Raw genomic sequence first — 72,089 nt, 5'->3', positions numbered from 1 at the left:
TCACACACCCACTCACATACTCACAAACTGACAGAACCACACAACCACTCACCCACACATACTGCCACACACACTCTCGGAGACCCACAAAAACACACACATACTCCTACAGACCCGCACAGATACTCCCACACCCACTCACATATCCACTTACACACCCAGACAACCCCTCACACACCCACCCACACAACCATATACACTCACACATCCACTCACAGAGCCACAAAACCACTCACACACAAACTCATAGACCCACATAGCTGCTCACACACTTACTTATAGACTCACACACCCACTTACACATCCACACAACCAAACTCACCCAGTCACACACCCATATAGCCACTCACTCACCCACTTAGGTCTCCCATTCATAGAGTTGTCAGCAAAAGCAAGGTCACAAAGAGTGAAAAAGACTAGCTATTTCATTTGGCTAATTAAGTAAATTCATGTGTGGTGAAGGTGGTGTGTACCATACATATCCTTTGCAATTTCCTTGTTGTGACCAGCTTTGGAAATGGGCTGCATCGGAGGGACTAATGGTGATTTTTAGGCTGACAACTAAATCTAGAATCGCAAGGGCCTGCTCAACATCTTGACCCAAGATGAATGGCTAATTATAATATGCAGTCTTGGATTTGAGGGGAGTGGAGAGAGTGGTTAACAGAGGTAGCGCCTGGGCTTACCAGTGCAGGAAGAAACATAGCATGGTTGATGCTACTGGAGACCTATGGATGACTTCTGAGCATGCTAAACTGATATCAAGATGGGGTGGCCAAATTCTCAATGTAAACTTCATTGTCAATAGGGACCTTCAAATGATTAAATGCAGAAGTTCCTTTGCAAGTAGCAGGCACTTACATACTGCACAGTTGCTAGATGAGAAAGATGAGGTATATATGAATATTTATGTCTTTTATTTTTTATCATTAACTCATTTTCATATGGATCGCTGACTTGTTGACTCCATTTGTGGATTATCAGATTGTATGTGTATCAAATGTGTGATGTCCCACAGATTTGTACCCTGTCTGTCTTGCTAGCTTTAGAACCCATGGCACTTTACCCTGCAAACCAGCGGTAAAGTGCCTGGGTTCCCTCTTTAAACATGGTTAAAATGACGTACATGTAATTGGTATATAAAATTTGTCTATAAGCCCCTACAAAATGTGTATCCAGGGCTTTAAAGGCAAATACTACAAGTGGGCTTTAGCACTATTATGTCATCCAGCACAGTGGCAGCGCAAATATGGCATCTGGCCTACCACTGTAGCCTGACTGTAGCAATGTAAAAAATGAAATTCGATCTGTGAAAACAAACCATTTGGACATGTCAAAACCTTCCCTTCAAACATTAATCAGTCACCTTTACAGTCACCTTTACATAGGATGAGTGGCCTATAAGGTATGGTATTTTGACTTGCAGAAATTTAAAGTTAACACGTCCATACAATGACTAGCACCTATTTTTGCTGTAGTAAGGCTGTTTGGCCCAAAGAGAAATATTAGGAAGCAATGTTAAGTATTAATTCTGCTAAGATATCGCCCCTCTAGAAAAACGATTGAACATGTAGTTGACGCTAACCGGGCCTTAGCACCGGCAAGCACCATTCCATAAATATGGCGCCCGACCGGCATCTTGGAATGACGGTAGCTGGAGCTATACTTTTTCACGCAAAACTGCGCTAAAGCAGTTTTGCGGGAAAAAGTATAAATCTGGGCCTATGTTTTTACCCTTACATCCACAACTCACAGCAAGCAAGGAATGGGGTCCATAGCTATTGGAATCCTCACTGCAGTAGACACTTGTGCCACAACAAACATCCAGAAGGAGTGCACCAGTGGGCCATACCACACAAGGTGCAAGAAGGTTACCACATCTCTGGCAACCACTAATTTTAATGGGATCTATTCTACTAAGCAGCACAGGTTTCACATGCATACAGTGTAAGAAATTGAAATGTATTAACTTAAATCTGGCATAACGGGAAACAAACTGGACCAGCACACAGGCCCTGCATCACTGTGCATTCTCCAGGGAACAACCAATTTCTCCTCCCAGGCTGCTCTGGCAGGAAATGGGTATTAGGCACTATCATCTGTCATGGCTTTATAGAGATGAGAAACAAAGAGACGGGCTCCCCTAATCTCTAGCAACCCCTGAGACATGAGTGATGTGGACAGGGTGGCAGGGTATGTGGGCCATATTTCCCTGACTATGGCTCCTATGCTGGCACGTGTTAAGAATTTTCCATGCCCTAGTCCAATGTTCTTCTGCATCACCTCAAAGGTAATAAACCCCTCTTTTGGGATCTTTGGAAATCCCCCAGGGTATCACAAACACCCCCTGACCAAGCAGTGGCATCCACTGAGTCAGCAAATGTATGGAATGCTGGTAGGGCCCAGAAGTTCAAATGTCTAGCAAAGAGGGCCCTACACAGCTCCAGTCCTACAGCTCACTCTCAAAGGGAAGTGATGTACCTACTAAGTTACGATACTGACACCGCATCCCGTCCCCCCAAAATCAGTAGTTGATGGAGAGATGGGTCATGTGTTTCAATGGTTACCATCAATTTCTCCCATTTTCTCCTGCCCGACACCCAGAGCACGGTGTGCTGTGGCTGGGTGGCCAAATAGTACAGTTCCAGGTTGAGGACTGGCAGGCCTTCCTTCAGCAATGGCAGAAACAAAATGTCTTGTGCTACCCTACTTCTGCTGCTGGTTGGTATTGAAGTAGTAGGAAGAGAATGTAACCTTCTAATGACCACCCGGAGAAGGGTGTCAAACAAATGGTGCATAGTATTCTGGCATTGTGGCAAAAACACTGTCTTGGCCATAGCCACTCGACTCATCAGTAACAGGAAGATGATATTCTTGTGGTAAATCCTTTTTAGTTTCCCCCTGGGACACAGGAGTCAGCTTAGCCTTTGGCTTGTAGGCATGTGCCCCATCACATAGTCACATAGTGACCTTTTACTTACTTAGCATGCTCTGTTTTATTTCATTTATTTGAGTATTTCTTTTAGCTTTCACCATGTGCTTACATTTTATAAGAAATGTTTTGATTGTCATTCTCAGTGCCATTCTGAGAAGGAGTCATTATCAGCATCAGTATTAGTGGTATACATAGGTATTGTTATCATGTCCCTTTCTCATTTACATGTGATAGGAACATCACTTGTTAGGGATTGTTTATGGAATTGCCGACACAAGTCTGCCACATTATCAGTTGTTTAGGAATATACCTGCGTCAGGGATCCTTCATCATCAGTATAAATACACCTCACATGGACAAGGACATTAGAGGGGTTCCTTCCAGATGCCATCTATGCTGCACATCAATTTGCTGCAGAACTCAGCCCTTCTATCAGCACAGAGTCTGACCTACAGACCTCATTCCAAGGTAACAAGGGTTGGGGGATGCTTTTGATGGACATGGTACTTACAGATCAGGTTTATCATACCTAGCTCTCACTAGGGTAAAGAATTAGGCTTTCTTGGTTAGGTATTTTATATCTCATGTGTATTGTAAGATGGTGGGGGTTTTTATATTCACAAATGTCATCTTCACAATCCTGCTTTTATTATTATTAATTATCCTAATCATTGCCACACATGCATTTTATCGCAGATTGCAGCCCTTTCAATAAATATATTGAAAACTCTCCTGCATCTCTTTCATTGCCTATGTGTGTATGAGACTTATTGCCAACAATAGAAAAGGGTAACTAATGTTCCACCATGACTTCCCTGAGAGGTATAAAACTAGAGTCCATGCATAAGGCTGCCAGAAATCACCTTTGCTTTCTGAGTTTTGGTGAGGTACTACATGTGAGCCGGGAGGGTTCGGCTGACAGTTGCAACTTGTAGAAGTGACTCAGTTGCCTACAAACAAAAGTGCTGTTTCCCCTAAACCAGCAGTCTTGCTTAGGAACCAGAGTCCAACTACGACATGGCGCCACCAATGATGGTGTATTTGGCACTAATTTATGGATATCCTGAGTATCTCTTTCTCACACACAGCAGGTACTCTAAGTACCATTATACAGAGACATCTGTTGTCTTGGGGGTAATCCTCCTCAGCTGGATAGGTAGCACCTAATTAGGCTGTAGGTTGTTTAAGCTTGAACCCTTAAAAGGATTTCTCCCCATCTGGTGTTTCTTCTCTGTACCCATCATTCAACATAGCTAACACCATAGACATTCCAGAAAGTATCAGACACAGATGAACACAACATCTAGTAGCCCATGGCTTAAAAGATGAGGCCGGAATGTCATATTTATTGCGTAAACTCATGAAGCTTACCAAACAGAAACATTCCATTCGAGGGTCACCTTTCCTGAAGAAGAAACTACAACATACACATTTCACACGTATCAAATAGTGGGTGTACCACAATGGTACCAAGCTTAAAGGTACTTAGAGATACTGCTTTCCAATCAAGAACATCAAAATTAGTTCAATGGCACCTTACCACATGTAATACAACCCGTGAAACTTGGTTCCTTATGCAATGACGGATCAACATGGCTCATGTTTATCAAATATACACCTCATCCTGGTGTACAGGTAATGCAAATAGCTGCCATACCCACACCTTACAATGAGCTAGTAGCACTTTACACATGACTGGTACAATTCACTATGCGATCCTTGAATATTGCCCCTGCACGGGCTGCACCAGCTGGTCACCAATTGGCTGTTACTGGGATTAACCCACAAACAGTACATTCTATCATGTGCAAGGTGCGGACGGAATGTGAGCTGCCTCCATTATGGAATGCAAAAAATACTAACCAGCTGAAAGCAGTGTTTCCCCATACAGGACCCCAACATGAACACAGAATTCTCACAATGTGCTTGCCATTAGGAATGGTTCCCTCAGTTGGCGACTGTACCACATAGGGTACAGTCTTCACTTTAATTTACACTACTATGCATTTTACCCCAACACTTGCCAATTTGCCCGAAGTGTTAAATAAAACTAATTCAAAACGAGCCCGGGCTGCTCCATCCCTGGATTTGGTGATGAAACTGATGCATAATTTTGCCACAGTCTCCTCGATAAAACTCTGAAACATTTAAAGGGAAGCTTTTGCGTTGATTTTCTGTCAGCAGCTCTGGGATATTCCATAGTTGGAACAGGAGCATCAACCACCAAAAATTATTTCTGAAACCTATACTAGCATAGGGTGGGATAGTTAGGGAGTCAAGCTGAAGAACCCTGAAATTCAGAGTAGCACACCTAAAGAAGGTTCTAAACAAGCACAAGAGGGTTCTAAAAAACTATGGGATAAACAAAAACAAAATAAAGACAGAAGAAGTCAGAGAGCAGACTCTCCTCATCTGGAGAGCTCTGAAAGAAGCTATAATCTCAGAAATAGAGAAACAGAAATAGAGAAACTTTAAAGGCTTCTGCAGACATAATGATACATGTCCCTCTTGTTCCTTTTTTGGACACGCCGGATAGATGGAGTGAGAGGGTGGGCCAGTCTAAGCAATGCACTGACCGCGTGAAACAGAAGAAAGACTCATAACATTCCTCAGACAAGAACAAGGACAAATCCCAACAACAAAAGCCAGCGAATTCAATAAAACATGTGAGCAAACTTTAGAACATTGCTGAAGAACAGTGACCTGCTGGACAGCGCAGCAGAAGTCAAAATATGTCGCCAGAATCTGAAAGATCATCGGGGTGTGACAGCAAGTAACAACTTTCTTGTAGTCAAGACCATGGATAGGTGTGTTTTCCCACCGACAGGGTTTATGATTTAAATATCCAAATTGAGGGAGACATTTAGCGCACTATTAGTGTAATTATCTGGGAAGAACTTAGTTGTGCTATCCTATTGGCAGAAAGAGACTGGCCACCTGAAGACGTCCATAAGCTTCCACATGGGGAAAATGTAATTTTGCCTTTTTTCTCAAATGTTGTTCCAGAAGCCGTAATAGAACCCTACGCTGTTGACTGGACTTTGGTACAGGCACCTGCGCTATACCACAACCACGTATGGTGGGGTAAGGATTCGCCCTACCATGTAATACCTACCAGATCTACACATCAGCCTCAGCCCCAATATCCTGTTAAACATGAGGCTAAAGCTCCAGTGAGAGAGATCCTCACTCAGCTTAGGAACCAGGGAGTAAAATAGCCCTGTGTCTATGCAATGAATTACTTAGTTATTCCCCGTTGCAAAACTAGACCGTTCAAATGGAATAGTCTTAGATTATAGACACCTAAACAACTATACACATACATAGGCAATACAAAATGCACACAATACCGCACAAATTAACAACATAGTACATAAGAAATACAATTCAGCCTTGTATATTTCCAATGTGTTTTTTCATGAAAGTCAGGTCCGTGAGTGCATGTTCATTGGGCTCACAAAAACATTTTTGACATTTGCCCGAGGGCTATAAGAACAGCCCACGTGTGTTTTCATCCCGTGTAACATCAATGTTGCATGGTATCGATTCAGAGGCGTTGTCCTATTTGGATCACATCTATCTCACAAAGGAGGACCTCAACATACATGTTGCCAGGGTCAATCAGATCATCTTAGGATTCACCACCTTGAGCTACAAATTCAATTTAAGAAAACTAAAATAGCATTTTTCAGTGTATTGTTCCAAGGGAAACAAGCTATCAGATGAGAGCAAGAACCTGACCCAGCACTTTTTAGAAAAATGTGCCCAACTGCAACCACCAAATACCATCAAGAAACTGCAGTCTTTAGTTTGTTTCTTTATTTTTATCAGAACTTACATTCCAGATTATGCACAGCGCATCAAGCCACTCTATTGTTTAATTCACCCAGATTTCTCAAGCAGACACTGGACAGTTGAAAACACACACATCCTTAGAGGATTGCAGCAAGACATCCTAGAAGCAAAACACTTACAATCATATGATCACAAAACAAATTTGTCACCTTTAACAAGAGCAACACGGTGCTCATAGCATGCAAATCACATTTATACTCCAACGCAAAACAGCGCTTTGTACCCACAGAAAGAATTCTGACTGCTGTACAGAGGCTGTCATTAAGGCCCATATTAATACTTTTTGGCGCAAAACTGCACCGCCGTAGTTTTGCGTCAAAAATATTACTGCAGGCTAACGTCATTTCGGTGCGCCGTGAGGGCGTCAAATTTATACTTTGACGCACGGCGGCGCAAACCACAGGTGTAAGTCATTTTTGTTTACGCACACCGCAGCGTCAAGTTGTTAAGCAAAACAATGTTAACGCGGCAGAAATGACTGTGGGTCGATTTACGACACCGCAAACCGGATACAAGGCTTTTTTTTCCGCAATAGAATCAAAATTCCCCGCAAACACAGCCATTTCAGCAGAGGAGAGCCAAAATAGATCCCAGATGCCTGTACAGACCCCAGGAAGATGACAACAGACCAGGAACCAGCCGGGAGTACACACAACAGTTTGAAGAAGAAAAGAAAGTGTTGCTTCAGTGCAGAGGAGCAGGAAATTCTGATTAAAGAGGTGACGGAACACCAGCATCAACTGTTTGTCACCTCAAAGTTGCCAATCAGTAGGAGAGAGGCAATATGGCAACAAATTGATGACAAGATTAACAGTGTGGCAGAAGTACGCAGAACAGTCATCGAGTGCAAGAAGCGCTGGCATGACTGCAAGCGCAGGACCAAGGAAAAGATGGCCCGGAACAAGAAGGCAGCACTGCAGACTGGAGGTGGGAGTCCAGCACACCCGGAGCCCCTGGACCACATGGAGGAGATGGTCGCAGCTGTCATCCCTGAGGAGATCGTCACAGGGATTCAAGGGCAGGACAGCGCAGACTACCAGGAGACAACGCACATGCAGGGTAAGTCGCATTGGGAATTAAAATGCACTAATGTCAACTGTAAGCAGGTGGGGGATACCGACCACAAAATGCATGGAAGCCATGATATACATGGAATGGCATGGGTAAAAGGATATGGCATGGAGGCATTGCCTGTACAGAGAGAAGCTGGGGCACACCATAAAACAACACCAACAACAGTCCCATGGGGTATGCTGCCATGCCAACGATGTAGCAAAGGTAAAGCCACACCAGGAGGGAAGGGCACAACGTCAAACTGGCATCCCATCACAAAACAGCCACTATACCCCCTACATTAACTAGGGCCCAATTAACAACCTCTAGCCATAACGACAACAGGAATGTAACAGTGACAACAGTTGCCACTACCACCTCCGCTCTGTGTGCAGCTGAAGTAGTCAATGGCAGTAACGTCCCCATGGATCATACACACCTAAATTAGTGGGTTGAGGATGACAACTTTAACAATCCCCTGAAACAAGACAAATGTTCCAGTCCTGTCAATTGTGATTGCCCATAGTTGCTGCAAACATCAGCCAATGCCATCAACATTAGGAGCTACACAGCACTAAGGTCACACCCATGCTGCATATGCCAGGGTCCATCCTGTTCCTGGGTCACAATGCAACATCCCAAATGTCATATTGCTCAGACAACAACATTGAGGGGGAGGACACATGTAACTGGTCACTGACATACACCTGCACAGTCAGAGGAGGAAATAGAACACTGCTAAGACTATCGGGGCAATCCAATCTCCACACATTCCCCTACATCAGCTGTACACATTACCAATGCTAACATCCATATCGTGCCATTACAATGCTATGCATAGGATACACTACATTTCAACTACATATAAGTGGATGTGAAAGATCAGAGACTGGGGAAGGTCCATATTGTTAAGTGTGCTGCTAGTGCCATCAGAGCACCCACAGCCAGTGAAAGGCCTTGCCGTTAGAATGGATGTAGACAGAGGGTTGAGTAGGACAAGAAGGTGGCAATTCACTATTTGGCCTAAAACAACACTAGAGGAGATGATGCCGGCAAGTCAAATAACTTACCACAATACATGTGACATGCAGGTGGGCCATAGGCCTGGGAGAATGCCCATCTAAAAAGACTGGAGCAATGAACAGGAAACAAGATCACAATGTGAAATCATCACAAGGCAGGCATGTCACATCACTAATGCCACAACACAGACACACTAATTGTACCCTATTCCATTGCAGAGGATGATGGATCTCCTGCGGATATGCCTGTCCAGGACTACCCTGATGACATGGATGACGATCTGACAAACATCAGCCACCAGACCCTCCAAGATGTCCTTGGAACCCTCCAAACCCCACCTTCTGTCACAAGGAGGAGCTCAGACAAAGCAGCCATCACAGAAGACCCACCCACAACACCAATTGTAAGACCTGCCAGCTCCAATACAGCTGAGGACTTAGACGACCAGGCACCAGCTTTGAGAGAACTGTAGTCGGAATACAGCAGGAGCTGGCCAAGGAGGTTCGGGTGGGGATGCAAACTATGGCAGCCAGCCTAGAGGGGGTGCATTTGTGCATGATGTCATCTGCCGATCAGACAGCAGCCATGCAAGTGCTAACATCCATCCTGCAAGGACTACAACAAATTGTAAAGGAATTCACCACTGCAGTAAGGGAGTTGCCACAACACCTCGCACCCCAAACCTTCCTCTGCATGCACAAATGCAATCATGACCCCCTAAGGGCCGACCTGGCTGCCTACTGTCGTGATTTGGCTGCTATTCTTAAGAAGCAGCAGATCCTCCTTGCAGCAGCACTGCCCTTAAGATCTTCACAGGTAGCAGCGACCGGGATGTCTGACTTCACGTCTTCTAACACTGAGGTGTGTGTTGCCCCTTCACAACCACCACCACCAAGGACAGAGGAAGCAACACACACATCAGAAGAAGAAGACGTGGAACAGATCACCTTCATACGGAAAAGTACCCGGAAGTACTAGTCCCTGCCACATGGCCAACTATTACCAAGGTCCATCGCTTCGTAACATGCCAGTCTTACAACAACTGTACTCAATGACTGTTCTGCAAACCACTGTATATCTTGTCAGCCTGCCCAGTGCTTGTCTCTCACTTACTCATTGGCAAATCCTGTCCCTCTGCACTGTCTCACACATCACCCCAGCATGTCAAATGTATTTTCCTTTAGCATTTGTGCAGGGTCACAATGGAAGATGTCACTATAATGGACTCACAATCATGGACAATGTACATATAGCACTACATCCCTTTTCAATAAATAGCACTTACACAACCACTATGTGTCTGTGTAATGTGACACATCAACCGTGCAGTAGTTCACTGAATTTTGCCTCCTGTCAAATTACATAGCTTGTCAATACAACTGTCCTGAAATTATGTAGTCTGATAACTATGCACAGTGGCCTGGATTGCATCATACTCTGCCCTTCCTGAGGGTAATATCTGATGAAAAGAGAAATCATGCACCATAATGCTGTGTTGTACAGAATAATGCTTCCTCAAGGGATATCTAAGCCATCAAATAGTAGCAGCAAAATGTTGCCACCATGCAATACTAACACATATAACAGTGCCCACAAATCTAAGCAGTCAACAACCTGCATGAATGAAGGTGTCTGAGTTTACATCCAAATAAGTAATCATGCTCTGCTTACATGGAACTCTAGTCACAGATAGTCCTTGCAAAGATCGGTGCAGTTGGACTTACTGCTGTCAAGGCTCCGGTCATACATTCCTGTTACCAATGCAATAGCACATCCATTGCCTCATGTATGAGGCTTGTTTTCCCCTTATTGAGTGATGGTGTCTTAGTTGTGTGCCATATGCTGTGATGAACAATGTTGTCAACATGTATGTGTGAAATAGGTGTGGTCCTCTGCTATTGCCCTTCAAAGGTGAAATGTACAGGATATATGTCATTTACAGCGTGTGTGTATGTGACTGTTGTATGATGCGCATCACAATTGCTCAGGAAATTTCTGTGTCCTGATCGGTATATCAGCAATGCTCCATGAGGCTACACTCTTATTCTGATAGTTAGAGATAAAGGTGAGCAAAAATGATTAGCCAGACCATGATATGGTGATTATTATCGGTGTTTATTTACATTAGTTAATACAGTGGTGATGGTGATTAGTTTTAAAAGAAATTGTTCATGTATAAATCAATGGCTTATTCGTTACCTGGGAGAGAGAGGAGTCACTTGCCATTGAAGTTTTGACAAACCGCAGAGAAATAATTTAAATCTGAGTTTTAGTCACAAAATTAGTTGGAAAACCAAAGAGTATTTAGATGTTTGCCTCCCGGTGGAAGGAGGAGAAATTGACTACTAGTTTTCATAGAAAGGAAACTGCTGGCAACAGCATCCTGCATGGGAACAGTTTCCATCCCACAACTATGAAATGGAGCATTCCCTTTGGGGAGCTTCTTTGTGCCAGGAGTAATTGCTCCAATGCGGAATCTTATAAAGCAGAATGTGATACAATGATTGTTCTTTTCTGGGAAATGGGTTATCCTAATAAGGTTCTGAGACAAGCGCAGGAATAGGTGCCTTCTTGCGGAGGGATGACCCACTGTTTAGGAAAAAAAAGAGAAACTAAAGTAAAGGTGCAAAGGGTAATCAGATAAGATTTATCATGGATTAAAATTGCAAAGCTGCTGAGGTAAAGCTACTCATGAATAAACATTTGGGTATTTTAAGGACTGATCCAGTTATGAAAACTTTAGTAGGGCCCACTTTGGCATCACATACAGAAGGGCAAAATCACTAAAGGACACCCTTACACACAGTCACATTCAGAGATCCGCAAAGGAAAGATGGCTTAAAAATTCAGGAGATTTTTACAGATGCAGGAACTGTAAGGCCTGCAAAAACACTAACAAAGTGAAAATCGAACAATTTGTTACCTGTACTACAGAATATTGTGTCTATGTTTTAGAATGTGCATACAAACTCTGGAATGTGGGCAGCACAATCTTCCCTCATAAAAAGAGAATTATGGAACATTTACATACCACAAAAAGCATTGATGTGACATTTCCCGTTGCAAGGCATTTTCAACTCAAACAAAAAAGTAACCCAAATCTCCTTCAATTTTTCAGCATTGACAGGATTGACAGGCCAACAAGGTGAGGAGAAACGGGAGAATCTTCTACAGACACAGGAATCAAGCCAAATTGTTCAAATTGTTGACATTGAAACAAATGTCCCACAGGGTTTCAATATGGATGAGGAATTAGCTGTACATATCTGAATAATGATGTAGGACGGTCCTTCAAACATTTGGAGACATTGGGCTGACTTGTTAGGATACAGGCGGAACATGGTTTCATTGTACATTTAAAGTGCAATAGTTTTGCTCATAGGTAGAAAGCATACACATATAGGTCCCCTTGACTTTATAATCACATCAGGAACTTTCCAAGTTATATGATTTTTTTGAGATTGGTGTTTATCTATTTTTCCAAGTTTGGGATGTGACAAAGGTTGTCCATGTGGATTTAATAGTTTTGGCTTGAACCAATGAACTGGCACGATGGTGCAGAGTCTGTGGAATATGCTATCCACATACTGATGGTGTCCTTAACAACTGTAGGATGGCATGTTTGGGACTAAGTAGTCTTTTGAATGAATCATATATGTATGCCCACTGGGGTTTGATTGGCTGACACACTATGATGGTATTTTTAACCACTGCAGGTTGGCATCTTTGGTGCTAAGCGTGTGATCCGATGAGTTACATTAGTATCCCCACTTAGGATTGATTGATTGATTGATTGTCCATGTTTTTATTCTCATTAACAATTGGGCATGTCCCTCTTTTTTAAGGATATGCCATAGATATTTTAGTATACAGGCCCACTGAGGCTAGTATCACACATTAGGTCTGCATTCCAGATCAGCCTTACGTATAAAACATCTGAGGCTTACTTGGCATCAAATGTGCAGAGAATCGTGACATATTCACTGTGATGTATTGTGGAATAATGAGGTTGTTCTTGGCAAATATTATGAATCTCTGAATTATATTTACATGCAAAAATTGTTTATTCAGAATCTGTTTCAGAGAACTTAGATATACACCTTTGAACCCACATGGATATCGATGTGTCAATAAACCTATGAGGCACATTCAGATGTAGATATGCGTGTGCCCATTTTGGGCCATGCAGTGTTGAATGTTGAGGTATTTCTCCACACATTTCTGTCTTATGCTTTTTGATTTATATTGCTGACAACTCTGAAAAATTATTTTGTGTGAAGCATTTTGAATGATATCTTATTTAGATGAGCATTTTGTCATAAAAATTGAAGGTTCATATTTAATTGCGGTACAAAGAATTAACATAGCATGAAGTGAACGCCGCAGTGCACCATGAAAGAATACTTCTATCTATTTACTTTATTTTTCAATTATTCATTTGCAAGATATTTTTCTTTTTTGTATTGAAATTGATTGCCTAATCATGATAAAAATGTGATATAGAACTTTGGAAGGCAGTTTGTTTATTTGAGAATGATTTTACATGGGTGCATCAACTGGCATGGAGAACTGAGGGACAATAATGCATTTATTTCTTCCTGTGATTCATTTTTACCAGAATCATGTTAATTCTTTCTAATTATTCATAGTCATTTTGGAGCCTATTTTCTCCATAGTCTTTTAAATGGTGATTGGATTGTTCTATTTAATCTTGATTAGAAATAGGCAACTCTACTTGAGAAATATGTTGTTGTAGGCATTGTTGCAATAAATAGCTTGAGGAGTGCTTTGGAGTTATTTAGATTTGTTGAATTACATGATTATGCATTCCTTACAACCTGTGTAATATATATATATATATATATATATATATATATATATATATATATATATATAAATAACTTGCAACCTCTCCATGCATTGCTAATTACCTCAGATATCACAGCACATATTTTATAACATCATTAATAATATCACTGTAACAACTGCTGTAAAATGAATCATACAAACTGGGCATGAAGGGGGCATGAGTTATACTTACATTAGGGCACGAGTTACAGTTACTTGAAATAATTATAACTTTAACTGGTGAATTTCTAAAGTTTTGTGCGAGTAAATTCAGAGCCTTACCATAATGTACCTGTAACCTTTGTTTTTTAAGTGAACATATATATACTACCTAGGTTACATGCACTAGGGTGTGTGTATGCATATATATATATATATATATATATATATATATATATATATATATATATATAGGCCCTGGGTGGTGGTCCCCAGGGCCATCAGTAGCTCCATGAGGGGGCCGTGTGTTCCCCCTCCAATGTGGACATAGCCCCAGGGGGTGGTGGTCCCCAGGGCTTGGGGGCCCCAAAAGGACCCTTTATTTCGGGCCACCTCAAATCTGTAATAATTAAAGCCCCGGGGAGGTGGCGGTCCCCATGTCGTTTGACAAATCTTCTCAAAACTTTTCAAAAAATGCATGCCGATGATGGTTGCATAGAAAGTTGCAGGGTGATCTGTCAAGTAGGGGTCAGGAAAATTGGAGGGTCACAAAAAGTGTGTTTCCCATGTTAATTCCCATTTGAGTTTTGAACACTTCTACAGACCAAACCGCTAGACAGCATTACACCAAATTTGGCACAAAGCTAGATTTTGTTCAGCTGATTGTGCTTTTTTTATTATTTGGTGTAAATTATTTCAATAGTTTTCGAGATATTAAAGGGAAAATAAATTAACATATCTGGGCTGGGCCTTAGCACAGATCGCATAGTGAGATCTGATTGAATGTCAGCGCTTCAACCAGAAAGTGATGACAGCTATTTTTCAGACCTGTACCTTTCTGCAGGAGTGAAATGGACACAAAATACTTCACAACTTCCCTATGACTCAAACGGACTCCTGAGTAGTCATGCCTGACCCACTGGGAAAAAGGGACAAAGGGGCGAACCTTGACCAGGCCCAACACCAGATTTCCACCTTGTGATGTCAATTGTCTTTTAGGTTTTCGGAAAGCATAAGAACAACCTTCAGTACTTAGAAGTCATACATTGATTCCTTCCCAATTTATGTAACCCGCATCTGATTACCTAATGTTCCATCTCCCTTTTAGGTGCTGCTTCCTGTAGACTGAAATTCACTATGCAATAACTCTAGAAGACAGACCTCAAGACCATTAATCCAATAGGTAATAATCACATCTATCTATCTATCTATCTATCTATCTATCTATCTATCTATCTATCTATCTATCTATCTATCTATCTATCTATCAATCTATCTATCTTTCTATATCTATATATCTATATCAATATATATATATATATATATATATATATATATATATATATATATATAAGAATATAACAATACACTCTAACACTGACCTAAGTGCATAGGCTCTATGAATCGAGATAAATAAACTTCAGTCCATTTGACAGTAAATCAATATGCCTATAACAGTCCCTAAGCCTAAATCAGTGTTCATCTCCTGAAATCATAAATGCACATAATTAAGTACTCCTCTAGCTGTGAATCTCTCTTCGATAATCACTTTCATATGCATGTATTAATGTAACAACCTTAGAATGACCGTTTGATCACTTTTAACAAAAATGCAGCTGGAAAGCATGTATATGTCTTTTTTCCTCTTAGAGGAAACAACAAAAAATGTTTGACTTCACCAGTCCTTTCAACGAGACTCCATCAGACAAGTATTTATTTCTTTGACTTGTACAATTCTTAAACATTGCCAGAATGTACAGATTGCTGCTTAAAAAAATGTTCTTTGTTTTTCTTTTGCAGGTTGTCAGCAGATTCGGGAATCAACAGCAGAAGAACTGATGACCCAAAGGGAAGGAGAGACCAGCCAAACAAGGGTCCCGAGCACTCTGGAGAAGAACACAGAAGAGACGGAGGATGACCCCTCAATGGACGTCAACCCACAGGTGAGTACGGAAGGTAAAGGTAAACTGACGATGAGCAGTAGTCATGGTGCAACATGTAGCCTTACATGCTCCACCCTTAAAGGAGCCACCCACCGAAATGCGTCTGATGCACCTGACAGTACACGCCCCAAAGGCGTCTCCCACAGGTTTGAGTTTGTCAGGGTTTCTACGATGAAAATGCACAGAAGACAAGGGGCATGTACATGACACGCAGGCTCCCATGTGCGACCCTCCAGTCCATAACCCTTCCATTGAATCAGAAAAAATAATCTGTGCCATACCTGCTAGGAATCCAGAATCTTCTCTACTTCAAATTCAGGTTCATTATCCACCATAACAACTGGGATTTTCTTAGGAAGTAAAGTTCCAGGAATAACTGGCCTTAACAAAGACACACAAAAAACGGGGTGTATTCATATCTGCGGAGATAATACCACTTTCATGGCAACACCATTAATTCTCTTGAGAATTAGATATGAGCCTATGTACCATGGTTGAAATTGTAATGGTCCCTTCAACTTGAGATATTATGTGGATAGCCATACTTGATCCCCCACCTGGTATTCAGGACTTGCTCTTCGATGTTCAGCCGCATTCTATTTATACGTCAGCTTTGCTTTCTCCAAATTATTTTGTGCTGTTTGTTGAATAAAGTGTATTTGATCCCCCTAACCTTCATCTGCCAGAATATCAGTAGGAGGTGTGGAAGACAATAACAGAAAACAAGGGTGCAGACCATAGTTACATTAAAAGAGAGTTACCTTTGTAGAGCTGTGTTGTGCATTTTGGTAGGCAAACTCTGCAGTCCAAAGAAATGTATCCCACTCTGAAGTATCACACAGTGCTTGATACCTAATCTATTGCCCCAAACATTTATTTACGCTTTTCGTCTGACCATTTGTTTGTAGGTGGTAATCAGTAGACAGATGGATCTCTATCTGCAAAATTCCACACAAGGCCTTTCACATTTTTTAAACAAATTGAGGGCTTGATTGGGCACAATAATGGACACAATAATGGAAGATAGACCATGCAAGCGTGCTATGGACTGCAATAAGATGTCAGCAAGTACCTTAGATGTAGGTAAACCTGATATTGGTGTAAAATGAGCCATTTAAAAAAACATGTCCACTGTAACCATGACTGTAGTATAACCATAGTCTGTTTTGGGTAATTCTACTATAGAATCTAAAGAGATTGTATGCCAGGGGTGTAGAGGAGTAGGCAGAGTATGTAATAACCCAGCAAGTGCTTGAGGTGGATTTAAATTCTGAGCACAAATAGCACACCTTTGACCAAACTGCTTTGTATTTGTCACCAGTGTGGGACACCAAAAATGGCGCCTAACCAATTATAATGTCTTTTTTTCACCTTGGTGCCTCAGCCAGTATATGAATATGACACCAGTATAAGACCTGTTGCTGTAAAACTGAAGTGGGAACAGATGATCTATTCTGTACATGATACATATTGTTTATAACCTTTTTCTATTTTTTTGCAGGATTCTTGTGCCTCTTTGCTACGCTGAGCAGCAACTACATCTGTCTAAAAAGACTTTTCATATAGTACAGCCCCTAAAATATAGTCAAAGGGTATGATTTGAAGACTTTCGGATTTTTGTTCCACTTCTATTTGACCTAAACATGACAATGAGTCTGCGTTCCCATGCTGTGTGCCTGCTTGGAATTGAATTACAAAATCATAGGCAGTAAAGAATTGGGTCCAGCATGACTCTCTCATGGATATAGTTTTAGCGGATTTGAGGAATTAAAGATTTCTATGATCTGTGATGGCAAGGTGCCCATCAGATAATAACACCACTCCTCAAAAGCTTTCTTGGTGGCCAGTAGCACTTTGTCACCAATGGAGTAATTTATTTCAGCTGGACTCAGTTTCTGAGAGTAATAAGCTACAGGATGGAGTTCTCCTGTCTCCTTTTTTCTATACCATTGGACTCCCTCCCCCAACTGCTACCTGAGAAGCATCAGCCTCCACAATAAATGGTTGTGTAGTAGTGGGATGTTGTAAAATGGGGGCATTTATAAAAGTTGTTTTTTAAGTTTTGGAAAGCCTATCCTGCTGCCTCAGTCCATCGAACCACTACCCACTTTTTTAGCAAACTTTGTACTTTTTGTTACAGTTTTAGGGGTTTTCCACTGCACGATAGCAGCAACTTTCTGTGGGTCCATGCTAACCCCTTGTGAAGAAAGGACATACCCCAAAAAAGGGACTTCAGAAGCATGAAATTCGCATTTCTCCAGTTTTACCAAAAGCCTATTATCTTGTAACTATTGCAACACTGCTCTCACATGCTTCTCATGATCTGTCACGGATGAGGAGTATATCAATATATCATCAAGATAAGCCACCACACATACACAGCAAAACAATTCTCTCAATACTTCATTTATGAAGAAATGAAAAGCAGCAGGGGCTTTATATAACCTAAACAGCATCACCAGTTATTCATACAATCCGCACTTACTACAGAATTCTGTTTTCCACTCATCCCTTTCTTTTACCCTCAGCAGTTAATAGGCCCCTCTCAGATCTAATTTAGTAAACACCTGAGCATCTTTTACTTGATCTATGAGACCAGAGATGAGAGGCAGAGTATAGCAGTTTTTTACAGTGACATCATTAAGAGTTCTGTAGTCAATACAGGCCCACAACTCTCCCCCCTCTTCGGTATGAGAAATAAGGAATCAAAATCTGGCGAATGGGATGGCCTAATGAAACCTATCTTTAACGTCTAGATATTCACCCAGATGGATGTTTTCTTTTTCTGTGAGTGCATATATTCCACTGCAAGGTATGCGGGCCCCAGAGGTCAGATCAATTTGGCAGTCATTTGGACGATGTAGAGGAAGAGCAGTGGCCCCTTGTTTGTCAAAAACATCTGCTGGATCTTGGTAGCATGAAGGAATCTAAACACTCTCTACATCAATGGATAATGCTACAATTTTGTCTGGATTTAACCAAGAGGATCACTGAAAACAATGGCCCATATTTAAGAAAAAAGACGCACAACAGCAGTAGCACAGTTGTGTGTCATTTTTTTAACGCAAGCTAACGCCATTCCCTAACACCATTCATGCGCCATATTTGAGAAATGACACATGATGGCGCTAAAGAATGTCTAGCATCTCAAAAAAAGACGCTAGCCAGTGACAGATGACATATGGGGAAATTGCGCTAGTGGGTAAAAAATGATGGTAGGCTGATTAGCGGCACAATATCTGCCGCTAGTCAGCCGTGCATCATTTTTCCATGCACAAGCAGCCAAAAAATGACTCCTGTCTGAGTGTAGACAGGAGTCATTCCCCCTACCCCAATGCCCACCACAGGGAACCAGTGTCCCCAGGGCAAGCCCAACATCCCTAGTGCAGGCTGGGTGGCCAATGTAAGGGGCCGCCAGTGGCACACCACACTTACGCACATACACTCACCTGCTACTTATTTGGGATGGGCACCCCTCCAGTGGTTTCCCTGTGGTGTAGGTGGTGGAGATGCTGAGGGTTGGGGTGGGCATCTATGTGCCCATTCCATTGTGTTTCCCCAGGGAAATGGGCCTACCTGCATATTAACACCTGGTCTGACTAGGTGTTAAATAATGGCACTGAGCGAGCTTAGCGCCATTATTTAGGGCCACCTCCTATGTGTGCATTGTTTCAGCATCGAGAGTTAAATTTGGGGGCGCTAGCGTCTGTTTTAGGAAGGGAACACCTACTTTGCATCTCATTGACGCAAGGTGGGTTGGCGCTTCCTAGAAATGGTGCTTACTCCAATATTTTGACACTAGACCGGTCTAGCGTCAAAATATAAATATGGAGTTGTTAGAGCCTCTTTAAATGACTCTAAGGCAACGCTAACCATCTGATAGTTATAGGCCACTGTTTCTTACAATAGGAAGAACAAAAGGTAATCTCATGACTTTTCTAGAGCTGGATTATGGGTCTCCAACCATGGTATACCTAGAATAGCTTGAAATTGTGGAGCTTGTACAGATCAAATTGTATCTTCTCTAAATGAGTTTCCTAAATGCTAAGCCACAAAGCAGTAGTAGCATGTTTTGTGGGACCTGGCTAAAGGGCACTCCCTTCAATAGTTTTCCCTTCATCACCCTGCTCTTTCTGTTCACAAGGAATGGCATATAATGAAGCAAGAGTGTACTCCACAAAATTCCCTGTATCTCCTGAATCGACCAGTAATTCTAAAGGCAACCAAAACCCCATTCTAGGACAAATGAGCTATTACATAGAAATGGTGGCATTGTTGGATACATGATATTTGTGCTTGAGTTCTGGAGGCTATATTAGTCTGTACACTCGAAACACTTGCCTCCCTAGGTCTTGGGTGTTCTAGTTTCCCACCTCTCCTTTTTTCTTTGGTTTTACTGGACAGTCACACAAAAAATTACCTTTATAACCTCAAACAGACAAAGTTTTTATGTACTCTGCCTTTATCTTTCCTAATCGCTCAATGGGCCTCTTAGACGTCCTATCTGCATGGGTTCTGATTTGTCAGTTTTGTCTGGGTCAAACCTTTTTTCCTTAAATACCACTATTTTAGTTTCAGTTCGACCCTTGTCTCGCCTACACTCAGTCAGACGATTATCCAGTTTCATAACCAAGTCTATTAGTTCACTACAGTTATCTGGAGAGTCAACAATTTGGGGCAATAAATCTTTTAATTCAACCCATAATCTCTCATAAATCACTGAACTCCTTTTGCTGTCCGGTCACCCATATTCTGCTACCAATCAAATGAATGTAGTAATAGTCAAACAACTTTTTCAATTCAGCCTTAAATGCAGGATAATTGTATAATAATGGGTCAACACTTTCTAAAATAGGAATTGGCCATGTAGCAGCTGTACTCCCCCCCCATATAGGACAGGATGAAGGCCCCCTTAGATTGATAAATAGGAAAACAAGGCAATTTAAAAATAAAATGTAGCTGATACTGATTTATGAAAGTGGCAAATTTTGAGCACTCTCCATAAAACACTCAGGAGGAGCCAAAGAAATAGCTGGTGGAGTGATAACTTGAATTACTGGTGTACCTGTACCCTGATAAGATCCGCCCCCCCATACTGTGCAAAACCCCATTCTGAGGGTCCACACCCATGATCCACACCTAAACAGTAGGTGTAGCAGTGGCTCCCCCTTGTAAGGCATCAACTCTCTGTGCTAGTGTCTGACTTTCTTTTTGCAAATTGTCGATCATCTGAGCTAGATCAGCCAATGTGACCTCCTGTGTCTCTACTTTACAAAAATTCTACATGAGCTTGTCGTACTGTCAGACCTGTACCTTTTCACACAATGTAATTCCCAACTTCCCTATGAATCAAATGGACTCCTGAGTAGTCACGCCTGACCCACCAGGATGAAGGGGTGAACCTTGACAAGGTCCAACACCAGATTTCCACCTTGCGATGTCTTTCCTGTTTTTGGTTTTCTGAAAACATAAGAACAACCCTTAGTACTTATATCTCATACAATGATTCCTCTCCAATGTATGTAACCCAAGCCTGATTACCTAATGTCCCTTCTCCCTTTTAGGTGCTGGTTCCTCTAGACTGAAATTGGCAATGCAATAACTGTAGAAGACAAAACTCAAGACCATTAACCCAACAGGTAATAATTGCACATATATATAAGAATATAACAGTATGCTCTAACCACTACCAAATTCTATAGGTTCTACAAATCTAGATAAGTAAACATTAGCCTTTTCGACAGTAAATCAATGTTCTTATAATAGTTCCCAAGCTTAAAACAGCTTTCACCTCCTGAAATCATAAATGCACATAAATAAGTACTGCTCTAGCTGTGAATCACTCTTCAATAATCAATGACATATGCATGTACTAATGTAACAACCTTAATATGAGTGTTTGATCACTGTTAGCAAAAATGCCACTGGAAAGTAAAAATGTTTTTCTTTCCTCTTAGAAGAAGCAACAAAATATAGTTGACTTCACCAGTCCTTTAAACGAGACTGCATCAGATAAGTATTTCTTTCTTTGACCTTTGTACTATTCTTAAGTGTTCCCAGAATGCATAGACTACTGCTTGAAAAATGTCCTTTGTTTGTCTTTTGCAGGTTGCCAGCAGATAGGGGGATCAGCAGCAGAAGAACCTACGGGCAGGAGAGATCTTCAGCGAGGAGACCCATCGCTCAGGAGAACATCATGGAAGAGAAGGAATACAACGCCTCAACAGATGTCAAACACAGGTGAGTATTGTTCTCTGTTAATTCATTAAAACATTCTGACATGTGGACTAAAGCATGCGTTTTCAACACCAGCAGCAGACTGCCAGTTAACAACCTGGTGATCAGCAGCTTACAGTATTCTAATGGACAACTACAGTGCTAACATTCTGAATCTATGCCAAAAGTGTGGCACATCTGAATGCCATCTTGATGAAATTTAAGTGGAAAACTGAAAGTATTTTTTACTGAGGGTACTGCATTAAATAGGAAAATTAGAGAACCAGGCCCTGTGTCCAACCCCCCCCCCCCCATGCATTGTGATGGGCATCTTACTTAATGTTAAAAAACCCTAGAAATTCACTGAAAAAAACCCAAAAGGTTACAGGGACATTATAGTTAGGAAATAGAACTGAAAATCCTTTGAAATTCACTAAAAAAACAAAGGTTACAGGAACATTATAGTTCAGATTTTACATGCACAAAACCATAGAAATTCAGCTGTGATGCAGTTACTTCAAGTAACTATAACTCATGCCCTAAGGTTACTATAATTCACGCCTTTGCCATGCACTGCTAATTACCCAAGATCTTATATCACTCATGACACTTATTTGACATAACTGATTATATTACTGTAACATTTGCAGTAAAATTATTGATGATAAAGCTGTGCATGGCAAGGGCTTGATTGATGTTTGCATAACCATTTCTTTTTGTTTGATAAAATTGTGTATAAACAGAGGAGAGGTACAGCGATGGGCACCTGCTTTGCCCTCAGTTATGCTAATTTGGGCTAGTGGGAGGAGCAGGTGCTTGCAACTGAGTTTTCCACAGAAAGGATGTACAGTGTGGTTCTATGGACCCGCTTCATTGACGATGTATTCAACATTTGGAGAGGCATAGAGGTTGAGGTAAAAAGATTCAGTGAGAGGTTAAATGAAAATAATCAGAATTTACATTTCACTTCCACTATTAGCTGCAAGGAGGTCCATTTACTCAACCAGGAAGTGTTTGTTGAGAAAGGGACAATACACACAAAGACATGCAGGAAACCTACTATGGATAATAAAATATTGCATGCACATAGTTTCCACCTCGATAAAATCGAACACAGTATCCCAGATGTGGAGAACCCGAGGATGAAACGCAATTGCAGTGAGGAGAAGGAATTGAAGGAGGTTCAGGATGAGTTGGGAAAATAAGTTGTGCAAAGGGATACAGCCAGAAGGTGATTTATGTGGCAACCAATAAGGTGGGACAGATCATTAGAGAGAGACACTCTTATTTAAGAAGAAAGATAAGAACTATAACTCTGAACAGGAGGTGAGATTAATCACAGGGTACTATAGACGGCATCAAGATCTAAGGAGAATCCTGGTGTGACATTGGCATTTGATCAGAAATGATCCTGTGATAGGACACACAGTACATAACAGGCCACTAGTGCCATTTCTCAAAGCAAGATCTATGCAATAGGACCTAGTGGTTAGCCATCTAGAGAAGGCTCCTCTTAATTGGTTGGAGGGCAAAAGAGGCTTTAGAAAATACCATAAATGCAAGGCCTGCAGACACTGGTCGATACCACTGAGGTACAGTACCCTCCTCCGAGTCAGATTCAGGTTTCGAGGCTCATTCCATTATAGGATTGAGTTTGTGGTATATGTTTTGCAGTGCACATAACCCACAATATATGTGGGGAGCACCATTTTGCAGGTGCATAGGAGGATCTTCCAGCACATCAGGGCAATCAGGAATAATAACCCAAGTTATCCAGTTTCCCGTCATTTTGAGGAGACATATAAAAGTGAGGAGACTGCTCTAAGCTACATTGTTATTGATTCTGTGCCCAGTAACATCAGGGGCAGGAACAGACACAAACAACTGAGACTGCTTGAATCTAGATATACTTTGAGGTTTAACAGTAAGATTCCAACAGGGCTGAACATAGATGAAAAATTTAGGCCCATATTTATACTTTTTGACGCAAATCAGCGCTTGGGCAAATTTGCGTCAAAAAGTTTATCACCAGCTAACGCCATTCCAACGCGTCAGCAGGGCGCCTTATTTCTGGAATGACGTTAGCCAGCGCTGCGGCCTGGTTAGCGTCAAAATAAATGACGGTAACCGGGCAGCAGAGGCTAAGGGAAGACTGGGTGTTGTGCGCCAAAGAATGGTGCAAGTCAGGTTAGAGTCAAAATGATTGGCTCTAACCTGACTTGCACCATTTTCTGACACACATCCCCCATGGCAAAGACAGAAGTCATGCCCCCCTGCCCAATGGCCATGCCCAGGGGACTCCTGTCCCCTGGGCATGGCCTTTGGGCACAGTGGAATGCAAGGGGGCCCAAGTTAGTTGTTTTGTAATGGCGTCCTCTGTGTTTGACAAAGGCCAAGTTCCAGACCGAAACATGTTGCACTACAGCCTCACGCTGAATAAAGAAGCACGTATTTTGGATCACCCTGAGTGTCAGATCCTGTTTTTATGGACATACAGATTGTGGAGTTTCTTATATGTATATATATATATATATATATATATATATATGTATATATATATATATATATATACACATATATATATATATACACACATATATATATATATATATACACACATTATATATATATATATATATATATATATATATATATATATATATATATATATATATATGAAACTTACAACAACAATTCAATTCAATTTACTTTATTTGATCATTTCCAAGATGATCATAAAAGATACACATAAATACAAAAGACTTTAATAAATACATAAAAAGGATAGTTATAAATTGCATCACAAGAAACATCACACCAATAGATAAAACTATGAATAAAAAGCTCAATAGATGAAAGGTTTTAAAATATATGCATTATGTTACAAACATAGCGTCAGAGCACATGATAACAGGGGCCTAATAAAGCCATGGTACAAATGGGGTTTAGCTCTCCATAAATTTAAAATAACATAGCCTTACTCAGACAAAAAATACTCCTCAAAGAGCAGCTAACCAAATAACATGCACCTTGATCATTTAATTGCTGGAGGAAAAGCAATGCAGCCTTACTTTTGGTAAATTTGTGTCTGCTCAGTCTCCTAGTCCAAGGAAGGTAAAAATTGCACACAAAAAATGCTTGAAGAATCATTGCACGGGTAAACACAAATATCATTTGGAGAATATTGCCCTAGTGGGAAGCACAACAACCAATGTATAGTCTCTGTTCTAAGGTGCATCAGAAGATTGCATTTGTACACATTCTGCACCAAAAATAAATAAGGCACAGTCCCACCTGTCATCTGAACAAAGAAATTCTCTCTGACAGTTGACTTCACCACTTCCACCGCCTCCCCATTGACCTGGCTATGCTTAAAAAAGAAGTCCAGAGCCCGGGTTTTATCTTTTTGGGTAATAGTATCAGGGCTAATAAACAAAGGTGCACAACCCAGGGCCAGAGTGGTCTCTTTTATGTGCTTTAACCACAGAACATTCAGGCCGTGGTCACAAGCAAGGCAATCTCTAACAATGGCCTGTTTGAGTTTTGCTTCATTATTTGACCTAATTGAACACCATAGAGCCAAGAGAGCTGCCCCAATAGAGTCCTGCACATACTCCTGGCCTAATTCCTGAAGTAGAACAAAATGAGAAGCCAAGGGAGAGACACCCAACAGACAACAACAAAATCTGTTTTCTTCTGTTTGAATAGTTTCAATGTTTTTGTGACCCCATCTCCCCATGCCATATGTCAAAGTCTAGATACACTTCCTTCTAAAATTCTAAAATAGGACCCACATGTTTCCTACCAAGACAGATGGCAAGGAAGAAGGTGGAACCAATAGCACGGATAAAACAGGACAATCTGTTTCTGGGGCACGTAGACCACGTACATGCATCATCAAAATCCAATCCAAGGTATGAAAAGGAAGACACCCTGGCTAATTTTCCCCTTATATGGATAGGGTGTGTGTTTCAGTGTTCTTCGGTCCGCACATCATAATAAATGTTTTTGAGAAATTTGTCTCCAAATCAAGGCCCTTCATAAAATCCACAAAGCTGCTGATCAAATTCTGCGGACCATTAGCCATTCTGGCAACCAACACTAAGTTGTCCGCATATAACAGGGAAGATACTGCCTTTTTCTTGACCTACAGAAAGTCCGTCCCAGCAACCACTTATAAGATTTCTAAACCATTTATGTAAAGTAAGAAAAGAATGGGAGAGAATATGCAACCTTGACAGACTCCACGATTAACCTTAAATGGCGTGGTGCACTCACCATCCTAACTGTATCTTACTGAGGCTGAGACATCCCCATGAAGTAGTCTTAAGAAGAAGACAAAACCGCCCTCAAGACCCATAGACACAAGGATCGCCCATATTTTTCGACCTGTTTACACAATCACATGTGCATGACAGGTCCATAAACGCAAGATGAATTGGGGTGCCCTTAACCAATTCATATTTATCCATGAAAAGGTTTAGGTTAAGACACTGCTCGATAGTCCCTTCCTGAAGCCATACCGGATCCGCAATAGAATGTTATGATCGCTGAACCAAGAAAGAAGCTGTTCTAACACAACTCTTCCAATTAATTTAATAGTTGAGTCAAGCAGGGATATCGGGCATTAACACTTTGGATCATGGGTGTTGCCCTTTTTAAAGATGGGTACCATAATTGAAAGGCACCTGGAGGGCGAGATCCCCTTTTGACATGCTGACTAATTAAAAACATTAGTAAGAATGGGAGTCCAGAACCCGGGGTCCTCCTTAAGTAAATGCATAGGTACATTGTTCAGACCGTGCACCTTATTACAGGGCTTTCTTACAATAACTAAAAGAGAATAAGGAGAGACCAATTCAGAAGAAACAATGAACATATAATGACAAGACAACAATATTCAATATTCCAGGACAAAAGGTTTTACATTTTTAATGGCTTACAAAGTCAGTGGAGAAGGACACTTGGTAGGAGATATAGGATCTTTCTTCAGTCACCTATTACTGTTATCTGCTCCATCTGAGAATTACTGGCAATAGAAGACCGCACCATTGGTTTCAGATTGTAAAACATTTGACTCTCAAGTTTCAAAATATTGCTTTCCGCCATGTAACCACAGAGATCACTGCCATATGGAAATTGTGAAGCTATGGAGGGCTTATGGGAAGAATACATTGATTTGTGAAGACGCCAAGTTCTTCCCATCAAACAAGAAAATCAAACTAATCAGTTGGACAGAATAATAGTATGAAATTGGCTCTGAAAAGCAAAATAATGTAATCAGTGAAATGTTTTTGGTATAAGGAAGAGTTAAAACCATGAGCCGGGGTGGTGCTGGAAATTACCAAAGTGTCCACCTTGAGGAAACCAAAGTATGAATTTGTGAACTGTATGTGAGATTTAATTGCTCTGAAGTGCATAGTTCCTCATAGTTTTTAGATTCATAAAGGCTTTAATGAAGCCACTAGAAAATAAGAAAAATTAGGAGTCAAAAACTTAACTCTCTCCTAACAAACAAAACATTTGGTAAAAAAACAAAAAACTGTCCTTTGTGACAGAAATGTTGTGAAGAATCCTCCTTTCTAACTGGGCCCCGCAGAAGCAGAAACCTGAGAATCTCAGTTGTGACTTGCGCAAAAAGATCAAGTGATGGACGGAATTCTGAACAATGTAAAACATTCACTCCCAATACAGAGGTCTGGGCCTAAATCCTTTTTTTTTTTGCTCACCATGCCATTCCAGTATGAACCCAGCCATGTGCAAATCAGTCTTGATCTTGCTCCCCATGAGAACATTCCAGCCTGAACTGCCAAGCCAGATCCTCCCTGAACTGGAAACAAGTGCCCTGGGACTGGTTTTGGGTAACCCCCCTCATCAGCCAGGCTGGCTTGATTCCAGGGACATGGCAAGCACATGACCCATGTCTGGGCATACCCGTCCCACTTAGGCTGACTAATACAAAAAGAACAAGTGAGGGACAGAATGCTGAACAATGTCAAATATTCACCTCCAGTAAAGGGATCTGGGTTTAATTCCATCGCTTTTTTTCTTTTGCTCACCATGCCATTCCAGTTTGGATCCAGCCACATGCAAATCAGTCTTGAACCTAAAACAGTCCAGCCCGAATTGCCAGGCCAGGTCCTCTTTGGTCTGGGAACAAGCACCTTGAGTTGTAATGAGCATAGCCGTTACTGCCAGGATAGCAGGAAGCCATATGGAAGAAAATAGCCGCTCCAAAGCCCAGCTATGGTCCAATGTCCACCAAGCTGCTTTCCAGGCTTTGTACCACCCATGATTCATTTTTGTTGGGCTACCCATAAAATAGCTAGCAGGACGTAAGATATGTGTTTGCAAAGTGGACCTAAATAAAATGACAGCCACCTTGTGGGCACTCAAGTCTAGCCCCCGCTAGGCCACGCAGTGTGATTTCAAGCTGTAATTCTTTAAGGAGGAAACAGAAGGTACATGCTTCAAAAGGTATCTCTTGTGATTTAGAAGTACCACAAATCCCCTCCCTTCATGCAAAGGACTGTTGCTTCATACAGTGTTAAAATGTTTTCCCTCCAAAAATTCAACTACGAGAAAATGTTTGTGCTTTTTCATAGTGCCAAGAATATTTTTTTTTGCACGTTCTTTTTCTTAACACGAGAAATCTCCATAGATGCATGTTGCAGACTCTTTGCCCTTTCAGTTGTTTACAAACAAGCTAGAGGGGTTGTAAACGTTATATATTTCTTCAAGGTTTTGCGCTAAAAATGTTGTTCACGCGTTATTTTTTTCTTAGTCTACCGCAGCAACTGTCAAAGAAATGCACCAGTCACACTCCACCCTCCGCTAATTAGCCACTCTGGAATGGATTACAACAGCTGACCTTTTAGGAAAAAATATACAATTTAAAAAGTCAGAATGTATTTCAACCATTCAACACTCCTGGATACATCATATAAAAAGTGGTGAGTTAATGGGAAAGCTTTAGTTGATACCTCCATATTTTCTTAAGTGGAGTTAAATATACAGCAGGCATAGAGTGGAAAGCACCACTTAAAAATACCCCACGTATTACAAGCTTGTTTCATAATAAGTCACTGATGTCGCCTTCAGTATTTATGTTATGTATAAACTATTATAGAGCGTGAAATAGATTTAAAAAAATGACTTAAACCAACAATTTGTAGTGGCCAAAAGAGTGTTAACTTTGCGTCATCTGGAGGAGAATCAGGAGATTTTAAAGGGATCCAGAAATACCGCATAACAAATGCAGTAACAGTGCAGGGCACATTCACTAAAAAGGTTTGATGTGCTGCTTAGTGATGGGGTAAAGAGGAGAACATTGCCACAACTACTAAGATATGGTGCTGCTGCTCTCTTCCCCAGCACTGGTGCACAAATAGGTTGCTTAGAACCACACACTCACCTTTGCACCTTTAGTACCCTTACAATACGAAAATCTGTGCTTAAAATAACATTTCTGTTTTTTCACTGTGGGAGGACGGTTCTGACTATCTAGTCCGCCCTGATTTTTAGCTTTTTGATCACCTGGTTTATTACTGTTTACTGTGAGGAGCCTCATAGTTGGGGACTTACCCACTGTAAACTCATGGTAAATGGACAGCGCATGTTTACCGCCAGTGCTGCCTTGCTAAGGGAAGTTTGTTGTGGTGCAGCAAGAGTAGGAGTCCCCGGGCTGGTTACACATGATCACATGTGCACCCAGGTGTACACAAGTGTGAGGGCTGCACGGGGAGGATTCCAGAGTGCGCAGCCGAAGAACTGCGCTTAGATAGCATGGCGCAGAAGTAACTATGCAGAGTGGGTGGTGACCTGTAGTAGGCCTCATGAGGCCTTGTGTACACAAGTGAGGGATACTCAAGGTGCTTACTATCTTTTCACTGTAGGGACACGCAATCAAATGTCAATGGGAAAGAGTGGCCTAGGGCATGACTCAAGTCCTCTAGGGCCCACAGAGACCAGAGTCACACCAGTGTACACTGTCAACTGTATGAAAAGAATAATGCAGTAGGTTACAAAAGCATAGTTGTGCAACGTATGGGCCATCCAGGAATGTAATCTTTCTTTGTCCCAGCACAGGATATGGGTCAATTACAGCTCTATCCAGCTGCCTGAGCAGGGCCTTGCATCAATCAGGCAGCTGTCAGCCCCTCCCAGGAAATGGGTGGCGAGGCCCTGGAAGGAATGTCAGGGAGGAGGGGCTATGTTTCAGAGCACATGTGGCCCTAGCTCCTGTACAATGCCATTTTGAGCTATCCCAGAAGACTGTGCAGGAAGGAGGGGACAGGTGCAAGAAAGTGATGTGGCCAGAGGTTCAGGTCTGCTGGACACTTCTGCCTCCACTTAAAAGGTCTTGCACAGGGAGGGATCTGTCTCTTGACTGTGCTTCACTGCTGGACACTGGGACTGCAGACGGGCGTCATGGGCAGGGACTCTGCCCCTGAAGGTCTTTGGACCCAGGTAGGCACATGCCAGGACCAGGTAAGCTAGCCCCCTCACCACCCTTGAGGACTAGGTGGGGAAAGACTGGGCTGACACAAGGAGAGCACGCTGAATAGTAGAAAAAGAACTCACCCAGAGGAAAGGCTGGCTCAGGGAGTCTGTGGGACTGGCTTCCTTCCATCTGGGGATCTTCTAGGCCAGGAGGCTTAATGAAAGTGCTCCTGGTGGCAAGGACTAGCCACCAGGAGCAAAACAGCACCAAGATCATCGAAAACGGCCCTTGGGGCCTGAGATATCACTAGGAGAAGTTTTGTGACCTTTTCCAATCCTAATCTCCAAATTATTTCAACTCACCCATGTTTTTTTCTGTCCCACAGACCCCAACCACTGGGTAAAGATTCAACACAGTGTCACATGTAGCCCATCCCCAGGACACTGTGGTTCCTTGCCTGGGAGAGTGCAGGCATACCCTGCCTGCACTCTCTTAGGCAAGGATCTCCACTTTGCTACCTCCGGTTGGGAGCAGTTAAAAACAGCTGCCTTCACCGGATGGGAGCAATGGCAAAGTGCTGGGTCCCACCAGCACCTGGTATGATGCTGCCCTGTGAGCCCGCTTGTGCCACAGGGGTCTTGGGACTCCCCCATGGCCCCTAATATATTTGTTTGTGGCTGTCAGTGGACCCTAGGGCACCCATATTGGCTCAATTGAACCCGTGGAATGGTATTCCCGTGCCCTTAAGGCTCATGGAGGGGGGCAGAAAAGGCCCATGGAGTGGGGTGCCCGGAACCACTTGTAGCTCGAGATTAAAAAGAAAGGGCTTCAGGATGGGGTCCCAGGGGCCTGGAAAGGCTCAGGGAAGGAGGCACACACACCCTCTCTCCTTATAAAAAATAAAATATTGGTGTCCCAGGTGGGAACCAGGTCACCCATAGTAAAATAGTTTTTTAAAAGAAGTGAATATGAAATGATCAACTGGAGGCTCTCATGTATTATTCACTGTTCCTTTGAAAGAGCATCTTATAATACTCTACAAAGGCTTTATTTTTTCATTTTGTTAAGGTAAGGGGTGCCCCAGAATAGGAAGGGGAACCACCAAGCCTTTGTTTAATGTTGTTGGGGGCTGCAGAGACTCTAGCAGCCCGCCAAGCAAAAAGGCAGACCGCCAGTAGTGTGGCTGCCTGCTATCTAGGCGGTCCAACCTCCAGTGCTGTCATCGCTGTTGCCGAACACCGATCCTATTACAAACACACAGCCACTGTGGCGGTCCACTTGCGGCAGTTAGCCAATGGCAGTCGACCACCGTGGTTCATGTTCAGCAAAGTAATAGACAAGTGCACCTTGGATGAATTAAAAAACAACACAGCTGACACACACTGGTCCAGTGGACACACCTTCAAATCCCACTATAAAGCACACCACTTCACAGACCACAATCTTTTGTATCTCCAGTGAAAGACAAAGAACACCAACCACGTTTTTTTTAATTTTTCCATAGATTAGGCACCCCTTTTTCACCATTCCATTTAACACATTGCACACAGTTTTGTTTAGGCAGAACGGCCGTGTGGAGTACAAGGAGTTACCTGACTGCAACTCCCAAAGCCCAGTGTCTGTAATTCCAACCACCATCCCAGTGTTCACTTGCCCATATACTCTCATTTGAAGGGTACTCAGCTACGAGGATACCATTTGTCAAGTGTGTGAAGTAGAGGGAGTGACCTAACTGCAACTCCCAGGAGACCCTGTGTCTGTAATTCCAACCACCAGCCCTGTGGTCACTTGCCCATATACCCCTGTTTGCCAGCTCCTAATTGAAGTGTACTCACCTGGGAGGATACCATCTGTCAACGGTGGGGAAAATAGGGGTTGCCCTGATTGTACCTCCCAGGAGGCCCTCTGTCTGTAATTCCACCCACCAGCCCACTGGTCACTTCTCCAAATGCAGCTGTTTGTCAACTTTCAATTCAAGTCTACTCACCTATGAGTGAGCAATATATAAATCATGTTCAACTCAGAGTCAAATCTGTCTCTGATAGAGACAAAATTGTCAGAGACAAATCTGTCTACCTAGCTCCTTCTTGACCTGCTATCCCAAGATTAAACTATTGATGACACGAATGACACCTTACCAATGGCCGTATTTATACTTTTTGGTGCAAAACTGCACTAACGCAGTTTTGCACAAAAAAGTTTTGCACCCGCTTGCACCATTTTTTAGCACCAGCTGGACACCATATTTATGGAATGGTGCAAGACGGTGGAAAGGGTAGGCTAGCATTAAAAAAATGACGTTAGGCAGGTTAGAGTCAAAATAAATGACTCTACCCAGATTAGCGTAATTTTTTAACGCCAAGGTACATATTTATACTCTGTTTGCACTGAATTAGCGTCATGTTTTTTTACTCTAATTCGGTGCAAAACTAACTCCATATTTATACTTTGGTGCTAGACCCGTCTAGCGCCAAATTTATGGAGTTAAAGTCATTTTTTGGAAGTGGAAATCTACCTTGCCTTAATGAGATGCAAGGTAGATGACTCTATATGGCCTCAATGCCATATTTATACTCCCATGCAAAAATGGTGCAAGGGAGGCAGGAGGGGTCAAAAAATGGTGCAAAGTTTGCTTTGCCCCATTTTTTAAAGCCTGGGTCAGGGCAGGCGTTAGGGGACCTGTGGGCCTATTTCCATGGTGGAATACCATGGAATAAGCCCACAGGTGCCCTCCCCAGGCCCCAGGGGCACTCCCACCCACACCAGAGGGACTGTGGAGGATTGGGGACCCTATCCCAAGTAAGTACAGGTAAGATTGCATTTTATTTTTGGAAGTGCCATAGGGGGCCCTGAAATGGGCCCCTATACATGGCACAGGGTGCAATTGCCATGCACAGGGGACCCTTGTCCTCTGTGCTGGCCATTGGGGTGGTGGGCATGACTCCTGCCTTTTCTAAGGCAGGAGTCATGTGGTATGGTAGGTTTAGCATCATAAAATGACGCTAATCTGGTTAGAGTCATTTGTTTTTAAACTCTAAACTGCCTAAAGGCATTTTATTGGTGCTAAACCCTCTTCTTCTATACCGCCAGCCCCACCCGACTAAAGTCCTTTATTGGTACTCTGGCCTACCCTTTGGACCAGCTTGCACAATTCCATAAATATGGTGCCCGGCTGATGCACAGAAATGGTGCAAGCCGATGCTAAACTTTTTGGTGCAAAACTTTTTGTTGCAAAACTGAGTTAGTGCAGTTTTGCACCAAAAAGTATAAATAAGGGCCAATATTTTGTACGTTTGCGCCACTTTTGCATCAAAAAACGACGTTAATGCGGCGCAAAAAAAGTATAAATCAGAGCCTTGGTGCTAGACGGGTCTAACACCAAAGTATAAATATGGAGTTAGTTTTGCACTGAATTAGAGTAAAAAAATGATGCTAATTCGGTGCAAACAGAGTATAAATATGTCCCTAAATATGGCGTTAAGGCCATAGAGTCATTTTTTTCACAGAACGCCTACCTTGCATCTCATTAAGGCAAGATAGGTCTCCACTTCCAAAAAATGACTTCAACTCTATAAATTTGGTGCTAGACGGGTCTAACCCCAAAGTATAAATATGGAGTTAGTTTTGCACCGAATTAGAGCAAAAAAACATGACACTAACTCAGTGCAAAAGAGAGTATAAATATGCCCCCAAGTGTGTACTCCAAGTATTCTAAGGCCTGAAGCTCCATCACCAGATTGGCAGCAGCAGCAAACACATTGACAGGGCACTGCACACATCATGACTGCAGCTCTATATACAACAAAGTTCAGTGTTTTCCTGTATCTCACTCATCAAGGTCTCCAAATGGTCAAAGAGATTTGCCTCTCCACTATGTTGGCTTCACTGTTGGTAAGATGCCATTTTCATTCCATCATCCAAAGTGCAACTGATCTGCACATCGCATAAGTTGCTTGAGTCAAATAGTTTAGGTAAACTTCACACATGTCATGTCAAATATTCCTATACCATGGAAACATGGCACACTAGGCGAACCTACAACTTAAGAATGTCCACTGTCTCTGCTTACTGTAACACAAAACCTTGGGAGGTTGATGTCACATTTCAATAAGTAACAATGTACTTCCTTCATCAACAGGTCAAGCTGCCACTGAGCACACGGAGGCCACCAAACAGACACCCAGGCTCATATTTATACTTTTTGACGCAAAACTGCGCCGACGCAGTTTTGCATCAAAAATATTACCGCCAGCTAATGCCATTTCTGTGCGCCGTGCGGGTGTCAAATTTATACTTTGATGCACGGCGGCGCAAACCACAGGTGTGAGTCATTTTCTTTGAAGCACAACACAGCATCACGTCGTTAAGGAAAACGACGTTAACTTAGCGGAAATGACTGTGAGCAGATTTACGACACCGCATACTGGATATGCAGCGTTTTTTGACACAATAGTGTCAAAACTCGCCGCAAACACAGCCATTTGTGCAGAGGAGAGCCAAAATGGATCCCAGATGTTTGTACAGACCCCAGGAAGATGACAACAGACCAGGAACCAGCCAGGAGGACCCACACAAGACCCAGGACAGGGAGAAGGAGAAAAGAAAGTGTCGCTTCAGTGCAGAGGAACAGGAAATTCTGGTGAAAGAGGTGACAGAAGACCAGCACCAACTGTTTGTCACCTCAAAGTTGCCAATCAGTAGGAGAGAGGCAAGATGGCAACAAATTAACAAGAATAACAGTGTGGCAGAAGTACTCAGAACAATCATCGAGTGCAAGAAACGCTGGCATGACTGCAAGCGCAGGACCAAGGAAAAGATGGCCTGGAACAGGAAGGCAGCACTGCAGACTGGAGGTGGGAGTCCAGCACCGCAGGAGGCCCTGGACCACATGGAGGAGATGGTTGCAGCCGTCATCCCTGAGGAGATCGTCACAGGGATCCAAGGACAGGACAGCGCAGACTACCAGGAGACAGCGCACATGCAGGGTGAGTCGCATGGGGTATTAAAATGCACTAATGTTTACTGCCAGCGGGGGGGAATACCTACTACACAATGCATGTAAGTCATCATATACATGGAGTGGCATGAGTAAAACGGCACGGAACGGGGGCACGGCCCATTCAGAGGAAACCTGGGCACACCACTACACAACACCAACAACCTTTCCATGGGGGTATGCTGCCATGCCAACGATGTTGCAAAGGTAAAGCCACACCAGGAGGGAAGGGCACAACGTCAAACTGACATCCCATCACACGTCAGCCACTATACTCCCTACATTAACTAGGGCCCAATTAACAACCTCTAGCCAGACCGACAACTGGAATGTAACATTGACAACAGTTGCCAAGACCACCTCTGCTGTGTGTGCTGGTCAAGTAGCCAATGGCAGTAATGTCCCCATGGATCATACACACCCAAATTAGAGGGTTTAGGATGACAACGTTAACAATGCCTTGAAACAAGACAAATGTTCCAGTCCTGTCAAATGTGAATGTCCATAGTTGCTGCAAACATCAGCCAATGTCATCCACATTAGGAGATACACAGTAGTAATGTCACACCCATGCTGCATATGTCAGGGTCCATCCTGTGCCTGGGTCACAATGCAACATCTCAAATGTCATACTGCTCAGACAACAGCATTGAGAGGGAGGACACATGTAACTGGTCACTGAAATACACCTGCACAGTCAGAGGAGGAAATAGGACACTGCTACGACTATCAGGGCAATCCAATGTACCACACATTCCCCAACATCTGCAGTACACATTACCAATGCTGACATCCATATTGTGCCATAACAATGCTATACATAGTATACGCTACATTTCAACTACATATAGGTGGATGTGAAAGATCAGAGACCGGGGCAGGTCCAGACTGTTAAGTGTGCTGCTAGTGCCATCAGAGCGCCCACAGCCAGTGAAAGGTCTCACCATGAGAATGGATGTAGACAGAGGGTTGAGTAGAACAAGAAGGTGGAAAATCACTATTTGGCCTAAACCAACACCTAGAGGAGATGATGCTGACAAGTCTAATAACTTATCAAAATACATGTGACGTGCAGGTGGGGCATAGGCTTGGGAGAATGCCCACCTGAAAGACTGGAGCAATGAACAGAAACCAAGATCACAATGTGAAAATCATCATAAGGCAGGCATGTCACATCACAAATGCCACAACACAGACACACTAATTGTACCGTGTTTCATTGCAGAGGACGATGGATCTCCTGCGGATATGCCTGTCCAGGACTACCCTGATGACATGGATGACGAGCTGACAAACATCAGCCACCAGACCCTCCAAGAGGACCTTGGAACCCTCCAGACCCCACCTTCAGTCACAAGAGGGAGCACAGATAGAGCAGCCATCGCAGAGGATCCACCCACCACCCCAATTGTACGACATGCCAGCTCCAATACAACTGAGGACTCTGACGACACTGGCACCAGCTTTGAGAGAACTGTAGTCGGAGTACAGCAGGTGCTGGCCAAGGAGGTGCGGGTGGGGATGCAAACTATGGCAGCCAGCCTAGAGGGGGTGCGTTCATGCATAATGTCAACTGAAGAACAGGCAGCAGCTGTGCAAGGGCGAACAACTATCTTGCAGGAAATAGAAAAAAGGCTGAAGGAAATCAGCATAGCTGTAATACAGTTGACCCAACACCTACAACAGCAATCCTGTCAACACGTGCCCAAATGCAACATTGAACCCCTCAGGGCCGACTTGCCTGCCTACCATCATGATGTGGCTGCTATTCTTAAGAACCAGCAGATACTCCTTGCTGCAGTACTGCCCTTAAGACCCCCACAGGTAGCAGCTACCGGGATGTCTGACTCCACGTCTACACACACTGAGGTGTGTGTTGCCCCTTCACAACCCCCACCAACAAGGGCAGAGGAGGCAACACACACATCAGAAGATGAAGACCAGGAACAGATCACCTTCACACGTAAAAGTACCCAGTAGCACTAGTCCCTGCCACATGGCCACCTATTACCAAGGTCCTGCGCTTTGTAACTTGCCAGCCTTGCAACAACTGTACTCAAGCACTGTTTTGCAAACCACTGTTTATCTTGTCAGCCTGCTCAGTGATTGTCTCTCACTAACTCATTGGCAAGTCCTGTCCCTCTGCACTATCTGACACTTCACCCCAGCATGTCCAATGACATGTCCTTTTGCACTTGTGTAGGATCAGAATGGAAGATGTCACTATAATGGACTCACAATCATGGACAATGTACATATAGCACTACAGCACTTTTCAATAAATAGCACTTACACCAGCACTTTGTCTCTGTATAATGTGACACATCAACCGTGCAGTAGATCAGTTAATTTTGCCTCCTGTCAATTATCATAGATTGTCAATACAACTGCCCTGAAATAATGTGGGCTGATAACTATGCACAGTGGCCTGGATTCTAGCATACTCTGCCCTTCCTGAGGTAATTTCTGAGGAAAAGAGAAGCTATACACCATAATGCTGTGTTGGACAGTTTAAAGCTTCCTCAAGGGATGTCAAAAACAGAAAATAGTGCCTTCAAAATGTTCCTTCAGTGCAAAACTAACATATGTAGCATTGCCCACAAATATAACCTAACACACACCAAACTGCATGAATGGAGGTGCATGAGTTTACATACAAATAAGTAATCATGCTGAACAGTGTAACAAATGATCTATGTGAGTTATGTACACCATACTACAAGAGAGCTTACTACCACTCACCTTATAAGGGTTTCCTTGGACATGAGACTGCAGTCAGACATAACACAGAGTCCCCAATACTAAATCTGGAAGCACAGTATGTGACATTGAAAACATACATCATGAAAAAAAAACACTTTGGGATCCATAGTAACTGTGGGTGGTGGTTGCAATGAATGACTGAATCTTAGCTAAGTAGCTTTGGGGTAGCTGCCAATGTTACAGCTCAGATGGGATTTGTTTGCAGCATAGGACACAAAATGTAATATAAAAGAGACACTGTACACTCATGCCAAGGCCCTGATCTACAAGCATGTGACACATACTGTAAAGGGTTACCTACATATTTGTTAAACAGTAAAAACAGAAGTGAAAACTCTGGGAAAAGCCTTACCTACCCTAATCTACTCTAACTACTCATTACCCACAACTGTCCCTAACTAACCTAAGCTAAACTTGCTTATCACATTTAACGAAACGTTCTAAACATCAACCCCCACCCCCCTTATGAGACAGGACACATGGAGGATGACAGATACTAGCCTAAACACATACTATCCTATACTAAACAAATATATATATATATATATATATTTTTTTTATTCTTGTAAAAACACAAGAATCTCAACATTGCACCCCACCCACCCACCCTCACACATAAAAATAAACAGTAGAAATATTCAGGAATCCCCACCCACTACCACTAACTAAGCTAACAGCCCATACTAGCCTAACACTAAGCCCCCTAAACCCACAAAGTATAAGAACCAGGAAAGATGAGGGAGGGGAGGGAATCATGTCCGTCTCATTGTCTACAGGTTGGCCCTCCGGAGGGTCCTCTTGATGGAACGCACCCGCCAGTTGACCTCTAGCACCTCCTGCCGCAGTCTGCTCATCTTCCTAATGACACGGTCCAATTTACGTTGCATTTGTGCAAAAGCAGCAGGGTCAATGGCTGCAGCAGGGGTGGTCTGGGTGCCAGCCGAGGAAGTATGGGCCTGTGTTGTGTCCATGGCTGTGGGCTGCCCTGCAGGTGGTGCTGTGCTTGGGCCAGGAGCAGTTACTGTGGATGGTCCCGCAACGGTCCCAGCTGCTGGTGGAGCCACCTGGGTGGTAGTGGTGGTGGTGCTGGTGGTTGTTGTGGTAGGCAAAGAAGGGCCACCTTGTGCAAAAGCCCTCCAGGCTCCAGAGGCTCATTCATGGCGATAATTGCAGAGCATTTTTTGGTACCCAGACTCGACATCAAGGATATGGCGGTATCTCATTGCCCGCCATTGAAACTCCCTGACCTGGATGGGAGTCATATTTGCAGCTGTTAAGACAAATAGAAAATCTATCATTAGGTACTGCATTGTGTGAAATGGCACACGAAGTAAATCTGACAATACATCTATTGTACTTGTAACAGCTCATATCATCATACAGATCATTGATTGTCCCTGAGGAAGTACACGGCAAGCCAGCCTACAAAGGACCTATCACACATAGCACATCCAAACCCTACAAAATGGATAACAACAGGCATGATTTTGGCATCATAGTTCTGCCAGTTGTCAGCTAACAATCATGCTGCACATCCTCCACCACTGCCAGGGCTACAAATGTCATTGTACGGGATGGAAATCTAGGGCCACATGATCTGCAAGTTGTAAATGGACTTGCGAGTATAGTAAGCATGTGCTAAACATGAGTGTGCATACTAGGTTAAGACAAGTGATTCACTGATTTACATGTCTGTATACCAAACTTGTATCATCAGTCCTAGGTACACTATTTACAAGCCTGTGTCTCGGGGGTGGAATATCAACTAATAATTTCCAACAACAAGGACACCCAAGAAGCTTAGGAAAGCTGGACCAGTTTTCGGAACTACAGTGTGGAAGATAATGCTCAGGGCCAATGGTTCTTTCAGGGCATTATGCGTTGTTTTTCAGCCATAAGCGTCCTTTTTTAGACGCATGTGCATCATTTTTTTACGCGTATGTGGCAACATTTCAGGCATTAACTGGGTTTGGGTCATTTTACCATTTTAATGTAATATTACAGTTGTGACAATACTGAGATAGGCTAATTGCACCCAATTTGGGCATGACAGTGTATGGGCACATGTGACACATCATACTACTGCGGACCATGATCCGCTACTTCATGTTCAGGATTTTCACTCTTAACTGACGCAATAGCTGGCCAAACGTGTGGCCTTCATATATGTATCACACAAATTGGGCATGTTTGGCGTCAGGAGAGGATAGCAAGGTGACGCACATAAGTACAATACCTCAATGCCAATGGCTCAATGTGTGTTCATTGGCTACAAATATTTTTGTTGACCCACTGTGTGAGCATCACAAGATGCATTATTGCAAATAAGCTTGTATGCATGTGGAGTCAATGTGTCCAACCCTCAGATGCAAGTCAGTGTGGAAATGAGACAGGACATCTGTTAGTCATACATGCAGCAACAACTGCTGTGTGCACTTTCTAGTTTTTGGGTAACATAAACACCACAAATGACAAAGCATGCACTGGATAGATAGCAGACGGTTGTTCATGTCAATGGTCCAAAACTTGTCCATCACATGTCCTGGAATTTTGGATACTGCTTCCTCTGCACTTGTTGGTGAACCCACCATGAGTCCGGCACATGTACATACTAAGTGGGTACCGTGTTATTGACACGGAGAGCCAAAGATGAACCACATTTGTAATGTCACGCCACAGTTGAGGTCATATGATAGAGCCACAACTCTCCTCTGGCAGTGGCGGACCAGCAGACCAAGCAGCATGTGGCCACATATTTCCAGTGATCAATTGCACAGAGGTGTCTGGTTCATGTGTGTGGCCAATGTTAATCCTGTATATTTTTAGGGGTCTATGTTGTCACAGTTACGTCCAGCTCTAGTCATGAGTCAGTGGCGGTTATTCCTGAATCTACTGAATATCCTTCGGAGATCAATGGAAGTAAAGCCAATGAGGATTTGAGAACCCACATGGGGATGGTCCTACCCTGTCACTGCAGATGTGTTATGAGACTGTCAACAGGGCAACCTTGGTGTGCTGAGTAGGATCATATCTCAGGATTCTTGTACCAGCAGGTGTCATTACAACATTTGTGCACAGGTTGGCCTCTAAAGTTCCCACTGCATCTGGGAACATCATAGCCTCTGTGCTGAATAATCTTGCAGCAATTCACCACGCACTGCCCATCAATATGTTGTGAGCAATGTGAATCAGCGTGTGAACTGTCAGGGTCCTAACATGTGTGGACTTTTCATGCACATTATCTGACGTTGCTGGTTCTGCTGGAGGCACCATACCCAATCCCTGCATACGGCCATGGTACACTGTCACACTTTGTCGCTCATGCATACATGAGACCCAGACAAGGGATAGGCCATGATTTGGGTATTTGGAGACAAGTTCCCAATTATGGTACGATAAATAAGCAGATTATGCTATACAATGTATTTGAGTATGCATTGAAGAACCACCTGACAAAATACCCCCGGAGGAATGTGAGGGTTGGGAAAGCAACTATGATACATATGTAGCCACAAGGAACCTTTAGGGTAACGCACAGACAGGTGCCAGTCAGGCTAACAGGATGCAGGGTCAATCAGGATCCTGCAATTTCAAAAGGTACATACTTAGTGGTCTGACTGAGACTGGTCGGAGGAAGTACAAGACAGTTAACATGGTAAACTGTGTTTGTCCTGTGTTTTGGAAGGTGACACATAAACCCAAGGGCTGTGTTACACAGTTTATTTTTCTGACAATGCATAACAGTGTAATCAATAAAATGGCAGCTTCTATGCTGTTCCAAGCATCTGCAAGGGCAGTGCATGTTTAAATGGCTGGTCTGCATTGAGGTGCTCACAGGTGTGTGCTGCATCGGTTTCTCACAAATCCTGTAGGTGAGATTTGAGTTCAAATGGCCAACAGTACCTTTCACATGGGAAGCAATCTACAGGTGATAACAGGGCTTAGAGACTACAAGCCAGTGCATTATGTAACCTGACGTCCATGCAGACAGATGTACAATGACTATGGCATACCCTACTAAAGGGTTAAGCACACTGGATTAATATTGTTAGTCTGTGTGTGTGTAGAGGAGGGAATATCTGGGTACACATATTACCATTCCAGGGACCTCTTAAGACGGGTGGGGTGAGACCGGGAACATGGGTGTGTCAGGACTTAGGACATGGGCTGACATGTACTTGGAATGCCATGTGCGCAATGTGTAACTTGTGCTCTCTATGATCTGCTCATTTGGAATTCTAGTCACACATGGTCCTTGCAAAGATAGGTGATGTAACAGTTACTTCTGTCAAGGGTGTGGCCATACATTAATGTTACTGTTGCAATTGCACATCCACTGTCTCATGTATAATGCATTATGTTCCATCATTGACTGATGGTGTCTTAGTTGTATGCTGCAAAGAATCATGTTGCCAACATGTATGTGCGAAATAGGTGTGGTCCTCTGCTATTGCCCTTCAAAGGTGAAATGTACAGGATATATGTCATTTACAGTGTGTGTGAATGTGACTGTTGAATAATACGCATCACAATTGCTTTGGAAATTTCTGTGTCCTTGTGAGAAACTGGGGCTGATTGCAGAGGCCCCATAACTTTTTGCCCCCATTTTCCACTTTATGCTGGTGTTTTCCTGACTCTGATGGTGCCCTGGGTACTGCTAACCAGTCCCAGGGCCTGTGCTCTGTGTAAAATGGATATGCAAATTAGGCTAATTATAATTGGCTAAGTAAACCTACCTATAAGTCCCTAGTATATGGTAGGGCATGTAGGTTTAGGGACCACAGCATAGGTGGTGCACACCTAGGTGCATTGCTGAGGTGCCCAGTGTCATTTTAAAAGCAAGCCTGCCATCCTGGCTGCTTTTAAATTAAAGTTATATGCAAATTCGACTTTGGAATTAAAGGTACTTCCAAAGTCTTAAACTACCTTATTTTTACATATAAGTCACCCCTAAGGTGTGCCCTATGTGCCCCTAGGGCTGGGTGCCATGTAACTATAAGCAGGGACTTTATAAAAATAGATTTATATGCCCTGGTGAGGTAAAAACAGCCAAATTCGTTTTTCCCTCATTGAAGTAAATGGCCTTCATAGGCTAGAATGGGCAGACTTTATTTAAAATTTTAAAGTCTCCTTAAATGTTACATACCAAGAATTTGGTATCAAATTGATTGTTATAATAAATCCCACAACTTCCAGTTGTTGGATTTAATATAACTAGTGCAGGTAAAAAGTTTAGACTTTACCTAAAAAGTTGCCAATTTCAGCTCTGCATTGTTTTTGCTGCTGTGCTCTGATTGGCCAGCCTGCAGCAGCTTCTGCCAGGCTACTTTAATGAGGTGTGAAGTGGCCTGACTTCACACAAAGGAATGTGCTTGGGGGAGAGAATCTCCCCTCAGCAGATGGGGAAGCAGGAAGGGGGAGGGCTGCCAAACTGGTCTTCAAAGGCAGAGAAGGACATCTGGAGCACCCAGCAACACCCCCACATCCTGCAACCCCAGACAGCTAGGTGCCCCCTTGATTAGATTAGGAGAGGGCAGGAGAGGGGTGTGTTTATGATTTTTAGCCACACCAGTGGGTGGGCTCAGCCAGATCTCTCCTCTAAAAATCAGATTCATCCATTTTGGATTTTTAGAGACTGTTGCCTTCTGGGATGGATTTTTGCCACACTTCCCAGGAAGTGGTCATCACAGGGGGACGACCCTGTCCCTGATTGGAGGACCAGGGCCCCCCTGCTTTTCACCCAGGAGCAAGGATAAAACTGGCAGACCTGCACCCACGCCTCAGATCCCCACCAAATGTCAAGAAGAAAGAACTACAAGGAGAAGAAGGACTGCCCTGCTGGACCCCTGGCCTGCACCTGGACCCTGCACTCAGAAAGACTGCACCAGCTGCACACTTGGGCTTCACCACAAGAAGGACTTTGCCTGGCTTCCACTGGTTCAAGGAGGGACTCCCTGTTTGCTACAGGTGAAAAATTGCTAACCAGAGTCCCCTGCACCAACTCCTGAAAAAGTGACCAGCTGACCACTGTCCAGTGGCCAAAAAGGAGTTTGCGCCAGGTGCACTCTGGGAGTTGAAGTCCGCACTTCCCAAGGACCATCACAGAACTTCTGGACCCTTGGGGTGAGCTGTGGACCCCAAAAGAACCTTAAAAGAACATCTGGGTGAAGCCCCAGAAGTTTGGAAAAGATTGGAGAAATTTTAGAAAAAAGCTCCATAAAGTGACCGACTCGACGCGGAAATTCTAGCCGGCTTGCCTCAACCGCGACCCGGCCTGACTTCGTGGTTCGTCCCGGTCAAGAAAAACATCCGAAAAAGAGACTAAGTCCGAACGTAAAAAGTTGACCGGGACCTTCCAGCCATCGTATCCGAGAAGGGCTCCACGGACGTCGGATCAAGATCCAGGTTTACCCCGGTCGAAGGATTTTCATCTCGAAAAAACGACTAAGTCCGAAGGTAGAAATCACCACCGAGGAAACCGACTTCGCGTATCCGGACAAGGGCTCCAGGAGGTCGGATCCAACTGGCAGGTTCGTCCCGGTGAAGAAAAACTTCAAAATAAAGACTAAGTCAGAAGGTAACTTTTTAACCGAGGCCTCCCGCGACCTGTAGCCGAGCAGGGCTCCATCGCGGTCGGCCTGAAAGTTTGACTTTGTCCCGGTCCTGGTGCAACCAGATGACCCGATTGGCGCTTTTTGTTTCTATGCGCTAGAAAATAATAATACTTTAAAAATTCATATCTCCGGTTCCCCTGAACCGATTTTAATCGTTTTTGTGTCATTTTAAAGATAAAAATATAAGCTATTTTTATAAATTGGTTTTGGATTTTTAAACTGTTTCCTGTGTTTTATTTAATTACTGTTTTGTGATATTTGAATGCTTTACACTTTGTCTCCTAAGTTAAGCCTTGACGCTCGATGCCAAGCTACCAAGGGTAGAGCTGGGATTAATTTACTGAGACCTAACTGTACTTTTGTGGAGGTTTGTGGCTTGTTGCTAGGTGTAGGTACCTACCTGCCCTATCAATAACCCATTTTCCAACATAATTGGAAGCAGCGACGGGATCCTGTACTTGTGTTCAATATCACGTTACAGTTTTAGATAAAACAAATAAAAAATCCTTTAAATTGTCCTAGTGCAAAAATTGTTTTTAATTTTTAATTTTAATTTTTTTTTTTGTAATTAATTTGGATTAATTTAAATTATTGAATTTTTGTAATTTTTCTAAATTCTTGTTTCCAATTTTTGCAAAAAGTTTTTGTTGACACAAAACTAGGGAACCATGGAGCTTGATCTGGCTAGCCTACCCACACTGACAGTAGTCCAGCTTAGGGGGTTGTGTATTGAGAGGGGGTTGCCTGCAACCACTAATCTCAGGAAGGAAATCCTAATTAAATCCCTGACAGCATGGGCTGAGGCCCAAGAGGTAGAGACAGAGGAAGCTCCAGAGGAGGAAGAAAAAGAGGAAGATGCTAACTCTAACCACACAGGGGAGGGAAGGCATCAGACCCCAAGTGAGGAAGAGGAGGAACGGTCCTCACTGGATACAGTCACTAGGGGCAGACCCAAAGCTAGTGGTAGGAAGAGGGTCCTTTCAGGAGGAGAGAACCCATCCATCAGGGAAAGAGAGCTGGAAGCCCAGCTAGCCTACATAGCTTTGGAAGCAGAGAAGCTGGCCCTAGAGAAGAAAAAGTGGGCATACAAAGAAAAAAGAGATGGAAGCAGCGATAAAGAAGCTGAGGTGTCCATGGGTGGGGGAGTTTGCCCCAGATTACCCAAGGGGGTAGTTCCTGCTTATGTAGAGGGGGATGACATAGATAAGTGGCTAGGGGCCTTTGAGAGGGCACTCCAAATGAGAAGGGTTAAGCCTCAATACTGGGGTTCCCTTTTGTGGGAGTTGGTCCCCAACTCAGGGAGGGATAGGCTTCTGACCTTAAGGGGGGAGGAGGCAGATTCATACCCTAGTATGAAGAGGTGCTTAGTCAAGAAGTTTGGTCTGACCCCAGAGCAATATAGAATGAAGTTCAGGGACACCCAGAAGGTCAGTACCCAGTCTTGGGTTGACTTTGTGGACACCTCACTAAAGGCACTAGAGGGCTGGATTATTGGCAACAAAGTAAATACTTATGAGGGGTTATACAATCTGATCATGAGAGAGCACATCTTGACCAATTGTATCCAAGAAAGGTTACGCCAGCATCTAGTGGACTCTAAGCTGACCAACCCTAGAGAGCTAGGGGAGGCAGCTGATGAGTGGTTGAGAACCAGGGTGGTTGTCAAGTCCCAGGGGGGAGACTCCAAGAAGGGGGGGACAGGTCCCCAAAAACCTAAGGAGGGAGGTGGTAAGCCCACCACAGAGACTCCCTCTGTACCCCAGAACCCTAAGAAGGAGGAGAGTAAATCCCACTCCCACTCTGACATGCAGAGACAGGGAGACCCAGGGTTAAAAAAGCTCTTGGACAGTAGGGCTTGCTTTGACTGTCAGCAGACAGGTCACTTCAGAGGAGATGCAGCCTGTCCAAAGAAGGTGGTTAGCACTGGGCTGTCCAGTGTAGCCATAGAGGAGGATTCCTCAGATGATGAAGTCCTCCTAGCATTGTGCTGGGAGACAGGACCAGATGGTAAGCTGGTGATCCCTGAGGGTGGGAGTAGGCACTTCCACCACATTCAAGTGAATGGGATCCCTACCACTGGCCTGAGAGACACCTGTGCCAGTCACACTGTAGTGAGTGACCGGTTAGTGACCCCAGACATGTATGTCCCAGGAAAGACAAAGAAAGTCAGGATAGCCACAGGGGAGGTCACCTCCAAACCTGTAGCCATAGTGCCCCTAGAAAGGGAGGGTATCCTTGACTGGATTAGGGTGGTAGTCAGTGCTGACCTTCCCCTAGATTGTATCCTGGGCAATGACCTCCCAGAGGTGAGTCTGGTCACAGATGGGGTGGTCGCCCAGGGCGCCCCCCCTACCCAAAGTCCTGGGGAGTCAGTCCCTACAGCTAGGAGACAGGGGTCCCCAAGAAAAGGAAAGAAGAAAAGGAAGGGTAGGCCACTCTTAAAGAGAGTTCCAAGGAGCCAAAGGCCTTCTGCCCCAGTAGGGGGGGAGCCCAGAGTTGGCACTGGTGAGGCCTCACCTGACCCCAAGGAAGTCCTGAGTAGTCAGGCAGCTGTCCAGATGCAAGGTGTTGCCCCTGCACTGACAGAAGGGAGAGTGGAAGGAGGGTGTCTGCCACAGGAGGTGGTAGCCCCCCACTCTAGACAGCAAGAGGGGTACCAGGACCCCAAAGATGCCCCTAAAGCAGCTCAGCCACCTGTCAGTGGAGAGCTTAGGGTGTGGTTCTGGGTACTGACAGCTGTCAGTAGCCTCTGCGGGGTGCTAGCCTTCCTGGCAGCACTGTACTTGGCCTGGGAGGCAGACCCCAGGGCCAATAGCAAAGTAGGCCCCCTGACCCTGTTGGTCATGGTGGGGTTGCTCAAGTGTTGGGTGACCTCTTTGGGTAAGCTAGGTGTTGCCCTAGCAAAGTTAGGAGTAGGGGAGGTGGGCACCTCACTACCCAAGTTGGCAGAGAGAGAGGAGGAAGACCCCCCTAGAGGGAAGTTTCAGTTTGAGTTGGGTCCTTTTACTGTTGGGATGGCTTCACTACCCAGAGGGAGTGACCCTGACAGGGGGATGTAAGGCAGAGTAGGCCCTGCAAAGGGACAGCCAGTTTTCTTCACTGTCTTCCTCGCCTAACAAGCCAGGAAGACTCTCCCAGGGTTGGGCTGAGTCTCCTGGGCGTGTGGGCTGGGGGGGGGTTGTGTGAGAAACTGGGGCTGATTGCAGAGGCCCCATAACTTTTTGCCCCCATTTTCCACTTTATGCTGGTGTTTTCCTGACTCTGATGGTGCCCTGGGTACTGCTAACCAGTCCCAGGGCCTGTGCTCTGTGTAAAATGGATATGCAAATTAGGCTAATTATAATTGGCTAAGTAAACCTACCTATAAGTCCCTAGTATATGGTAGGGCATGTAGGTTTAGGGACCACAGCATAGGTGGTGCACACCTAGGTGCATTGCTGAGGTGCCCAGTGTCATTTTAAAAGCAAGCCTGCCTTCCTGGCTGCTTTTAAATTAAAGTTATATGCAAATTCGACTTTGGAATTAAAGGTACTTCCAAAGTCTTAAACTACCTTATTTTTACATATAAGTCACCCCTAAGGTGTGCCCTATGTGCCCCTAGGGCTGGGTGCCATGTAACTATAAGCAGGGACTTTATAAAAATAGATTTATATGCCCTGGTGAGGTAAAAACAGCCAAATTCGTTTTTCCCTCATTGAAGTAAATGGCCTTCATAGGCTAGAATGGGCAGACTTTATTTAAAATTTTAAAGTCTCCTTAAATGTTACATACCAAGAATTTGGTATCAAATTGATTGTTATAATAAATCCCACAACTTCCAGTTGTTGGATTTAATATAACTAGTGCAGGTAAAAAGTTTAGACTTTACCTAAAAAGTTGCCAATTTCAGCTCTGCATTGTTTTTGCTGCTGTGCTCTGATTGGCCAGCCTGCAGCAGCTTCTGCCAGGCTACTTTAATGAGGTGTGAAGTGGCCTGACTTCACACAAAGGAATGTGCTTGGGGGAGAGAATCTCCCCTCAGCAGATGGGGAAGCAGGAAGGGGGAGGGCTGCCAAACTGGTCTTCAAAGGCAGAGAAGGACATCTGGAGCACCCAGCAACACCCCCACATCCTGCAACCCCAGACAGCTAGGTGCCCCCTTGATTAGATTAGGAGAGGGCAGGAGAGGGGTGTGTTTATGATTTTTAGCCACACCAGTGGGTGGGCTCAGCCAGATCTCTCCTCTAAAAATCAGATTCATCCATTTTGGATTTTTAGAGACTGTTGCCTTCTGGGATGGATTTTTGCCACACTTCCCAGGAAGTGGTCATCACAGGGGGACGACCCTGTCCCTGATTGGAGGACCAGGGCCCCCCTGCTTTTCACCCAGGAGCAAGGATAAAACTGGCAGACCTGCACCCACGCCTCAGATCCCCACCAAATTTCAAGAAGAAAGAACTACAAGGAGAAGAAGGACTGCCCTGCTGGACCCCTGGCCTGCACCTGGACCCTGCACTCAGAAAGACTGCACCAGCTGCACACTTGGGCTTCACCACAAGAAGGACTTTGCCTGGCTTCCACTGGTTCAAGGAGGGACTCCCTGTTTGCTACAGGTGAAAAATTGCTAACCAGAGTCCCCTGCACCAACTCCTGAAAAAGTGACCAGCTGACCACTGTCCAGTGGCCAAAAAGGAGTTTGCGCCAGGTGCACTCTGGGAGTTGAAGTCCGCACTTCCCAAGGACCATCACAGAACTTCTGGACCCTTGGGGTGAGCTGTGGACCCCAAAAGAACCTTAAAAGAACATCTGGGTGAAGCCCCAGAAGTTTGGAAAAGATTGGAGAAATTTTAGAAAAAAGCTCCATAAAGTGACCGACTCGACGTGGAAATTCTAGCCGGCTTGCCTCAACCGCGACCCGGCCTGACTTCGTGGTTCGTCCCGGTCAAGAAAAACATCCGAAAAAGAGACTAAGTCCGAACGTAAAAAGTTGACCGGGACCTTCCAGCCATCGTATCCGAGAAGGGCTCCACGGACGTCGGATCAAGATCCAGGTTTACCCCGGTCGAAGGATTTTCATCTCGAAAAAACGACTAAGTCCGAAGGTAGAAATCACCACCGAGGAAACCGACTTCGCGTATCCGGACAAGGGCTCCAGGAGGTCGGATCCAACTGGCAGGTTCGTCCCGGTGAAGAAAAACTTCAAAATAAAGACTAAGTCAGAAGGTAACTTTTTAACCGAGGCCTCCCGCGACCTGTAGCCGAGCAGGGCTCCATCGCGGTCGGCCTGAAAGTTTGACTTTGTCCCGGTCCTGGTGCAACCAGATGACCCGATTGGCGCTTTTTGTTTCTATGCGCTAGAAAATAATAATACTTTAAAAATTCATATCTCCGGTTCCCCTGAACCGATTTTAATCGTTTTTGTGTCATTTTAAAGATAAAAATATAAGCTATTTTTATAAATTGGTTTTGGATTCTTAAACTGTTTCCTGTGTTTTATTTAATTACTGTTTTGTGATATTTGAATGCTTTACACTTTGTCTCCTAAGTTAAGCCTTGACGCTCGATGCCAAGCTACCAAGGGTAGAGCTGGGATTAATTTACTGAGACCTAACTGTACTTTTGTGGAGGTTTGTGGCTTGTTGCTAGGTGTAGGTACCTACCTGCCCTATCAATAACCCATTTTCCAACATAATTGGAAGCAGCGACGGGATCCTGTACTTGTGTTCAATATCACGTTACAGTTTTAGATAAAACAAATAAAAAATCCTTCAAATTGTCCTAGTGCAAAAATTGTTTTTAATTTTTAATTTTAATTTTTTTTTTGTAATTAATTTGGATTAATTTCAATTATTGAATTTTTGTAATTTTTCTAAATTCTTGTTTCCAATTTTTGCAAAAAGTTTTTGTTGACACAAAACTAGGGAACCATGGAGCTTGATCTGGCTAGCCTACCCACACTGACAGTAGTCCAGCTTAGGGGGTTGTGTATTGAGAGGGGGTTGCCTGCAACCACTAATCTCAGGAAGGAAATCCTAATTAAATCCCTGACAGCATGGGCTGAGGCCCAAGAGGTAGAGACAGAGGAAGCTCCAGAGGAGGAAGAAAAAGAGGAAGATGCTAACTCTAACCACTCAGGGGAGGGAAGGCATCAGACCCCAAGTGAGGAAGAGGAGGAACGGTCCTCACTGGATACAGTCACTAGGGGCAGACCCAAAGCTAGTGGTAGGAAGAGGGTCCTTTCAGGAGGAGAGAACCCATCCATCAGGGAAAGAGAGCTGGAAGCCCAGGTAGCCTACATAGCTTTGGAAGCAGAGAAGCTGGCCCTAGAGAAGAAAAAGTGGGCATACAAAGAAAAAAGAGATGGAAGCAGCGATAAAGAAGCTGAGGTGTCCATGGGTGGGGGAGTTTGCCCCAGATTACCCAAGGGGGTAGTTCCTGCTTATGTAGAGGGGGATGACATAGATAAGTGGCTAGGGGCCTTTGAGAGGGCACTCCAAATGAGAAGGGTTAAGCCTCAATACTGGGGTTCCCTTTTGTGGGAGTTGGTCCCCAACTCAGGGAGGGATAGGCTTCTGACCTTAAGGGGGGAGGAGGCAGATTCATACCCTAGTATGAAGAGGTGCTTAGTCAAGAAGTTTGGTCTGACCCCAGAGCAATATAGAATGAAGTTCAGGGACACCCAGAAGGTCAGTACCCAGTCTTGGGTTGACTTTGTGGACACCTCACTAAAGGCACTAGAGGGCTGGATTATTGGCAACAAAGTAAATACTTATGAGGGGTTATACAATCTGATCATGAGAGAGCACATCTTGACCAATTGTATCCAAGAAAGGTTACGCCAGCATCTAGTGGACTCTAAGCTGACCAACCCTAGAGAGCTAGGGGAGGCAGCTGATGAGTGGTTGAGAACCAGGGTGCTTGTCAAGTCCCAGGGGGGAGACTCCAAGAAGGGGGGGACAGGTCCCCAAAAACCTAAGGAGGGAGGTGGTAAGCCCACCACAGAGACTCCCTCTGTACCCCAGAACCCTAAGAAGGAGGAGAGTAAATCCCACTCCCACTCTGACATGCAGAGACAGGGAGACCCAGGGTTAAAAAAGCTCTTGGACAGTAGGGCTTGCTTTGACTGTCAGCAGACAGGTCACTTCAGAGGAGATGCAGCCTGTCCAAAGAAGGTGGTTAGCACTGGGCTGTCCAGTGTAGCCATAGAGGAGGATTCCTCAGATGATGAAGTCCTCCTAGCATTGTGCTGGGAGACAGGACCAGATGGTAAGCTGGTGATCCCTGAGGGTGGGAGTAGGCACTTCCACCACATTCAAGTGAATGGGATCCCTACCACTGGCCTGAGAGACACCTGTGCCAGTCACACTGTAGTGAGTGACCGGTTAGTGACCCCAGACATGTATGTCCCAGGAAAGACAAAGAAAGTCAGGATAGCCACAGGGGAGGTCACCTCCAAACCTGTAGCCATAGTGCCCCTAGAAAGGGAGGGTATCCTTGACTGGATTAGGGTGGTAGTCAGTGCTGACCTTCCCCTAGATTGTATCCTGGGCAATGACCTCCCAGAGGTGAGTCTGGTCACAGATGGGGTGGTCGCCCAGGGCGCCCCCCCTACCCAAAGTCCTGGGGAGTCAGTCCCTACAGCTAGGAGACAGGGGTCCCCAAGAAAAGGAAAGAAGAAAAGGAAGGGTAGGCCACTCTTAAAGAGAGTTCCAAGGAGCCAAAGGCCTTCTGCCCCAGTAGGGGGGGAGCCCAGAGTTGGCACTGGTGAGGCCTCACCTGACCCCAAGGAAGTCCTGAGTAGTCAGGCAGCTGTCCAGATGCAAGGTGTTGCCCCTGCACTGACAGAAGGGAGAGTGGAAGGAGGGTGTCTGCCACAGGAGGTGGTAGCCCCCCACTCTAGACAGCAAGAGGGGTACCAGGACCCCAAAGATGCCCCTAAAGCAGCTCAGCCACCTGTCAGTGGAGAGCTTAGGGTGTGGTTCTGGGTACTGACAGCTGTCAGTAGCCTCTGCGGGGTGCTAGCCTTCCTGGCAGCACTGTACTTGGCCTGGGAGGCAGACCCCAGGGCCAATAGCAAAGTAGGCCCCCTGACCCTGTTGGTCATGGTGGGGTTGCTCAAGTGTTGGGTGACCTCTTTGGGTAAGCTAGGTGTTGCCCTAGCAAAGTTAGGAGTAGGGGAGGTGGGCACCTCACTACCCAAGTTGGCAGAGAGAGAGGAGGAAGACCCCCCTAGAGGGAAGTTTCAGTTTGAGTTGGGTCCTTTTACTGTTGGGATGGCTTCACTACCCAGAGGGAGTGACCCTGACAGGGGGTTGTAAGGCAGAGTAGGCCCTGCAAAGGGACAGCCAGTTTTCTTCACTGTCTTCCTCGCCTAACCAGCCAGGAAGACTCTCCCAGGGTTGGGCTGAGTCTCCTGGGCGTGTGGGCTGGGGGGGGGTTGTGTGAGAAACTGGGGCTGATTGCAGAGGCCCCATAACTTTTTGCCCCCATTTTCCACTTTATGCTGGTGTTTTCCTGACTCTGATGGTGCCCTGGGTACTGCTAACCAGTCCCAGGGCCTGTGCTCTGTGTAAAATGGATATGCAAATTAGGCTAATTATAATTGGCTAAGTAAACCTACCTATAAGTCCCTAGTATATGGTAGGGCATGTAGGTTTAGGGACCACAGCATAGGTGGTGCACACCTAGGTGCATTGCTGAGGTGCCCAGTGTCATTTTAAAAGCAAGCCTGCCTTCCTGGCTGCTTTTAAATTAAAGTTATATGCAAATTCGACTTTGGAATTAAAGGTACTTCCAAAGTCTTAAACTACCTTATTTTTACATATAAGTCACCCCTAAGGTGTGCCCTATGTGCCCCTAGGGCTGGGTGCCATGTAACTATAAGCAGGGACTTTATAAAAATAGATTTATATGCCCTGGTGAGGTAAAAACAGCCAAATTCGTTTTTCCCTCATTGAAGTAAATGGCCTTCATAGGCTAGAATGGGCAGACTTTATTTAAAATTTTAAAGTCTCCTTAAATGTTACATACCAAGAATTTGGTATCAAATTGATTGTTATAATAAATCCCACAACTTCCAGTTGTTGGATTTAATATAACTAGTGCAGGTAAAAAGTTTAGACTTTACCTAAAAAGTTGCCAATTTCAGCTCTGCATTGTTTTTGCTGCTGTGCTCTGATTGGCCAGCCTGCAGCAGCTTCTGCCAGGCTACTTTAATGAGGTGTGAAGTGGCCTGACTTCACACAAAGGAATGTGCTTGGGGGAGAGAATCTCCCCTCAGCAGATGGGGAAGCAGGAAGGGGGAGGGCTGCCAAACTGGTCTTCAAAGGCAGAGAAGGACATCTGGAGCACCCAGCAACACCCCCACATCCTGCAACCCCAGACAGCTAGGTGCCCCCTTGATTAGATTAGGAGAGGGCAGGAGAGGGGTGTGTTTATGATTTTTAGCCACACCAGTGGGTGGGCTCAGCCAGATCTCTCCTCTAAAAATCAGATTCATCCATTTTGGATTTTTAGAGACTGTTGCCTTCTGGGATGGATTTTTGCCACACTTCCCAGGAAGTGGTCATCACAGGGGGACGACCCTGTCCCTGATTGGAGGACCAGGGCCCCCCTGCTTTTCACCCAGGAGCAAGGATAAAACTGGCAGACCTGCACCCACGCCTCAGATCCCCACCAAATTTCAAGAAGAAAGAACTACAAGGAGAAGAAGGACTGCCCTGCTGGACCCCTGGCCTGCACCTGGACCCTGCACTCAGAAAGACTGCACCAGCTGCACACTTGGGCTTCACCACAAGAAGGACTTTGCCTGGCTTCCACTGGTTCAAGGAGGGACTCCCTGTTTGCTACAGGTGAAAAATTGCTAACCAGAGTCCCCTGCACCAACTCCTGAAAAAGTGACCAGCTGACCACTGTCCAGTGGCCAAAAAGGAGTTTGCGCCAGGTGCACTCTGGGAGTTGAAGTCCGCACTTCCCAAGGACCATCACAGAACTTCTGGACCCTTGGGGTGAGCTGTGGACCCCAAAAGAACCTTAAAAGAACATCTGGGTGAAGCCCCAGAAGTTTGGAAAAGATTGGAGAAATTTTAGAAAAAAGCTCCATAAAGTGACCGACTCGACGCGGAAATTCTAGCCGGCTTGCCTCAACCGCGACCCGGCCTGACTTCGTGGTTCGTCCCGGTCAAGAAAAACATCCGAAAAAGAGACTAAGTCCGAACGTAAAAAGTTGACCGGGACCTTCCAGCCATCGTATCCGAGAAGGGCTCCACGGACGTCGGATCAAGATCCAGGTTTACCCCGGTCGAAGGATTTTCATCTCGAAAAAACGACTAAGTCCGAAGGTAGAAATCACCACCGAGGAAACCGACTTCGCGTATCCGGACAAGGGCTCCAGGAGGTCGGATCCAACTGGCAGGTTCGTCCCGGTGAAGAAAAACTTCAAAATAAAGACTAAGTCAGAAGGTAACTTTTTAACCGAGGCCTCCCGCGACCTGTAGCCGAGCAGGGCTCCATCGCGGTCGGCCTGAAAGTTTGACTTTGTCCCGGTCCTGGTGCAACCAGATGACCCGATTGGCGCTTTTTGTTTCTATGCGCTAGAAAATAATAATACTTTAAAAATTCATATCTCCGGTTCCCCTGAACCGATTTTAATCGTTTTTGTGTCATTTTAAAGATAAAAATATAAGCTATTTTTATAAATTGGTTTTGGATTTTTAAGCTGTTTCCTGTGTTTTATTTAATTACTGTTTTGTGATATTTGAATGCTTTACACTTTGTCTCCTAAGTTAAGCCTTGACGCTCGATGCCAAGCTACCAAGGGTAGAGCTGGGATTATTTTACTGAGACCTAACTGTACTTTTGTGGAGGTTTGTGGCTTGTTGCTAGGTGTAGGTACCTACCTGCCCTATCAATAACCCATTTTCCAACAGTCCTGATCGGTATATCAGCAATGCTCCATGAGGCTACACTCTTATTCTGATAGTTGGAGATAAAGGTGAGGAAAAATGATTACCCAGACCATGATATGGTGATTATTATAGGTGTTTATTTACATATGTTAATACAGTGGTGATGGTGAGTTGATTCAAAAGAAATTGTTGACAATATTTTGGCACCTATGCAATCCTGCAGCTGTGTTTGGTTGATCCCCCTCTTGTTGATGGCCAGCATCCTCCTCTTCCTCCTCTTCAGGCATTTGTGGCTCTGATTCTAACAGGGGAATGTTCCTTTGTACACAAATGTTGTGCAGGATGGCACAGGTTAAAATGATCTTGCAGACCATTTCTGGTGAGTATAGGAGGCTGCCACCAGTGATGTTGAGGCACCTGAATCTCAACTTCAGGATGCCAAAGGTCCTCTTGACTATGGTGTGTGTCCTCCTATGTGCCCATTGTAGGCACACTCTGCTGCAGTGCTTGGATTGACAAATGGGGTCATAATCCATGGCTGGATCCCATACCTCTGATCAGCTGAAAGAGAAAATGATTGAGATCATGTTGAAGTATCTTGCCCCATTAATATCACCTTGCATGGCAGTAGTTCCCTTGTGTTGTCTGTGACTCATTTGTGTTTGTGTTATTGTGTTGATTCCTAGGCTTTTAGGATGTACCATCAGCATTGGGTTGTTTCCTTGGCTGAACAAGTGTTTGGCTGCTGACCAGTTATCAGCAGTATATTTTAGATGTTGTAGTACAGTATGTACTCCCTAGCATTGTGACTTGTGATACAGGTGTCCCTGTGTCTTAACTGGGGGTGAGATGATAGTTCCATACACAGAATCAATTTGACAGTGGTGGTAACACGTTTGCATCTATGTACCCTGGACATCCCATACCTTTTGACATATGCAATGGATTAATTTAAACATCAGTGAGATGCTTACATTTTGCAAGGCGACAATTAGCCAAACTTCTCCATACGTTGTGATCATTGACGTCTTAAAATTTGACTGTACACTAATTTCACATGTGTGACAAGTTCACTGCAGACCGATTTCTCTGCCCTTGGAAAGTTGACTCAGGTTGTAACGTTTACCTAGTCTATTTCAGCTGGCTAACTTGGTTGTGAGGTTGTCGTTTTGAGTTTCAGAAGGTCTGTATGGCAGTACATCTGTTGTGTGTGTGTTAATTTGTCACAATGCATATGTGTAGGAATGTGCACCTTCCATATAGTACCATCAAGATGTGTTCTTCGCACAGTCCACTTGCCTCTTGGTAGTGGGCAATGTGAGAGCAGGAGTGATGTGAGATATTGGAAGGGCCTCAATGATTGCAAGTGACCTTTATTGTAGTCATCATAATGCTATGTGAGTCACAGTGTTTGACCTGCAGCAAATTACATTCCACACCGCTTACACAGTAAGTATTGGCTGGAAGGGTGTTTGTTTGGGTGTTATTGATGTGTTATTGGAGTTTTATCTTGACAGATGTCATGCCAGTTGACACCATGTGTTTGTCATTGTGTTGTTTTACATTTTCCCCTTGTGTCTGTGGAGTAGCATAAATTTTTATTTGGAACGGTACTTTGTCCCTAGGTGTGTCTCCCATTGGGTGAGGATATCAAACATGCCTAGCAGTGTCACAACCTCAGTGTGTTCCTGTTCACATGTCTCTGTCGTGGTGTATGTGTTGTTTGTCCTAGAGGGTTGCTGTGCTGTGTGTATATAAGTAGGTTTCTGTACTTACCAACAAGTAGTCCATTTCCATATAGTCCATCCTGGAAGTGTTGATTGATTGTAAAGTGACGGAAGATGAATGAATCATGTACACTCCCAGGATACTTTGCCACAATGTTGGTGATCAATTCCTGGTGATCCACAAAGGCCTGCACATTGATGGAGTGTGTGTGCTTCCTGTTGCGGTATAGATGTTCAGTTGCAGCAGGTGGCACAAGGCGTACATGTGTGCAGTCAATGGCACCAAGGACGTGTGGAAATCCATTAATGAGGTAAAACCCCTGTTTGGTCTCCTGCTGCTTCCGCTGTGTGTTGGGGAAGCAGATGTGGCAGAGCGTGAGTGTGATGATGGCATCCAGTACCTTGGGCAGGAAGGCGGAGAATGATGGCTGTGAGATCCCAGCAACCAGGGCGCCAGTGGTTTGAAAGGAGCCACTTGCCAATATGTGTAGTACAGCTAGCAGCTTGGTTTCTGGTGGGATGGTGCGGGGTGTCTGCAAGCTGGGTGCCAACTGTGGCTCAATGTTGAGCAGCACCTGCTGAATGGCTTGCCAGTTCAACCTGTACCTCTGGATGATGTCATGGTCCCTGAGGCCATGAAGGGTTGTCCTGGTGCAGAATATCCTCTCCTGCCTTCTGCGTTGCCTTTGGGGTCCCTGCTGGTGTTGTGGAAGCTGCTGTTGTTGTTCCTGTGCTCTGCGTCTGCGTGCACGCTGGATGAAAAGCACCTCCTTGTCTTCCTTTTGGAGGTCTGCTGTTGCTTCTGTGTGTTTTGATTAAATACAGGTGTGTTTGCCCCATTTTAACACCTGCCCTGACTCAGGCGTTAATTTTTGACGCAAACCAGGCTGTGCGTCATTTTCCGACTCCGCCTCCCAGCCGTGCAGGATTTTTGCGCGGTAGCATAAATAAGGAGAACGGGAGTTTGTGTCATTTTTTGGACGGGAACGCCTACCTTGCACATCATTAACGCAAGGCGGTTTCCCGCATCTAGAAAATGACACACACAGCAGGATTTTGACGTCCGCGCCCGGGCTCGGGCGTCAAAGTTTAAATATGGTGCACGGTTTGCGCCGAAATGTGCATCACAATTTTTGACGCACATTCAGCGCAGACAGTGTATAAATATGCCCCCTAGTACCTCCATGTATGAAGCCATCAGTGATGACGAAACTCCTGGACTTGTGGACATGTAGGACGGTCCTGGCCCATCCAGGCAACCTGGTCAGATGGCCACAGTGAGCCTCACTTTGGCCACAATGTCACCTCCCAGCCGTGTTGCATCAACATCCTAGGCAACGATGCACCCTCCAACCTCTGTACCAAGCACAGTTTCCATCATCTTGTGCCTACCGGTCCTGGATCCTGAGGAGCAACTTGACACGCCTGACACTGAAGGTCCAGTTGGAGAGGGCACCCTGTTCCAAGGGCACAGGCTAGTGGGGGTAGAGTGTGTGGAAGGGATGCTGTGGGCCAGTGGAGTGAGGACACTGGGGCTGCTGTTGGCCAGGACACCATCTGCCACACATTGGGGGTCTATCAGAAGTTCTGAGGTGTGATGGGCCAGGTGTTGACTGAACTCGAGGAAATGAAGCAGCTTCAGAGGGTCTTGATAAAAATATTTGATGCCCTTAACGATGAAATTGGCACCCTAACAGGGGTGCTGAGGGAAATCAACACCACCCTGAGCAGGGTTTTCACTCCACCATCTTCCCCTTCCTGTGTGGCAATTATATCACAACAAAGTGTGTCTGTGGCAGCTATAAGGAAAGAAACCCTGCCAGAGGCACAAACACCCCACCGATAGACACTCCGCCTTTGTAGCAGCTGATTCCTCCCACCCCTGGCAAGCGAGGGCATCCAGCAAAGAATCCAGAAGATGGGGATGGCAAGACACCCACCACTGCCAGCAATAAACTTCTTTCTTAATGTCCTCCTTTGTGTGTCACAAGTACACTCTTCTTTAAATTATATTTTTATTGAGAGAGTTCACTAATCAATACATTAAAGCATTAAGTGAAAATCCGGTCTCGTCGCAACAACGTTAGACTGTTTGGCCTCCCGGAGTCCACAGATAAGGGCAGGATGGAGGATTTTGTAGAGAACCTGCTTGCTGAACTATTTCCTGGAGAGCTTTCCCGAATACTTGTAGTAGAGAGGGCTCATAGATCGCTCGGGCCTCGGCCGCCGCCTGGGACTCTGCCGCAACCTGTTATTATCCGTTTGTTGAACTATCATGATAGAGACGCTGTGCTGATGCTGGCTAGAGAAAAACGCCCGGTGACATATAAGAACACTGAGTTGAACTTCTTTCCAGATTACAATCCGAGTGTGCAAGTGGCACACAGGGCATTCCTGCCAGTCAAATGTTCTTTAAGCTTGACTGATGCTCAATTCTCTCTAATCTATCCTGCAAAGCTTTGAGTGCTGCATTTCTTTACGGATCAGAAGCAGGCGGCTAAGTTTGTTAAGACGATTCCCCGGAGGCCTGCATTGAGCGAAAGACCCTGGTGCCGAGCGAGCGAGACTAAGCAATACTGATTAAACGCTTTTGGGGCTGGAAGCCCAGTAGATCTAGACGACTACAAGGAATGCAGCTTGGGTGCCTTTGTTTCTCATTCATGTGCCGTTCTGACATTATCACTACTCTTTGTGCCCTTTGCCCGCCCCAGTCCGCCTGCTTGGTTGGCAGGTTGGGTGGCTAGCCCTGCGACCCTTGGATGAGTCCTGTCACTATTTTGTGGGGGTTTGATTGTTTTTTTGTAGATTTGGGGGGGTGGTTCTTTGCTCTGACCCATTTGGGGGGGTCTGCGTGGGTGGGTGGTGGGCTTTGTTGCTCTATGTTCTTTTTTGTTTTCTAGTTTCTTTCTCTCTGCTTTTTTCTTCTGGATGTGATTGGCGGGTGGGAGAGAGTGGCTTGGCGGCAGGGAGTTCTGGCTTGGCTGCTTTGGAGGTGTTGGGGAGAATGACGTCGGTTAGCTGTCTTACCTGGAATGTGCGTGGCCTGAATGACCTGTGCAAAGTGTGGCTCATGTCTGCTTATGTTCAGCACCAGCACATAGATATATGCATGCTACAGAAGACTCACTTTGTGGCGTCTACGTTTAATCGTTTAAAAGCTGGGTGGATTGTTGAGTGCCACGGAGCGGTGTATTCACGATATGCGAGAGGTGTGGCGATCCTGTTGCGTAGGGGTTTGCAATGGCGCACTCACCGCGTAATAGTGGATCCGAATGGGCGTTATGTTCTGCTGAGAGGAAAGCTCTTGGATAGGCCCTGTTGACTTGTTTCGGTGTACGGTCCTAATGTTGATGACCCTGAATTCTTCTGTGAGGTGTGGCGTTTAATTGATTTGATGGGGAGTGGTGCTGTGATTTGGGGGGGAGACTTCAATGTGGTCCTGGACCCAGAGAGGGACCAGGAGAGCTTGTCCAGGGCACGACACTCTACCGCTGCCGCTGCTTTGACGACTGTTATGAGTGATGGTGCCTTGATTGACCTATGGAGGGTGAAACATGGAGAACAGAGGGAGGGCACTTGTGTTAACTATGTGCACAGTAGCTAGACCCGTATAGACCGCTGGTTGGGCACGAGGGATGTGGAGCTCTGGACGCGATCAGTGGAGCACCTGGCCCAGACTCTGTCGGACCATTCCCCGGTTAAGCTAGAGCTGGTGATACTGGGGGGACGAGTGCCGCTTTTGCCTGGTGACTGCCTCAGGGGGCACTCCGGGATGCGGCGCTCCGCAGGGAGGTTCGCAAGGCTATCATTCGATATTTCGATGAGAATTGTGGGTCGGTGAGTTCTGCTGGGACGCTCTTGGAGGCTTTCAAGGTGGTCATCCGTGGAGTGTGTCTTTCTAAGCAGTATAGGGTGCTCTGTGCGCTGCGGCGGGAGCTGGCTGAATTGGAGTCGCAAATTGCTGAGCTGGAGGACAAAATTTGTGACAGATTGGGCTGGCGACACGTTGGCGGCTCTTAGGAGCGCGGTATCTCTGTATGACGAAGCATCCTTCAGGGAAGTTTGTTTTCTGGGGAAATACGCCAAGGCGTGGCGTTATGGTGAGGGGGATAGGGCTGGGCGTACTCTGGCGCACATGCTGCATAAGCCCTGGACTAGCCTCTATGTCACTGAAATAGATGGATTGGAGGGAGAGTGAGTGACTGGAACGGAGGGAGTCATGAAGGTTTTTACTTGATACTTTATAGACTTCTACGCTGCACCCACAGAGCTGAATTGAGAAGTAATGCAGGACTAGATTAGTTTGCTCTGGTTTGAAGATACACATAGAGCCTATTTTGATGCTCCCTTCTCTGTGGAGGAGATTACGGAGACAATTTGTGGCTTGCACGGCGGCAAGTCCCCGGGATCGGATGGCTTGACTCCTGCTTTTTACAAAGAATATTGTGATATTTTAGCCCCCCTCCTGTTGGAGGTGTATGCAGAGGCGATGCAGACAGGGGCTCTTCCTGCTTCCCTTTGGGAGGTGCTGATTGTCACGATCCTTAAGTCCGGAAAGGAACCCCATAGCTGCGATTCGTACCGCCCACTCTCTATGATTAATGTAGACAATAAAATCTTAGCTAAGATGATGGCGGTGAGGCTTCAGCCGTTAATGCCGCGGTTGGTGCTCCCTGATCAGTCTGGATTTGTGCCTGGGCGGTCAACGATGCATAATCTGTGAACGTTCTTTGTGGTTGTGGGTGGCCTTGAAATGGAGGAAGAGGCTGTGGCGGTGTTTTTGAATGCCACAAAGGCATTTGATTCGCTGGCATGGCAGTATTTGTTAGCGCTGCTTGGTAGGGTGGGCATGAGCGAGTGATTTGTGAAGCTGATTCGATTGCTGTACACGGCTCCTGTCGCTCGAGTGCAGCTGAACGGTAGCATTTCTGACCCCTTCCTGGTGGCCCGGGGGACCCATCAGGGCTGCCCTTTCTCTCAGTTACTATTTGCAATAGCCATGGAGCCGTTGGCGGCCTTTCTGCGACAGCACCACAACAATAGGGGGCTGCCGTTCCAGCAGCGACCTATATTAATTTCAATGTATGCCGATGATATTGCGTTGTATGCTCGGGAGCCGAGCAAGAACCTCGATGTTCTGCTTAATGAGGTCGTCCGATTTGGCGCCTTTTCTGGTATAATGATAAACTGGTCTAAATCGGTTTTGCTGCCCCTCTCTGCTGGAACTGCGAGTTTGCAGTCACGCTACCCCATCGTGTGGGCGAGCGGTCTGGTACGATACTTGGGAATTTGGCTGAGTTGTGACGTAGAAACTCTATGGCTTGTTAACTATGGCAGGTTGATAGCTTGGCTAGAGGACAGGATTGAGGTGTGGCGCTCGCTGCCATTGTCGCTTATAGGGCGCATTGGCATTGCCAAGATGGTTGTGCTGCCCAAATTTCTGTATTTGTTTGTAAACCTCCCGCTGGCGCTTACAGCTGGTTTTCTGCGGCGGCTCCGTTCGGCTCTAGTGCGGCTTGTCTGGGAAGGGGGAAAGCCCAGGATTTCCTGGGAGAAGCTGACGCTGCCGTTTGAGCTGGACGGCCTCGCTGCCCCTGATCTGGAGCTCTATTACTATTGTGCTCAGGCCCAGTTTGCGTATTATTGGATCCATCCTGTGCATTATTTGCCCCATCTTGCGCCGGAAAGTGAAGCGGTGTGGCCAGATATGCTGTCCAGGGTACTTGGGTGCCTGTTTCAGCCCCGGTCTCGAGGGGTGGACACAGTTGCGTGTACTTCTGGAGCCAGGGCGGCTCTATTACGCTGGTCAGGGACGAGTGAGCCCTTTGCCTCTACGATGCCGGTGCTGGATGTCGCTGATGAGAGGATGACCCGAGATGTGAAGCTGCAAGACTTCCTTGATGGCTCAGGGCTGTCCTCTTTGGGAGATTGGTTTGAGGGGGAGCGATTGATCTCTCCAGAGGAGGTGCTTGGCTCTGGAGCAGACAATGCTTTGCATAGATTATATGTTCTGCGTGTGCGATTTACCAGCCTACCGGTGATCCCGAAGGCATGCCAGGTGCTGGAGATGTTGTGGCATGTGCAGTCTCCGCGTAGACTCATTACTAAGCTGAACGGGTGCCTGCAGGTGCAGCAGAGCGATATGGCCGTGGCCGCTAAGGCGAAGTGGGAACTGGATGTTGGGGAAGATATTTCAGAGGCAATGTGGAAGAGTTGCTGCGCGCACATGAGAGCACTGTCGCCGAACTATCGACTGCGGCTTATTCATTTTTACATCGCTTATATTACACCCCTCGAAGTCTTTATGCTATGGGGCTGCGTGCGGATGCAAATTGTGACAGGTGCACCTGATGCTGATTTTATGCAATTAGCGTGGAATTGTGGGGAAGTGCGTGCCTTTTGGCTGGAAGTGATGCAGGCGATTGCGAAAATGACAGGCTTGGATTTACCCTTATCCCCTGTGTTGGCGCTGCTTGGATTGGTGGATGAGGTGCCGCCGGCATGGCGCAGACTGGTAGGAATGCTGCTATTAGTGGCTAAACGTCGAGTGGCAATGTGCTGGGGGAGGGGCAATGCCCCAAGCGGGGCTGATTGGCTGCGTGATGCAGTGTTCTGTCAAGAGCAATTAACGATTTTTTGGGAACTGGCCCCTGAGTGTTCTCGCCTAAGGGATATTTGGGCTCCACTACGCTCCTTCCTGGAGTCGCATAAATGAAAAATGATGTGATTTTCCCTTCTGAGTGGTCACGCGCAAGGATGCTTGGCTTGGTCATTGCTCGTCAGCTCCATGTTTGTTATCAGGACGGATGACTCTGCTGCCTGTACCTGCTCTTCCGCCTTCGTCTCTCTTTTGTTGGTTGTTGTTCCTTTCTTTTTCACCTGGGAGCGTGATAGTATTTAGCTTCCATCCTTGCAATGTGTTTTACTGCTATTTCTCATGTACAGTTCCAAGATGGTGATGGGACTTTGATTGTTTGAGCACGGTGGGACTGTTTATTTTGCTGTATCCTATCATTGATTGACACTAATTGCTGATGATTGGACACTGCTGGATTTTATGTGTTTGTATTTACTACCCTCCTAGGATTGTTGTTGTATGTTTATAAAATTGAATAAATAAATAAATACATTTAAAAAAGCATTACGTGAAAATCAATAGTTATCATAATTTGACGTACATTCCAGTCAGAGATGCAATACTCATCAGCCTCTGTGAACAACACATTATAGCACTAAAAATATGTCACTACACATTGCCCTCTGCACTCTGTTCTTTCTAGGAGAAAACAATCCAATATAGTATTGTACTTCCTCATCCAAGACCCTCCCACGCCTTCAAAAACACTGTCATAAGGCTCCGATCCTAATGCATATTTCTTTTTAAGCTCCGTAATTTTGACCCCTTTAGACCACCATTGTTGAAATGTCAGAACTATTTCCGTCTACCAGTTTTACAGAATTAACAATCTGGCTATTAGGGCAATAATAAACAGATGTTTTTCTTGCAGGGAGTCAATATCAGATGAATATCTGTATGCCGCTATCTGAGCATCAAGCGACTGTTCCAATCCAATCGTATAAGAACAGTAATTCGCAATTTCTTTCCACAATGGCCTTATTTTAGAACAGTCCCATATGCTATGAGTCCAACCGCCCGTCTCCTCCATTGAGCAATGAAAGCATTTATCAGGAATTTGAGGATAGATTTTATGTAGGAAAGCTGGTGTTCTATACAGTATCATTTAGTATAAAATTGCATGCACCTAAGAGTCGCACCCTTCAGTAAAGAAGGATAAACTCATAAATCTTATTCCATGCATCAACCGTAAATTGGAGGTCTTCTTTAGCCTGCCATTTATCCAGAACTTTTGCATGTAATGCATTTGCCTTCTTTCGTCTAAAAAAGGCAACCCAGCAACTAATAGACCTGCGAGTTCTGGACTCCATCAATTCTTATGTCAAATCTTGACTTGAGACAATCATACTTGGGTCAATTTAATTAAAAAAAGTATTGAATTTGGATAAATGGCCATTCCAGAACATCTTTATATCAACTGATATCAACATCAACTTCACTCCAGACTTTCCAAGGTTCAAATTGTGTAAAATCCATAACTTTGCTGTATATGTTGGTCTCCCATTTAGAAACAATATTTTAGTCTCAGGAGGGTCGATCCCTCCCTGATAATTATATCTGCCACATAAGTAACACCATTAATAACGGAAATATGTTAATGCATAAACACTTGCGCTTTAAGTTTTAACAACCACTGTAGGATCATATATCTAACTTTCTTGAGGGTTTTCGTAAGCCTGAGAAAATCAAGAATCTCATATTCTTGGAAAATCAGATTGAGAAAGAAATTATCGCTTAGATTTACACTTGAGGAATTACGAAATCTGTATGAAATATGTGCAAAGTTCATACAATAGTATTCCCCTAAATCTGGGAGACCTAGGCCCCGTTCTTTTACAGGTCTACACAATATGTCCACAGATAATCTAGAAGGCAGAAAACATTTCCTCCAACTTCTTCCAAAATTTCATCTGCAGGACCCAGGGAAGAGCGACAAACAGAAAGTTACATAACGGCATGATTGACATGTGAATCAGAGCGGCGCGCCCTAGAATTGATGAAGGCAAATTAGTCCATTTAACAAATGGTATCTTACTTTTAGTAATTAAAGATGCATAATTCACTGCATATAAATCAGTGATATTCTCTGAGACATATACCCATAGGTAACGCTTGGGTTTTGCGCTAATTAGTGGAAGAAACTCAGGCCCATATTTATGGAAAAATGACAGAGTGCGACACTGCGCTAAAATTGCCAGCTCCCCGCTCCATCATTTTCACAACGCAGGGATGCGCCGTATTTAAGTGAATATGGCGCACCGCTGTGTTGTCCCCTGTGCTGGCACTAAATTTAGCTGCCAATGCAGGCATCCTTGCAAGGATGTCTGCGTTGAGGGATGTGATTGTTTATGTGCAGGAATGTATCCCTTCCCGCACATAAACAATCACTAATGGTGCTTTAACACTTTTGTATGTGCTGCACAATGCAGCACACACAGACGTGCCAAAGCATCAGTTTCAAATGATTGTTAAGATGCAGGAAGGGACACCTTCCTGCCCATAAACAATCATTTCTGGCATTTTGCTCTTTCTATGTGTGCAAAAAAATACAAAAAAACGAGGAGGAATAAAATTATTCCTCCTCGTTGTGCCTTGCTAATGCCACCCCTGGGGGTGGCGTCAGATTTTGTCTCTGCCTCAGGTTTACGAAATCATGTAAATCTGAGGCAGCGTCAAAATGCAATGGGTGTTTCCATGGAGCGCCCACAAAAACACCCATTGCACGCCCCCTGACGCAGATAACTGCGTCGGAGGGGCCCATATTTACAAGGAGGTGTAACGCCACAAAAAGTGGCATTACACCTCCTTGTAAATATGGAGCAGTGGTTAGCAGCACTGGAGCGTCACCTAAAGTGACACTCCAGTGGTGCTAGGGGATCACAAATATGACCCTCAGTGAGTAAAATATTGAGAGCGCAAATACACAGTTGAATCTCCGTTTTAGACATGTTTATTTATAACCTCCAAGCTCTTGATATTCTTGAAAAATCCCAAAGACCAATTTTTGGATTTCTGTCTTGGGTGTTAAAAACAAGACTATGGTGGTCATTACAACCCTGGCGGTCGGTGTTAAAGTGGCGGTAAAACCGGCAACAGGCCGGCGGTAAATTTTTTTTAATTACAATCGTGGCGGAAACCGCCAACATAGCCAGCCACTTTAACACTCCTACTTCCACGGCGGTACAAACAAACACCACGGCGGTAACCGCCAACAGACAGGTGGAGGACAATGTACCGCCCACACTATTACAACCCACCAATCCGCCACATTTTCCGGGGCGGATTCACCGCGAACAAAAACACGGCGGAAACAGGACTTCGAAGGGAAAACGCTCACCTCTACACACCCCACAATTGTAATTGTAATTGTAATTGTAATCGTATTTATATAGCGCTTACTACCCCTGACGAGGCGTCGAAGCGCTTTTCGATGAGTAGCACGCTACTCCGGTACCCAACAAGAATTAGTGATGGATTAGTATAATTTAATAAGGAGTACAGTTTTAGTATTATTATGAGTTAATTTGAGTTGCGGATATGAGAGTTTGTTAGTTAGATTGACTGGAGTAATGGAGGGGTGGAGGAGGAAAGAAATCCAGAAGTGTTAATTGGGAGTTTATCCTTCATTTACTCAATCCAAAGGCTTGAGATGAATAAAAGGGGGGCGGAGGGGAAAGAGGATGTGGAAGGGTTAGGGAGAGCATAGTAGCAGGGTGAGATGAATGCAGGAGAATTTAGTAGGGTTGTGTGGGAGGTCACAGAGGTAGAGTGAGGTTTGGTGAGTTAGATGTGGGGATGGAGGGATGAGCTTAGGCAGAGATATTTAGGAGATTAAAGTGGTCGAAGGGATTTGGGATGAGTCCGAGTGAGAATGGAGGATAGTTTGATAGAGACATGACATAAGAGCGATGAGTAGATAAGTGTGATAAAAAGAGAGCAGAAATTCATAGAAACATGCCAGGCACAGAAACAACATATACACATACATATACATATATATATATATTTATACACACACACACATGACTATACACACACATCTGCACATACAATACATAATTAGAATCATGGGTAAAAAATACTTAGTCGTCCATTCATCATCCTGGTAAAAAGGCGGGAACTCCCCCACCTACCTCGAGGGTGGACGGGGCGTGGCCCAGCGGGCGGAGCCCACAGGTGCTCCACAAAGGGAGAAACCCTCCACTCTGTGCCTCCAGCAGAGGAAGACAGAAACCGCGCGTCCCAGTCAGACACAGACCACGGAACCACAAGGAACCAGGACGCCATGGAACCGGAGCTCCAAATTCTGCCAGCCTTTATCTTCCTGCTCCTCTACCAGGAGCACGAACGCAGGCGGCGAAGACAACGGTGAGTACTGCACCTACGACACAGGGGAGGGGGAGGGAAAAAACAGTGACACACACACGCAACGTGCAAAACACCCACCCCCACCCTTACCAACTACAACACACACACAAGTACATGTTGATACATCACAGTTACACCCTCCAACCCCCCCTGGAAGAATGCAAGGACAAAAGGAAATGAGTCAAATAATTGTGATATATTCAAAGACATGAATCAAAAATATATACAAATATATATATTTATACTATATACAATTATATACACCAAGAACACAAGTCCAAGGGATTCCACCATCATAGTCCGTGGATCACTGGGCACAAAAGGCATGGGCGAGGCCCATACTCAATACACAATCAAAATGGAGAGAACACTGCAGAGGCATAGGATAGAAATAAAACAGGCACCTCAGGAGGAAGGGAAGGGGGGACACCTCAGCCGGTTGAGTGCACGACGCCAGATCCACGAGGGTTCTCCATGCCCATTGATGTATCATGGGGAGTGCAAAGCCACAGTCTCACAAGTCTCTACAGTGTGTGGTTTGCCCACTGTTCAATCCTGGGGAGTGCAAAGCCACAGTCTCTCAAGTCTCTACAGTGGGTGTTGCCCACTGTTCAATCCTGGGGAGTGCAAAGCCACAGTCTTGCAAGTCTCTACAGTGGGTGGTTTGCCCACTGTTCAATCCTGGGGAGTGCAAAGCCACAGTCTCTCAAGTGGATAACAGTCACCACTGGTTCTGGAGGGGGGCTTGTGCCCAGAGTGCTTCACCCTGCCAAGGACTGAGGTAGTGGATGCCTTTCTCCACTGGTTCTGGAGGGAGCCTTGTGCCCAGAGTGCTTCATCCTGCCAAGGACAGAGGTAGTGGATGTATCTCTCCACTGGTTCTGGAGGGGGGCTTGTGCCCAGAGTGCATCATCCTGCCTAGGACTCAGGTAGTGGATGCCTTTCTCCACTGGTTCTGGAGGGGGCCTTGTGCCCAGAGTGCTTCATCCTGCCCAGGACTCAGGTAGTGGATGCCTTTCTCCACTGGTTCTGGAGGGGGCCTTGTTCCCAGAGTGCTTCACCCTGCCAAGGACTTAGGTAGTGGATGCCTTTCTCCACTGGTTATGGAGGGGGCCTTGTGCCCAGAGTGCTTCACCCTGCCAAGGACTGAGGTAGTGGATGCCTTTCTCCACTGGTTATGGAGGGGGACTTGTGCCCAGAGTACTTCAGCCTGCCAAGGACTTAGGTAGTGGATGCCCTTCTCCACTGGTTCTGGAGGGGGCCTTGTGCCCAGAGTGCTTCATCCTGCCAAGGACTGAGGTAGCGGATGCCTTTCTCCACTGGTTCTGGAGGGGGCCTTCTGCCCAGAGTGCTTCATCCTGCCAAGGTCAGAGGTAGTGGATGTATCTCGTGCCCAGAGTGCTTCATCCTGCCAAGGACTGAGTTATTGGATGCCTTTCTCCACTGGTTGTGGAGGGGGCCTTGTGCCCAGAATGCTTCATCCTGCCAAGGACTGAGGTAATGGATGCCTTTCTCCACTGGTTCTGGAGGGGGCCTTGTGGCCAGAGTGCTTCATCCTGCCTGTGGCGGACTCAGTAGCGTCAGAATAATTTGCGCTGACTGGCCTGCGGGGCTGCTGGCGGCAGTGTCCTGGGCAGCGGTTCAGCTGCTGGCGGTCTTGTTCTGCCCTGCGGGGCTGCTGGCGGCGGTGTCCTGGGCAGCGGTACTTGTGGCTTTATCCCGGGCAGCGGTGCTTGTGGCGGTGTCCTTGGCAGCGGTGCTTGTGGCAGCGGTGTCCTGGGTAGCGGTTCAACTGCTGGTGATCTTGTTCTACCCTGCGGGGCTGCTGGCGGCGGTGTCCTGGGCAGTGGTTCAGGTGCTGGCGGCGGTGTCTTGGGCAGCAGTTCAGCTGCTGGAGGTCCTGTCTGTGGCAGCGGGGCTGCTGCTGGCGGTCGCTTCCAGGGCTGTGGGGCTGCTGCTGGAGGTCGCTTCCTGGGCAGTGTGGCTGCTGACGGTCCTGTCTGTGGCAGCGGCAGTGTGGCTGCTGGCGGTCCTGTCTGTGGCAGCGGGGATGCTGCTGGCGGTTGCTTCCTTGGCAGCGGGGCTGCTGCTGGTGGTCGCTTCCTGGGCACTGTGGCTGCTGGCGGTCTTGTCTGTGGCAGCGGTGATGCTGCTGGCGGTCGCTTCCTGGGCAGCGGGGCTGCTGCTGGCAGTCGCTTCCTGGGCAGTGTGGCTGCTGGCGGTCCTGTCTGTGGCAGCGGGGCTGCTGCTGGCGGTCGCTTCCTGGGCAGCGGGGCTGCTGCTGGCGGTCGCTTCCTGGGCAGTGTGGCTGCTGACGGTCCTGTTTGTGGCAGCGAGGCTGTTGCTGGCGGTCGCTTCCTGGGCAGCAGGGCTGCTGCTGGTGGTCACTTCCTGGGCTGGTGGCAGTCATGTCCACCATGCTGATCTTCCCAGACTTGCCAGTTTTACTGTGCCCCTTTCCCGCCTTGGATGGTGTCGCAGCTGTCTCCACACTCCCAATTGTACCCCTGGGAGCGGCTTTGGTGGCTGGTTTCTTTCTCCTCTCCCGCCGGGCACTGTCCAACTTTTTATGCTTGACAGGTGGGGGACTGTCCGTGCTCTTGCTCTTTGCCACACTGCCTGCCCTGCTGCCTAGTGCACTCCATAATCCGGTGACTACTGGCACCACTGGTCCCGCCGATGTTGTGGCTGAGGTGCTAGGTTGGGACCTGGAGAGTCGGACCCTAAGAGACTGACCGGGTGGGGGAGGTGATGGAAAGAGGTCAAGGCTGGCCAGGAAAAGTTTCTTAGGAACACTGGGACGGGTAGCTGGAGGGCGTTTGGGAGTGGAGGAAGAGGTAGTGGTTGTAGGCGGTGTATGTTTGGTGACTTTGGGTGACGGTGCATGGGCTGGAGGCTGTTGTGAGGTGGATGGCTGTTGGGTAGGTGTGTGGCTGCGTTTGTGTACCTTGGGAGGTGGCCTCACAGACACACTGGGAGAGGACACAGGGGATGTGTGAATGGTAGTGGGGGTGGTGAGTGCACGTGAGCGGGGTGTGGGTGGTGGTGGGTGTGCTGGTGATGGACGTAGTGGCTGAGGATGTAATGCATGCAGGTGTGAGTGGAGATGAGACAGGGAGGGAGGAGGGAGACGAGGAGGAGAGGGACACAGTGAAGGCAGTGGATGTTGGTGTGTCTGCATGTGTGTGATGCTTGCGTGAGTGCCTGTGGGATGTGTGGTGCTTATGTTTGCCAGAGCTTCCCTTGTGTGTTGAGGTTTGTGCATGCTGGTCTGATGGTGTGCTTGGGATAGGCTGAGGTACAGGGATGTGGGTCTGGGTGGAGGAAGTTGGAGAGGGGAGGCTAGAGACAGGGACAATGGCTGCCATCAGTGCTGAGGCCAGAGTCTGCAAAGCTCGCTGAAGGGCTGCCTGACCAGAGTGAATGCCCTCCAGGAATGCACTGGTTTGTTGCAACTGCCTCTATACACCCTGGCTGGCATTCAAAATTGTAGACTGCCCAACAGTGAGGGACCTGAGGAGGTGAATGGCCTCCTCACTGAGGGCAGCAGGGTGACAGGGGCAGGGCCTGAGGTGCCTGGGGTGAAGGTAATGCCCACCCTCCTGGTTGAGTGGGCACAGGGC

This window comes from Pleurodeles waltl, chromosome 3_1, assembly GCF_031143425.1.
Source record: "Pleurodeles waltl isolate 20211129_DDA chromosome 3_1, aPleWal1.hap1.20221129, whole genome shotgun sequence".
NCBI classification, from domain to species: Eukaryota; Metazoa; Chordata; class Amphibia; order Caudata; family Salamandridae; genus Pleurodeles; species Pleurodeles waltl.
The sequence above is the reverse complement of the archived record's forward strand: the minus strand, read 5'-3'. Positions refer to the sequence as shown.